The sequence below is a fragment of the Miscanthus floridulus genome, chromosome 18 (assembly GCF_019320115.1).
Source record: "Miscanthus floridulus cultivar M001 chromosome 18, ASM1932011v1, whole genome shotgun sequence".
Taxonomy (NCBI): Eukaryota; Viridiplantae; Streptophyta; class Magnoliopsida; order Poales; family Poaceae; genus Miscanthus; species Miscanthus floridulus.
Window position 1 is genome coordinate 41,703,130 of NC_089597.1, and position 72,089 is coordinate 41,775,218.

General features: G+C 48.0%; 1 protein-coding gene across 1 annotated transcript; it reads left to right on the forward strand.

Moving 5' to 3' along the window:
• The first annotated feature begins 16,215 nt into the window (after positions 1–16,215).
• On the forward strand, positions 16,216–35,317 carry LOC136521269 (C2 domain-containing protein At1g53590-like). Its single transcript, XM_066514973.1, is given in 13 exon segments — positions 16,216–16,917; positions 18,848–18,922; positions 19,019–19,162; positions 19,375–19,470; positions 19,551–19,682; positions 20,184–20,336; positions 20,461–20,502; positions 26,053–26,101; positions 33,334–33,426; positions 33,555–33,738; positions 33,928–34,054; positions 34,242–34,875; positions 34,878–35,317. Coding segments are annotated over 13 exon segments (1,941 nt in total). The 5' UTR covers positions 16,216–16,791; the 3' UTR covers positions 34,964–35,317.
• The last annotated feature ends 36,772 nt before the right edge of the window (positions 35,318–72,089 follow it).

Genomic DNA, 72,089 nt, shown 5'->3' on the forward strand with positions numbered 1-72,089 from the left:
TGATCAAATGGAGATTAATTAGAAATATTTTATTCTGTTTGCTTAACAAGCAAGGACACACGTATCCAATTTGTCGGTAAGGATTCCACGTGAAGTAAAACGTCCGTGTATCTTAATATTTCTTTGGGAAATTTTGCTGCAGCACATCGCTAAAAAGCATAATATGCTGATGGACACCGCTAAGAGCGAAATTTGCCCAGTACCATTACAAAATCGCGTCCATTTGCTTAAACACACCGCACCGAATATTTTATTTATTTATCAGATTTGCGGAGAGAGAAGGTGGGGAAAATAACTCTTCTGCCCTCGTCTTCAACCTTGGGCTGGTCACTGATTTTTTTTTGCCGTAACACACAGTCTCATGTTCAGCGACAGCACCTCCATCTCGCCGGCGAGTTCATCGCGTTCCTAGAATTCCATCTCCACCAGAAGGTTCATCTCAATCCTCTCTACGTCGTGAATCTGTTCATTTGTCAAATCCACCTGTTCGCCTCCGTTTGATGGCTAGGACCTGCCCGCGACGACTTCGGCGTGGCTTGAGCGGCGCTCTGCTCACTCGTGGCTTTGTCGTCACTGGACTCCGGCACCAGCACCTTGACCGGTTCCGCCGCTAGGCCCAGCCCGCTGCCTTCGGCATCCTTCTCCGCTTCCTTCCCCCGTAGCAGTTTCCTTCTCCGCGAATCACGTTTCGTTCCCCATCTCCAAACGCTGCCGCTGCACCGTCTGTTTCCAAAATTCCGGCGAGGACTCCATGGACGGCATCGACGTCCTCTGTGCTCTGGCCTTTCCTCATCCCCCATTAAGCCACCTGTCTCTCCCTTCCACACCATCCCTGTTGCCATCCCAAAGCTATGGCCTGGCGCCGCGAGCACTCCCAGCGGCCGTGCGCCACCCTCAGGAGGCCGGCCGGCTGCTACTCCCTCCTCCGGCTGAGGCCCTCCAGCCCTCGCCCGCAGCACTCGCTGTCGCCGGCCAAACCCCGCCACCATCCTGCCAAGGAGCCCGTGTGGCCCCACAAGCCGTGCGCAACCTAGCGCCGCCACTCCGCCTTGCCTCGCTGCCAGCCGGCTGGCTGGAGAGCCCCAGCTGGGCCCCCTCCTACCTACGCGTGTGACCAACAGAGGCTCCTCCACGGCTTCCATGGCCATGGAGTGAGGAGGAAGGACCTATTCACGACTCATGTGAGGATCAGCGCTGACGACGATGAGAAGGCAGCAGTGTGTTTTGGCAAAAATTAGTGAATAGCTGGAGGTTGAAGACGAGGGCAGAAGAGTCATTTTCCTCACCTTCTCTCTCCGCAAATCTGATAAATGAATAAAATATTTGGTGTGGTGTGTTTCAGCAAATGGACGTGATTTTGTAATGGTACTGGACAAATTTCGCTCTTGGCGGTGTTCATCAGCATATTAGGCTTTTTAGCGATGTCCTACAGCAAAATTTCCCTATTTCTTTTTGTTATCTAGTGGTGTTCGTTTAGGACTCTTATTAGCCCAGGATATAAATATAAACCCCCGACTATTGTAACAAAAGACATCTAATCAATCAAATATAATTTACTTTTTTGGTTTCATGTCGACCCTTAGGAGTAGGAGTATAGTAGATCTCAGCGAGTTCTTCAGCAAGCAGGGCTGCATCGGTCCGGCCGACCTCCGGCTTGTCTGTAAGTACCGTCATGGCTTATACTTCTGTTTGTACGGCTACATCGATCCGATCGACATCCACTGCGAACTCTAGTATAAGCTATTTATCGACTCTTATCTAGTTCAAGTACGGCTGCATCAATCCAGTCGACCTCCACTGCTCGAACTAGATTAAGGTCAAGTTATCGACTCTACCTAAGGGTGGCGTCCTTCGGGTAGATTCATTAAGTTACCGATCTTGCTAATGTTTTATCGTCATTAGTTTGCAGCAACATCAATCTGTCTGGTCAAGATCGATTTAGATCGGCCTTATATCCTTTTAGTCCGTTGTTTGCTTTGTCACAACACGATGTTTCTTACTTTGAGCGACGGGTTATGTTTCATCAGCTATTTTTACTTCGATCTTGATCGTGCATAGTACGCGGTTAAGGCATGTGTAATCTTAAACATGTTTGCTAGTTAGTTAAATCTGGTTTATAGTTCGCTATTATGGCTGTAACTATCCGAACGATCCCCACTGATGGCACTGTAGATCGGAGGATGCTAGTTGGTAGATTTGTTTTCGATTAGGCGTGACCTTAGCTGTTTGCTATGCCTGCATCGGCTAAATAGCCGATCGCCTATGCTTTAACGCCTACAGCGTGTCTCCATGATTTTGTTAAATGTGAATAAATCTGTTTACTTTAAATGTTTGATTTGTTATCTTTATCACGGTTGCATCAATCCGATCGAACCTCACTGTTAGAGATAGTAGGTTAGGTTTGATGAGTTCATAGGTTTGTCCGCGTGAAATAGTCGATTGTTCACACGCGGTAGTCCCTTTTCACCCGAATCGGAATTTTAGCCGATTTGCTTGAGCCTTCATGTATAGCATGTCTTTCGGGAAAGCATGTCGAAGTATAGATGGTTTTATGAATTCTAAGGTTTTAGTTTGTTATTATCATCATAGCTGCCATCGATCCGGTCGAACCTCACTGTTGATGGTAACATATTAGATCCGGAGTGTTTGTATGTCCATTTGTATTAGACAGTCGATTTGTTTGCATGCTATATCCTTTCTCGATTAGATTTATCGGCTCAATGATTCACACTGGTAACATCCACCTAGCTAATGATCTCAGTTACATCTACGGGCATTGTATTTATCAACATAAAATCAATCACGATTCATAAGCTTTACTGTCCGTAACAGCCGATTTCTGTGTGTATCGGCTATTTAGTCGATTTTCTTGTCTAGCCGATTTTCTTGTCTAGCTGTTCCCGAAGCGGCACACTTGGAACTGTCTGGACAAAGACCGGTATGTTCCACCTTAAATTATTGATAAACTTTCTCTCCTTATCAATTGCAGGTCAAATTGACTAGCACATCTCGGGAGAAATTTGTATGATCGGTTAACCCTGCGTTGAAGCCAAATGGATCTCCGGGCTTATCCTAAGCAATCCTTCCGGCTTGCTGTGTCAACATTTTCGTGTCGACACACGTTTTGGAATGCCCGGTGAAACCACAATCGTCAACATGAACAATAAAGCGATCCTCAAGTTCATCAAACAACAGGGGGGCAAGGAACAGGCCAGATGACTAACACATATATGGGATTATTTGCCTAGCTTGGTCACGAAGGTGCGATGTTTAATAAAGGGTAAAGTCCAATTTACACCCTCCAACTTTCACCAAAGTCCGGATTTCAACCTCAAACTTCAAAATCGGACAACTTTGGCCCTCCAACCCTCGAAAAAGTTCAACTTTCAAGCGGTTTCGCAGGTGAACAGTAACTTTTGATGTTTTCGGGAGCGCCAAAATTTTATATTATTTTTTCGAGCATCTTAACATCCTCAAATGAAAAAACTCAAAACTACAAAGTTGTAGATCTCATCGAGGTCTACAATTTACATATAAAAATTATCTTCATACGATATCGTATTGAAGGGTTTTCTATTTTTTGAAATTTGAGTCTCATCACGCGATAAAATATGGTGCTGAAATTTTATATTATTTTTTCAAGCATCTTACTGTCCTCAAATGAAAAAACTCAAAACTACAAAGTTGTAGATCTCATCGAGGTCTACAATTTACATATAAAAATTATCTTTATCCAACATCGTATTGAAGGGTTTTCTATTTTTTGAAATTTGAGTCTCATCACGCGACAAAATTGTTTTGTCGCGTGATGAGACTCAAATTTCAAAAAATAGAAAATCCTTCAATACGATGTCGGATGAAGACAATTTTTATATATAAATTATAGACCTCGATGAGATCTACAACTTTATAGTTTAAATGTTTTTCATTTGAGGACAGTAAGATACTCAAAAAAATAATATAAAATTTCAGCACCATATTTTGTCGCGTGATGAGACTTAAATTTCAAAAAATAGAAAACCCTTCAATATGATGTCGGATGAAGATAATTTTTATATGTAAATTATAGACCTCGATGAGATCTACAACTTTGTAGTTTTGAGTTTTTTCATTTGAGGACGTTAAGATGCTCGAAAAAATAATATAAAATTTCGGCGCTCCCGAAAATATAAAAAGTTACTGTTCACCCACAAAACCGCCCAGAAGGTTCAAAGTTGAACTTTTTCGAGAGTTGGAGGGCCAAAGTTGTCCGGTTTTGAAGTTCGAGATTGAAATCCGAACTTTGGTGAAAGTTGGAGGGTGTAAATTGAACTTTACCCTTTAATAAAAAAGGAGAAGCTGTTTAAGGGAAGCACGTACGTGTCTACAGCCAATCGGCCAAAATAGAGCCGACGAAGTCAAGCCGATGGCAACCAGTTACCTCATCAATTCAGCATCCTCTACCAAGACGATGATAGATCGATCAATACCTGCTAGAAAGCCGATGCATTAGACCTTCATCGGCTCCTGGTTCTTCAATATATGAGGGAAATTTGTAGACTCGGATTCTACAAGTGCAACATGCATGCCATGATTCTTGTCATGATTCTTAAGAAGCCAAAGATAGAAAGCTTACGTAAACAAGCTTGGTTCCTGAAAACATATACACATGCACACAAGATGGATTTCGGCCGTTTTCGCAGCCACGTTTTTTATGTCAAACATCAGATTTATTTGTCACTACTACATCGGCCTAAAAGCCAATCATTTCTTTTGGATCCTAGCTTCAAGATTGGTTCCTCGCATAGCCGATCTACTATTTGTCAGCAAGTTCGTCTGCTTCTTGGCCAGACAAATCTGCTATGCACACCAGATTGTTTTTGTTGCTACCAACCACGACATCGTAAAAGGCAGGTGGTCTATCGGCTCTCCACAGGCCAGTATGTGCCTCATGTTGAGAAAAGAGAGGAAATCAAGTAATGATTATTTATTGGATCTAACTGTTATCGGCTCCATGCATTAAACAATGCTTGGCATATTGGGTGATTTATAACCGAGCTGATACACAATTGCGTCCTGTAGAAATAGCTGATAGGCAGAGGAGATGTTTTTCCAATTACCTCACCATCGGCTGTTTAATTTTGTGCAGTAAATATCACATTCCCAGTGTTTAAACTCATGGCGAAGGAGGAGCCAATTAAGATGATAGCCAATCACTTCCTAAAAGGGAATCGGCTGTGAAGCTAGCAGATCTCTTCACGTTACAGTGCCATATATATGTTGACATATAATGGAAGAAGCTAGTAAGTATGTGTATGTCCATGCATGGTATATGCTCAGAAGAGGGTCACGCACATGCAAAGGATTTCTGCTCTAGATTGCCAGAGACCATGGTATATGTATATATAAATAAGAATCGGCTGCTCCCCTCATCTTCATCGACTGATTCTTCCCCTCAATTGGCTAATTTAATTTCGGGAGAAAATAGTACAGCCGAAGCTAAGATGATAAATTACTGGATACTGTTGAAAGGGTTACGGATACGGAAAAAGCTAGCAAATTTCCATTTGATTGGTGGTGACTCTGCCGGGTTGATGGAAGAAAATACTAATGAGATTAATATCTTCATTGGCTGAGTATGGGCAGCATCCTAAATACAGGTATTTATGAAGGATCATGTTAGGAGGTTAAAGGGCCGATGATTATATTCTAAAATAATGATATCGGCCTAGAGAATCATGAGTAAATTCTATGGACTCGTCAACTTGCATGAAATCCTAGATGGCCTCTAGGTTGCCTATCGGCTTGCACGAAATAAGATAGTTTATCGGCTGTGAAAAGTGAATAGCCGATAGAGTATCAGTTGAATGGAGTTATCTTATTGACAAGCTAATAGCCAATGGAGCATGATCACGTAATGGAGAACAAGTGTGAAAGGAGGATGATGTGGACCCCGAGTAGATCATCAGCTGTGCCGGATGAGCAAGAGCGCCGAGAAAAAGACTCACGCGCTGATCAACAGCTACGCCAACTACAACTTTCGCTCTCTGGGCACATCGTACCAACAAGTTCCTAAGAAAAAGAAAAAACACCGATGAACCATGGCAGTTCATCGGCTTCCTGCCACTGTTCGATCCACTGTGACATAACAACATGGAGATCATCCCGTGCACGCTACACCTGGGCGAGAACATAAAGATGATCGTCGGAGACCGATTGACTATCAACAACAAGACCGGTGAGATGGACGATCTGATTAAGAAGCTGGATGGGTCCGCCGGGATATTTCTGGAGCACAAGTACGAAATCGTGAAGCTGCTACAGGATTAGAAACACATCTGCGACGTGATCGACGATGGGGTGGATGACGTGTCGACAGACATCGATATCGTGGTGGATGACGCGACGGACGCGGCACGTTGGACATCATACTAATATGGAGCCCGGGCTGAGTGTGATCATGAGCACCGTGTTCACCAACTGCACCGACTATGGCAAGGGTGAGCAAAGAGCCGATGGACCAATGGAATATTAACCAGTGACACACTTTCTCCTAAACATATGCTAATTGCTCCTTCACCTCCATCGGCTCAGTTCTGTGTTTCAATATCCAGCAGAGAGCATACTACAAAGGAACATCTTCAAAAAAAGGAGTCGGTTGAAGGAATCGGTTGTTCAAGAAAGGAATCGGCTCGACATAATACTTTTTGCACGTACATATATCTGGAACTTTTGGGTAGATCTGATACAGAGTCAGCTGACAGCACCATCAGTGACAGCCAGCCGCCGATCTTCTATGGACCTATGACGAAGCAGCGCCGGACAGTGTTATGTGTTCATGATCCAGAAAGGTGGATTTGGCAATTAAAGATCAAGGCGGTGAAGGCCGATGAGATATGTCTATCGGCTACATACTATTCAAATGAATTCAGTGCCAAATTAATTATGAAGAAGGCTGATGCGTAGTAATGAGCGAAGAGATTTGTTGCAAGTTTATCATCAGAACCAATATTCTACATGTCACATGTGTGTGCATGTGTTCGAGCTAGTAGCCTGGACGATGATTACTCTGCCTGCTGTCTTCGCATTGGAAAGTTTAGGACCGATGTATGGTTTGGAAAGCAGCAATCATATTGGAAATTTGCAACTATTAGAATATTCAGGAAGCTTGCACGCCAGTAGAAAAGATGAGAGATACATGGCCGGATTGATATCGGACTAAGACAAGACTCCATGAAGGGAACGACTGTCTCGTAAATCCTTGCATCGGCTATTTCCTCTTCTACATATATATATGTTGGTCTACAACCAGCAAGTCGGTTGCTGATTCAAGCCCTCTCAACTAGACGGCTGTATCGGCTACGCGTTCTTTAATTAATTATTGACATTTCAATGACTGATTGGACATCCTCGAAACCAATGAAGGAGGTAGGAAGAAGAGCTACGGGTTCATCCGTCCAGACGATTTTGAGTCAAGACCGATATATTCTGTTGAAGAGCTGACATCCATGTTTGGTTCGACTAGATATTCTGCACACTGATTTCAAAGCCAATTCAAATCCTGGGTTCATTCGGCATGCATTTACTTGGCGGTAATCAGATTGGTTCGGCTGTATACCCAGGCCATCACCAACGATATTATCACATTGCCTTTCATGGAAGCAAGCCATAGCTAACATGATTAATCCGTTATTCGAGAGGAGTATCGACATTCAGATTAAAAGAGGTTGACCGATTAAATATTGAGCCAACGGAGTTATTTAAAGAAAGCCGATTAACTTTAGTATTAATCATGGCTATTATATTATAATAATTGGAAAAATATTGTTCAAGCATAAAGGTTGAAGGCCTGATCGAATATATGATGTTTGGAGTTATTGATGTCTGGCTTCTCCGTTGCTTATTAATCATGTCTAGGTGGAAGAAGTAGCAACACTGCAGTTGCATACAAAGATTCTAGATGCAACAGCCGATAAGTGCACTGGTAAAAGTATCATTATAAAAATGAATTCCATGCCAAGACATTTATTGGCTCAAAGTAGAGGAACATACATACAAATATGAGGTACATACCCCTCTATGCTTGGCTCGTATATTCTTTATTCCTTGCTTTTTCTATCACTTGTGATCTTTCGTAGGGAAAGCATGCCTTCCACATAAGCGGCTTGTTTTGTGTTAAGTTTTGTCAAGACTCGTTGACTCTTGTCGAGGGATTTATCATGTTCCCAAGATTAAGATCACGTACACATCACATATATATGCTGCTTCTATACTGGAAGTATGCAAAAAATATGTTTTTCATCCACCTCGAAATGTTATGCTCCTACACTGGGAGAAGACAAAATATATTATCAGAATAAATGCTCTGAGTTCTTGATAATATTTCTCTCAAAGGTTGTTATAAAAAGAGACATGGGTTATGCAAAAATATAAAAAGATGGACATAAAAGATGTCTAAAGTAAAAAGAAAAAAAGGGAAAAAGAAAAAGAGATAAGAATAAAGATAACCCATGTTCTCGCAAAAATATTCCACAGGAGAGAAATATATTTCAGAGAGCATAGTAGAATTAGGTTAGCCACTAAATATTCCACACACATGCATATCTTAATCTAAGAGTACGACACTTATCTCCTTAGATTCGGGGTTTGACTTTATGATACGTAAGGTAAGTATGCTACATACTTTGTCCCTACCCGAACTCCACATAAGTTGTTTAGAAGTAGGGTAAATAGAGGCGAAACAATGTCTTGGTGAGGAACTATGCACATTGAGCGATCTGAGAGAATTATTTGAGGAGTAAAGCTATGTTTTAATTTAACAATCTTTCAAAAAACCCAAGTTTTCCAAGCAGGAGAAGTGGGGATGACTGGATTCTGATTCGTTCCATTCTTCAACCACCCAAGATGACGTGATAGACACTTCAAAGTTTACATGTATAGGTGAGGCTTGGAATAAGGTAATATTGCTACCAGAGAATTCTTTAGCTCCTTACCAGTGATTTGATAGCCGATTATAGTTATAAACTCAGGGGCCAACTCTTAATCGGCTAAAGCAGATGAACAGTCAACCCAAGTAAGTCATCAAAGCCAAGTATTGCAATCAGATGTCGCTGACTCGGGAAAGAAGATTATTGGATCAAAATAGTTCGAAGCATGAAAATTCATACTCCGAACTAGAGGGGCATATGTTGACATCAAAATTTGGTAAGAAAGGAGGGATCTCGGCTAATGGCATCACAGTTGGCCAAATGTGCATTTTTATTCAGTAGAGTTGTCCGAGTGCACATGGATATATTTCGAAGACTTCGGACCAATCAAGATAAAGATAGAGGGTGGCAAGTTCGATTGGAAGAAGCCAGCCGGAATATATACTATTTAATTATTAATCAAGTCATGCATTAGAGGAAGCATATCCAAACACACGGTTATCATTGGTCCGCATGTTGCTTGTACTTATACGCTCGAGACTAATAAAATGATTTCGAACTTTATCTTTCATAACATAAAACACGTACACTTGAAGGTGTTAAGAGAAAGAAGAAACATGCCTGTGCATGTGTTCAACAGACTTGGAAGGCCAGACACGTTCTTGTTTATTCTAGATTTGAAAAAGATTATAAAAGGCCATGGCATCAGCAGCGTTGGCCTGGGCGTGATGAAACCTATTTGTGTACGGATACGGGAGTACGCCGAGGAGGAAAGTTCTATTGCAGCATGATATGTTGATAACATTTGGCCAGGCTATATGAGGAAAATCTTTGGATGAAGACGTGAAGCTTCTTGATTAAAGAAAGAGACTGTGCATGAAGGAAAGAATATGATTCCTGGTTGCCGACGTAGTGATGATGCAAGTCAATAAAGATGCGTTCATGCAAATACATACGTACATGTTACCAGGCCACTGTGGAGAAGATTTTCAAGATCTGCCGGTCAAGGAAAGGGAAGTTGCGTTTGCAAGGGACTCTGAAAAGTACATTGCTTGCATGGTTGATCAAATGGAGATTAATTAGGAATATTTTATTCCGTTTGCTTAACAAGCAAGGACACACACTGTATCCAATTTGTCGACAAGGATTCCACACGTGAAGGAAGTAAAACGTCCGTGTATCTTAATATTTCTTTTTATTATATAGTCGTATTCGTACAGGACTTTTATCAGCTTAGGGTATAAATATAAACCCCCGGCTATTATAACAAATGATATCCAATCAATCAAATATAATTTACTTTTTTTTTCTGTGCCAACCCTTAGGAGTAGGAGTAGGAGTAGAGTAAATCTCGACGAGTTCTTCAGCATGTAGGGCTGCATTGGTCCGGCCGACCTTTAGCTTGTCTGTAAGTACCGTCATGGCTTATACTTCTGTTTGTATGGCTGCATCGATCCGATCGACCTCCACTGCGAACTCTAGTACAAGCTAATTATCGACTCTTATCTAGTTCAAGTATGTCTGCATCGATCCAGTCGATCTCCACTGCTCAAACTAGATTAAGGTCAAGTTATCGGCTCTACCTAAGGGTGACGTTCTTCGGGTAGATTCATTAAGTTACCGATCTTGCTGATGTTCTTATCGTCATTAGTTTGCAACAACATCAATCTGCCCGGTAAAGATCGATTTAGATCGACCTCATATCCTTTTAGTCCGTTGTTTGCTTTGTCACAACACGATGTTTCTTACTTTGAGCGACGGGTTATATTTCATCGGCTATTTTTACTTCGATCTTGATCATGCATAGTACGCGATTAGGGGATGTGTATTCTTGAAGAGGTTTGCTAGTTAGTTAAATCTGGTTTATAATTTGCTATTATAGCTGTAACGATCCGGTCGATTCCCACTGATGGATGATGCTAGTTGGTAGATTTGTTCTTGATTAGGCGTGACCTTAACTGTTTGCTATGCCAGCATCAGCTAAATAGCCGATCGTCTATGCTTTAATGCCTACGGTGTGTCTCCATGATTCTATTCAATGTGAATAGATCTGTTTACTTTAAAGTTTTGATTTGTTATCTTTATCATGGCTGCATCGATCCGGTCGAACCCCACTGTTAGAGATAGCATGTTAGGTCTGATGAGTCCATAGGTTTGTCCACGTGAAATAGTCGATTGTTCACACGCTGTAGTCCCTTTCCCCCGAATCGGCTATTTTAGCCGATTTGCGTGAACCTTCACGTATAGCATGTCTTTTAGAAAACCTGATGAAGTATAGATTATTTTATGGATTCTAAGGTTTTAGTTTGTTATTATTATCATAGCTGCCATCGATCCGGTCGAACCTCACTGTTGATGGTAACAGATTAGATCCGGAGCGTTTGTAGGTCTATTTGTATTAGACAGTCGATTTATTTGCATGCTATATCCTTTCTCAATTAGATTCATCGGCTCAATGAGTCACGCTGGTAACATCCACCTAACTGATGATCTCACTTACATCTACGGGCATTGTATTTATCAATATAAAATCAATCATGATTCATAAGCTTTACTGTTCGTAACAACCGATTTCTGTGCGTATTGACTTTTTAGTCAATTTTTTCATCTGGCTACTCCCGAAGCGACACACTTGAAACTATCTGGGCAAAGACCAGCATGTTCTACTTTAAATTACTGATAAACTTTCTCTTCTTGTCAATTGCAGGTCAAATTGGCTGGCACGCATCGAGAGAAATTCGTAGGATCGGTTAACCCTGTGTTGAAGCCAAGCGGATCTCCGGGCTCATCCTAAGCAGATCCTTCTGGCTTGCCGTGTGTCGACATTTTTGACCTCCACTGCTCGAATTAGATTAAGGTCAAGTTATCGGCTCTACCTAAGGGTGGCATCCTTCGGATAGATTCATTAAGTTACCGATCTTGCTAATGTTCTTATTGATATTAATTTACGACAACATCAATTTGCCCGATCAAGATCGATCTAGATCGGCCTTGTATCATTTTAGTCCATCGTTCGCTTTATCACAAACACGATGTTTCTTACTTTGAGCGGCGGGTTACGTTTCATCAGCTATTCTATTTCGATCTTGATCGTGCATAGTACACGGTTAAGGCGCGTATAATCTTAAAGATGTCTGCTGGTTAGTTAAATCTGGTCTATAGTTCGCTATTATGGCTGTAACAATCTGGTCGATCCCCACTGATAGCACTGTAGATTGGAGGATGCTAGTTAGTAGATTTGTTCTCGATTAGATGTGACCTTAATTGTTTGCTATGCCTACATCGGCTAAATAGTCGATCGCCTGTGCTTTTAACGCCTACAGTGTGCGTCCATGATTCTGTTAAGCGTGAATAGATCTATGTACTTTAAGGGTTTGATTTGTTGTCTTTATCATGGCTGCATCGATCCGGTCGAACCCCACTGTTAGAGATAGTAGGTTAAGTCTGATGAGTCCATAGGTTTGTCCATGTGAAATAGTTGATTGTTCACACGCTGTAGTCCCTTTTCACCTGAATCGGCTATTTTAGCTGATTCGCCTGAGCCTTCACGTTTAGCATGTCTTTCGGAAAGCATGTCGAAGTATAGATGGTTTTACGGATTCTTCGATTTTAGTTTGTTATTATCATCATAGCTGCCATCAATCTGGTTGCTCATTGTTGATGGTAACAGATTAGATTCAGAGCGTTTATATGCCCATTTGTATCAGATAATCAATTTGTTTGCATGTTATATCATTTCTTGATTAGATTCATCGGCTTAACGATTCACACTGGTAATATCCACCTAGCTGATGATCTCATTTACATCTACAGGCATTGTACTTATCAATATAAAATCAATCACGATCCATGAGCTTTACTGTCCGTAACAACCAATTTCTGTGCGTATCGGCTATTTAGTCGATTTTCTCCCCTGGCTGCTCCTGAAGTGGCACACTTGGAACTGTCTGGGCAAAGACCGACATGTTCCACCTTAAATTACTATTAAACTTTTATCTCCTTGTTAATTGCAGGTCAAATTGACTGGCACGCATTGGGAGGGATACGTAGGATCGGTTAATCCTGCGTTGAAGCCAAGCAGATCTCCGGACTCATCCCAAGCAGATCCTTCTGGCTTGCCGTGTGTCGACGCATTTTCGTGCCGACACTAACCGTATCCTAAAAGAAGACATTGGATGGATTGGAGACAAGCTCGATACTTCGATAAGGAGATAAAGATGGATGTTACGATTTGGAATTTGGGAAGAGAAATCTAACTGTGCATTAGTGTTTACTTTATTTTTATCTAACCATGTGATAGGGTGGTTAGGGCCTAAGGTTAGGTTGACAACATTGTAATAATTAAAAATATTCCACGGGCACTATGTTGTAGACGGTGGACACTGTGTGGGGTTGATTTCGCCCCGAAGCTTACATGTTCTATTTTGGCTCTGTGTGGTTTGACGGACACTCCGTCACAGGTGACGGATACTCCACCAAAAGATGGATGCTCTCGAGTTCTCTGGAAATTAAATTTATTGCTTGACGTACACTCTGTCTCCGTCCACGGACACTCCGCCATTTTACTCAGAGAGGGTGTAAGTGCTTTGGCCGTGAGTTTCCGACACAAATGACAGACCCTCCGCCGGTAGGTCAACAAAACCTATGTTCTTGGTTTTGAGCTTGATCAAATTCTAGTATGAGGATGGGTTTCACTATGCATGTGCAAGATACTTCCATGGTTATTTGGGTGACATGATAGGCTTATTATGGCTAGGTTTTGAACTATGGTTATCAAGTGCAACTAGTGATTTGGAATTTAAACTAAAATTATGATAACTTGAGGATTAATTCTTGAAATTGGGCATGGCAACTTAGCTCTGAAATTTGGTGGGTTCCTTGCCACCAAGATTGAAGATAAGACCTTGGACAACCTTGCTTCCAAGCCATAGAGATGATTTGGCGATTCTTGCAAAAGTTCCATAAAATCCATACGAGAGAGATTAGAGAAAATGTGAGAGGATTGAGTTGTAGCAACTCTTGATCTTACTCTTGGGACAATGGAGCAACTTCCAAACCTCATGATCCAATCATGCATGGAGAGAAACTTGAGTTATGGCTTGGGATTGAGCTCAAGAAAATGAGAAGAGAGAGCTCTTGAGCTAACCATGAGATGATGGAGATGAAGGGGCTCATGGTCATGATCTTGGGCTGATCTTGCTGCCCTTTCCTCCCTTGATTTCTCATCCCTTCTCCTCCTTCCCCACTTTCTCACACTAGTTCATCCTTTCCTTGCTCTTGTTCTTATTCTAAAGAGAGAGAGGGAGTGAGTGAAATGAGAGAGGATGAGTGGAGCTGAGGCTCAGCAACTGAAGAATATCTCATTCGCGTGCTAACATGTGGGCCATACCAGTGAGTGGAAAACAGCTCACTCTCCACTTATTCTGCTAGCTCTATGAAATGACAGATAGTCCGTTGGATATGGCGGAACCTTGTGCCAACTCCCTGGTTTTGAGAAATTGATTTGGAGATTGGGATTTTGGCATTGGGGCCAATCTTTATGTCCCATAGATAGACTATCACTTATGAAGGGATTAGGAACAATGATTAGCATCCCTAGGAGAACATTCTCTCAATGTTGACTTAGTTTGACCGGTGTTGACTTCGGTTGATTGGAGGGATGTAAAACGATTGAGCAATGAATTTGGAGTCCTTGTCCTAGTAGAGAAAGCTAGGAGTTGATAAAGCTATAATTGAGAGCTTGAGAACCTTTGTTGGATGATTTTAAAGGATTTTTATTAAAGGATTTTATTTGGAATGACTTTGGGTCGTGACACTGTGTCACTTGTCAACAGGCTATACCAGATAGGAGCAAGTACCTAGGTTTGCTCCGGCCATTACCTGTTCCTACAATTGCTTGGGATATTATTTCAATGGACTTTGTTGAGGCTTTACCTCCATCTGGTTCAGCTAATGCCATTCTGGTTGTGATTGATAAATTTACAAAATTTGGCCACTTATTACCACTGTATCACCCATTTACTGCTCAGACAGTTATCTGGCTCTTTATGGATAAGTGTACCATTTACATGGTCTCCCATCAGCCATTGTCTCTGACAGAGATAAGATTTTCACGTGCTTTATGGAAACAACTGTTTCAGTTAGCTGGCACTGAATTGCGTTATAACACTACTTATCATCCGCAGAGTGACGGCCAAACAAAATGTATGAATCAGTGTCTTGAGACGTATTTGCGTTGCTTTGTTCATGCATGCCCAACAAAATGGAAGCAATGGTCTCCCTGGCTGAGTTCTGGTATAATTCAAGTTTCCACTCAGCTCTTGGCAGATCACCATTTGACGATTTTTGTATGGATACAGTCATCGTCATCTTGGATTATCTCCTCATGTTGTCAGTGTTGCTATTATTGATCTTAATGAGTGGCTGTCAGAAAGATCACTTATGCCAGCCTCGCCAACCACCTGGGAGCCCTATGAGCAGTTTCACTAGCAGTTCCCGTGCATACCGGTACGGGGACATGCTGGTTCCCAAGAGTTAGAGAATGTTAACACAGTTCCCGGCCCGACAACCGTTCCAAGCTTTGAACCTGAAGCTGTCCGTGCGCCCAGGCCGGTTCGCGAACGCAAGCCCAACTCCTTTGTTGCTAGCGCAGAATGGGCCCCTTCGCTTCTCTTATAATCCGTATTTTTCAGCTGAGTTTTTTTAGCCGGAACAATATTTTTCTCTCACAACAAATCAGCTAAAAATATTATTTTAGCTTATTTTTTCAGCGAAGCGAACGGGCCAAACAATTGAATCTACAATCATGTCCTCATCTATTCCTCTTGCCGTGTTCTTCCTTCTTGCTCCCCGAGCTATTGCTAACACAAATCCAGTTCAATACCCACTTGGTCAAGTACGGGGCTGGCCCCATCTACTTGGTCATGTCCGTTCCGGTTCCAATTCCATACCGGCGTTGAAATTCTGAGCCACCACACCATTCTTGTCCGGATCCTTCGACCCGCCCTCGCCTGCTCGCTGCACGGCTGCACCTGCAGTCCGCGCCGGCGTCAGCCATCGCGAAAGCGTCACCCCCGGCCCGTATCGGCTGACCGTAAGAACGGAAGAACCCACCAATCGATCCCCCGTAAAAGAAAGGATAGCAAACAAGCCATCGGTAGCCGTGTCCACGTCGCCAGCCCCCCCGCCCCGCGCCCCGCGCCCGCGCGGCTTGACCATGTGACGAGCCCGCCGGCCTCCACGTTCCCCCTGCCGCGCCAAGTAGCAACGCTTGCATATAGAAACATATACAGAGTAGTATTTCACATCCTCTGACCGCCGCCCACCACCGAAGAAACCACCGGAGCGTGCGGTGGTGATGACGATGACCACACCCGCTGCTCGGGGTGCGCTCGGCGCGTGAGACGGCGAGACCGTGAGAGAGGGCAGGGCAGGACACCGCCGCGGCCCTGGCCGACGCCCACATCAGCTTCCGCGTCGGCTATTTTACTGCGGCCCGCATCCGCATGCATCCGGCTCGCCTTTCCGCTCACCGCCCGCCGCTTCTTGTCCCCCGTGCCTGGCCTCCCTCGTTCCGCCGATTCAGCTCTCCTTCCCAGACACGGGCATCGAGTCACTCATGCATAGTAGTGTTCGCACGGCGTTCCGCCCGTGGCCCGTCTTGAGAAACTAAACAGATAGATAGATAGATAGGGATTATTTATATATTTATCATCGTTACGATGTAAATAGTATAAAAAGTACCATGTGACTTATGTGTTAGTGAGTATGTTAGGCCCGATAGATAGATAGACAGAGAGCAGTAGCGAGAGCGCGGAGTGGGTCGTCCCTGGACTGGACACGAGCGCGCGGAAGAGGTTGCCGGCGGCTGTAGACCCTCACGGCGATGGATATCACGGAGGTGACGGTGGTACACCACGCAGCGCTCGTGCTGGCGGCGCTCTGGGCCGCCGCGGCTGCCGGCTGGGCGCACCCAGCGCTCTTCCTCGTCGCGCTCCTCTACATATTTGCGGTGAGTGCGCATGCTCCATCCACCCGCCCGCCCGAGTCTCTCTCCCCCTCTTGCCTCGAATCGATTGCTTTGCCCCCCGTTTTACTGCTTCTTGCCGAGAACTCGATGAATTACTCAAACTCTGGCTCCCGTTTCTTTACTGCTACATTTGGGTGTTCGATTTGTATATTGCTCCTCTTTTTTTTTTTTTGTGGGCTTCCATATATTCCCCTCATTGTTTTCAACTCAGCATCATTGTTATGAGTAGGATTATTAGAGTTAAATTCAGGAGCACGCTGCATTGTTATGAATAGGGTTAGAGTTAAATTCACGAACACGCTGTCTTTGGTTCCTGATCAACTCATTAACGCATGATAACGTCATGTCTGACCAAAACGGGCCTTGTCATAGCGTTGATGAAAGCAAATCGTTATCATACTTAAGATGCTGGAGATATTCATGTTCATAAGTTTGGTCGATTGAAGGATGATACACGCTTTCTATGATCCTCTGTCTTTTACATCCAATCGTGTAGAAAGAATTTGGAAAGTTAGAACACAGTATACACGGTTAATAGGTGGGCTAATCTTTTTGCCATGACTTCAACTACTAACCAACCCCAGCTAATTTGGGCTAAGTTTTAATCCAACTAGTAACTAGCCCTAGCCCATCCAAATATTCCTGAAGTTTTAGTACAAATTAAGGCTCTTGGGAGTTGGGAGAAGCATGCCCAAAAAAATCTGCAAAAAAAATAAATTGTTTTGCTTCTATTTTCAGCTTATTTTGTAAGCTGCAAATAGGCTTACAAAATATTGTAAGGGAGGGGGACATGCCATCAATTACATTTTATACAATACATGGACTACTGTTTCAACATTAAAATGTTGTATAGAGAGTGGGTGGGCTTCCAGTCAATATTGGAGTCTGTACTTTTGCTTAGGTCAGCAAAAGTAACAAAATAGGAGTACAAGGCAAGGTGTTTTCTCTTTTCTTTTCTTGTCTGTGTTTGTTCCTACTGATATTTCTTGATGGAAACACGTTCCTGCAGAACAACCACTTAGTTCTGAAGGCAGTTTTCCTTTTGTAGTCTATATACTGGCTATGCACCTAGATAAAATACTTGTCTAGGTGTTTTTGCATTGAGGTAATACGTTATATTAACAGACATAAAATAGGAGTACATTTGTTTTGCTCCCAGTGTTCATTTTTTTTTGGGGGGGGGGGGGGGGGGGGGGGGGGGGGGGGGGGGGCGGGGGAGGGGGCAGTGCTGACCAAATTGTGTGCAAACTAGATATAGCCTAGTGGAGCAGTTAAAGTCAATTACTGGTCAATCGTTCACTTTTTTTCTTTTTGTTTTTAGGGAGCATATCATGGCCGATGTTTTGATCATGTGAATCGACTCTGGCTAAAATTTGAATTATTATTAGTATATTATTACTATTTTTTATTGCGTTGGTCCTGTGATGTGGTTACAGTTGCAGAAGGTCCTTCCCTTGGAAATTCAAATTCGATGTTCTGATACTCTACTGTGACCAGTGTCAGAGTTCATTGCAGTGCCCTATAAATTACGGAAAGTTGACCAAAATACCAATAGGCACTTGAACTAATCTCTCTACTAACATCGAATTAGATTTTTTTTCTCTATCAGGCCTCTCAACCTAGCTCGATTTTTCACATGCTGTATGTCAGATTCAGTTTTGGCTTGCTACCCATGTGTGTATCTATGCGACCTTGTTAATATAATAAATTAAATAATATCCTCTTCAAAGAAATTATAATAACGACAAGTTCTATGGCCATCTTAGTACCGTGGACCACAAATTGCATTGAAAAAGATTCCTCTTAAAGGGCAAGGAGCATGATCATACAATGCAGAAACAGTGTTTAGCATCGAAGGTCGAGTCAATACAGTTTTTCAATTATCTCATCACAGTAACAATGTGATTTTTAGGTGAATCAACGTTACACAATGAGGTTATGGAGGCGGATACAGTATGAGGAAAGGAAATGTGCGAATCAGAGAAAGGTACTATAGCTTCTTGATTTAGTGTTCTAGTTCAGCTTTCTTATCCGATTCAAAAGTCTGGTTTACTTCTTACATTTCATTATCTTTTTGGACCAGCTTCTCTCTGATGCAGAGACTGTCAGGTGGCTTAATTATGCTGTGGAAAAGATTTGGCCAGTTTGCATGGAGAGGGTTGCATCCCAGCAGTTCCTTTTGCCCATATTCCCGTGGTTCCTAGAGAATTTCAAACCATGGACAGCAGTAAGTATGGAGTTTCTTAATAGCTGCTAGTACATATAAGATTTCTTTTACTGTATTCATATTTATGCGTTAATTTTGATTGGTTCTCTTGAAAGTTGTAAAACTCAGAAACAAAAAAAGGAATGTAATCTGCTGCCAATTTGTATGCTTACGAAGCTATGCTATATTCCCTTGTATACCTGACCAAATATCCATTTACATTTCATTTGCAGAGGAAAGCAGTAATCCAAAGCCTTTACTTGGGTAGGAACCCACCGATGTTTACAGATATTAGGGTTGTTAACCAATCAACTGATGATGACCACTTGGTGTGTAATGTGAATCTGATATTTTTGTCTCTCAGATATTCGTTTTGTTGACCGTGAAATGGCTAACGTTTACATGCCAGGTTCTAGAGATAGGGATGAATTTTCTTTCAGCTGATGATATGGATGCAAGAATGGCTGTGCAACTAAGGAAGAGATTAGGATTTGGCATTACAACAAACATGCATATAACTGGGATGCATGTTGAAGGAAAGGTGTGCATCATTTCTTTAATCTTATTACAAGTTTGAAGGGCAGGCCTGGTGCAGTGGTGAGAGCTGTCTCACTGAGTCACCAGGCCGTGGGTTCGAAGCAGCCTCTCCACAGATTTTGCGGGGGGAAGGCTTGCCTAGGTTTTTCCCTTCCCCAGACCCCACTCATGTGGGAGCCTCCGGCACTGGGTCTGCCCTTTAGTACAAGTTTGTTGGCCTAGTTTTCTTTTCATTCATCACTGAGTTCTTAGTGTTACACATACTAGTAAGTGTGCATTGGAACTGAGCACTGACATGGATCAGAGCAGCAGATTGCTTTTCAAAAAGAAAATGATGTGTAGACAAGAAAAATGAGTCCATATGAAGAAATAGAAGGCAAATATTCCACAATAACTACAAACAGTTGTCGGGGACTTCCATGTTAGTTCTCCAGATGATCTTTATAAGATCACATGCAAAACATACATGTTGTGTTTACTAAGCCTCTCTAGGGCTTTTGTGCAGGTTCTGGTAGGGGTGAGATTTCTGCGGCAGTGGCCATTTATTGGGCGTGTAAGAGTATGCTTTGTTGAGCCTCCATACTTCCAAATGACAGTGAAACCATTGTTTGGTCATGGGCTTGATGTAACTGAACTCCCAGGAATTTCTGGATGGCTTGTAAGTCTATCTAGTTTAGTTTATTGTTTCCATTTTGCAAAAAAATATTTTATTTTTCAATTACATTTTAATGTCATTACATTTCTCCTAGGTACTCAGTTTCCTTGTTTTTCAAAATTTTCAGGACAGGATGCTGGATGTTGCCTTCGGACAGACACTTGTGGAGGTTACATTTCCTACACCATGAATTCTTAATTAAAAAAAAGCTTGGCCTTTCATTGTGAAGGTTCTGAGTTGCTGCATTGAACTATAGTTTTAAATTGACCATACTTTTACCTGCATTCGTTTGTCCATTGTTGAACAATGGAAGGCAAGAGACGTTCTGTTAAGTAATCTACTGCTCCCCTGTGTGAACGCGCGGCAGGGGCAGGCGCCGAAAGGCTCCCCTGCCGCACTGTAGTCACAACAGGGATAGGCGCCAAAGTCAGCCCTGCTGTTACATCTAGTACTGTAGCAGCATGACAGCCTGACATGTCTGTATACTAGGATTAGATGGGTAGAGTTGTATATATAGTTTCCCACTGCAACTCAGTAAAGAGAGCGAGTTCGGTTTTGCCATCTCCTCTGCAGAGCTCCGACTAACGCCGGTGCTTGTGCTATGTGTGTGTGCGCGCTCTGTTCTCCCTCCCTTCTTCTACCTCTAGCCATAGTGTGTGGTCGGCTCACCCCTTGCCGGAGATCCAGGGGCCAACAAGTGGTATCAGAGCCGTACAGGCGCCGTCGCCGGACTAACCGCTGGCGATGACGGACGGTTCGGAGATGGGCGACAGCAGCGGCGCTGCTGTGGCTGCCCAGCCACGACAGGAGGTCGTCGTGTGCACGGTGCGAGAGGTTAGCGGCACTAATTGGCCGACGCTAACTCGCACCAACTATGGCGAATGGGCGGTGACCATGAAGGTCAAGCTCAGAGCCCGACGGCTCTGGAATGCCATTGACAAGGGCACCGACAATGAAGAAGACGACATATCAGTGTTGGAAGCCATCCTCGCTGTTGTGCCAGCGGAGTACAGGGAGCTGTTGGGGGCGAAGAACTCTACTAAGGAGGCGTGGGAGGCCATTGCGGCGATGCGCGTCGGTTCCAACCGCGCAAAGAAGGCGACGGCCCAGCTGCTGAAACAGAAGTACGCCAACCTCAAGTTCAAGGATGGTGAGTCGGTGGAGGACTTCTCACTCCGCCTGCAAACGCTCATCAGCAAGCTGAGCAGCCACGGTGTCACCATCAACGAAGAAGAGACGGTCTTCAAGTACCTCCACTCCGTGCTGACGAAGTACATCCAGATTGCTCTCTCCATAGAGACGATGCTGGACTTGTCCACCCTCACCATTGAGGATGTGACAGGCCGTCTACGGGCGGTGGACGAGCGCATGGAGCAGGCCACAGCAACGACGAATAGCAGCAAGTTGCTACTGACAGAGGAGGAGTGGGTTGGCCGGATGAAGGAGAAGAAGTCCGGGGAAGCCTCCTCCAGCCGTGGTGGCGATGGCAAGCGCCGCGGCAAGGCTTCTTCAGAGAAGAAGAAGAAGAAGGTCGACCCCAATGCCTGCCGACGCTGCGGGAAGACGGGCCATTAGGCAACGGAGTGCCCAAATCGCAAGTAGGAGAAAAAGGCTGAGGCTCATCTGGCGTAGGCTGATGATGATGAGGCCACTCTCCTGATGACGACGTTCTGTGCACTGCACGACGTTGAGGCCAAGGAGAAGGGAGAGGTAATGGTGGTGGAAGGGCCTGGGAAGGCTCTGAAGACTGTCAACCTCGACGAACCGCATGCCCAAGTCCATCTCGGACGTGTGGGTGGCGAGCAGGAGCAGCGGTGGTACCTGGATTCCGGCGCCAGCAACCACATGACGGGCTCTAAGGAAGCCTTCTCCGAGCTCGACGGCGACGTGACCGGCACGGTGAAGTTCGGTGACGGCTGAAGGGTGACCATCCGAGGGCGCGGCACCATCACTTTAGGTGCCAGAACGGCGAGCACCGCACGCTGACGGATGTATATTACATCCCATAGTTGCATTCAAGCATCATCAGCATTGGTCAGCTGGATGAGCGCGGCAGCGAGGTACTGATCAAGGACGACGTTCTCAGGATCAGGGACCAGGAGCATCGGCTTCTTGCCAAGGTGAAGAGATCCCGAAACCGGCTGTACCTGCTCGACCTGAAGGTGGAGCAGCCCATCTGCTTGGCTGCTTGGCGCACGGAGGAGCTGTGGCTATGGCATGCCCAGTATGGACATCTCAGCTTTGACGCTCTTGGTCGGCTAGAGAAGATGGTGACTGGGCTGCCTCACATCGAGCACGCAGGCGTGCTGTGTGACAACTACCTGGCTGGAAAGCAAAGAAGGCTGTCGTTCCTGAAGACGGCGAAGTACCGTGCGGCAGAGGCCCTCGAGCTGGTCCATGGTGACCTCTGCGGGCCGATCACGCCGGCGACGCCCGGCGGGCGCAAGTACTTCATCTTGCTGGTGGATGACTGCAGCTGGTACATGTGGCTATAGCTTCTGACCAGCAAGACCGAGGCGGTGGAAGCGATTAAGAAGTTCAAGGCGCGCGCGGAGACGGAGAGCGGCAAGGTGCGCGTGCTGCGGACTGATCGCGGCGACGAATTTACTTCAGTGGAGTTTGCTGCGTACTGCGCGGATTAGGATGTGATGCGACACCACATCGTGCTGTACTCGCCACAGCAGAATGGCATGGTGGAGCGGCGGAACCAGACGGTGGTCGGCATGGCTCGATCCATGGTGAAGGCCAAGAGCATGCCGGCAAGGTTCTAGGGTGAGGTGGTGACGACGGTGGTGTTCATCCACAACCGCATGCCCACCAAGGCCCTAAAGGGCAAGACGCCGTTCGAAGCTTGGTATGGGCGCAAGCCGACTATGTCCTTCCTCCGGACATTCGGCTACATTGGCCACGTCAGGAAGACAAAGCCGGTCCTCACCAAGCTGGAGAACAGGAGCACACCGATGGTGCTCCTGGGCTACGCGGAAGGTACCAAGGCGTACCGGCTCTATGACCCACACGGAGGCAAGATGGTTGTCTCACGCGATGTCATGTTCGACGAGAAGGCAGCCTGGGACTGGGACAGTCCGGGCATGAGGGAAGCTGGCGGCTTCACCAGCACCTTCGTCGTCGAGTATTTGGTCATCCACGGTAGTGGAGACACTGGAGAGGAGGTGCCGACCACTCCAGCAACAGAGCCGAGCACTCCGGGAGGGGTTCCGAGCACTCCAGGAGTAGTGCCGAGCGGTCCTGCAGTGACGCTGACCACTCCAAGACGGGTGCCGAACGCTCTTGTAGCGGAGCCGAGAGGTCTTGCAGTGGTGCCGAGCACTCCAGGTGCTGTGCCGACCACTCCGGTGGAACAGAGGACTCCATCGATGCCGATCGAGTTCGCCTCACCTCCAAGCGACATCACTGAGTTCGTGAATGCTTTCCACGACGGTGAGGAGGTGCGGTTTCATAGGCTGGACGACATCGTCGGTGGCACAGGGTTCTCAGGCCTAGCGGGTCGGTTGCTCAATAACCCAAAGCTGCTTCTCGTCGGTGCAGAGGAAGCACCAACGTTCGCGCTGGCCGAGCGCGATGCAAATTAGCGACGGGCGATGCTGGAGAAGATGAAGGCGATCGAGGAAAACAAGACTTGGGAGCTCGTCGATCCACCTCTAGGATGCCGTCCGATCGGTCTGAACTGGGTGTACAAGGTCAAGCGGGACGAGCGCGGCGCTATTGTCAAGCACAAGGCGCGCCTCGTCACCCGAAGCTTTGTCCAGCGCAAGGGCATCGACTTCGAGGAAGTCTTTGCGCCGGTAGCGCGCATGGAGTCTATCCGTCTGCTGCTGGCTTTGGCAGCAGCAAAGGATTGGCGCGTCCATCACCTGGATGTAAAATCGGTCTTCCTCAACGGTGAGCTGGCGGAGACGGTCTTCGTCAGACAACCTTCGGGTTTCGCAGCCAAGGGGGCGGAGCACAGGGTGCTCCGACTGCGCATGGCGCTCTACGGGCTGCGGCAGGCCCCGCGAGCGTTGAACGCCAAGATAGACGCCACGTTGGGCGAGCTTGGGTTCACACGGTGCGCAACCGAGCACGCGCTCTACACGCGGCGACGGGGGAAGGAGGAGCTCGTCGTCGGCGTGTATGTGGATGACTTGATTGTCACCAGCACGCGTGCGGAGAACATCGACAGCTTAAAGCGCGAGATGGCTCATTTTTGAATGAGCGATCTCGGTGCGCTCTCCTACTACCTCAGCATCGAGGTGAGACAGAGGAAGGAGGCGCTCACGCTCGGTTAGAGTGCGTACGCCTCGGAGCTGTTGGAGTGGAGCGGCATGGCTGAGTGCATGCTGTGCGTGACTCCGATGGAGGAGCGACTGAACTTGACAGAGACCAGTATCGTGGCGAAGGTAGATGCAACACTCTACTGGAGCATCGTCGCCGGTCTGCGCTACCTATTCCACACGAGGCCGGACATTGCGTTCGCCGTGGGCTACGTCAGCCGCTTCATGGAGGATCCTCGAGAGGATCACTGGGCTGCGGTGAAGCGGCTGCTGCGCTACGTCAAGAGGACGGTGGATCAGGGGATCGTCTTCCCCAAGACCGGCAGAAGTGGGTTGCAGCTCACTGTGTTCAGCGATGCAGACATAGCGGGGGACATCGACGGACGGTGGAGCACCTCTGGCTTGCTCGTTTTCCTCGGGTCGGCTCCAATTTCATGGCTATCGCTGAAACAGAAGGTGGTGGCGCTGTCCACGTGCGAGGCAGAGTACGTGGCGGCCGCCACAGCGTCTTGCCAACCTATGTGGCTACGCCGGCTGCTGGGCGAGCTGACCTATGTGGAAGCTCACCCGCCAGCACTGATGGTGGACAACCAGCCTGCCCTCGCCCTCGCCCTCGCGAAGAATTCGGTTCTCCACGACCGGAGCAAGCACATCGACGTCAAGTTCCACTTCCTTAGGGACTGTGTCGATGGAGGACAGATCGTCATCGAGTTCGTCGAAACTGGTCGGCAACTCGCGGACATTCTCACCAAGCCGCTCGGCCGTCGTCGGTTCACGGAGCTGAAGATGATCGGCATGGAGGGGGTTCTTGGGTTAGCAGCAGGATTAGGGGAAGAATTGTTAAGTAATCTGCTGCTCCCCTATGTGAACGCACGGTAGGGGCAGGCGCCGCAAGGCTCCCTGCTACTGCAGTGTAGCTGCTGTAGGGGCAGGCACCGAAAAGCTCTCCTGCCGCACTGTAGCCACAGCAGGGGCAGGCGCCAAAGTCAGCCCTGCTGTCACATCTAGTTACTGTAGCAGCATGGCAGCCTGACATGTCTGTGTACTAGGATTAGATGTGTAGAGTTGTATATATAATTTCCCACTGCAACTCAGTAAAGTAAGCGAGTTCAGTTTTGCCATCTCCTCTGCAGAGCTCCGGCCAACGCTGGTGCTTGTGCTGTGTGTATGTGCGCTCTGTTCTCCCTCTCTTCTTCTACCTCTAGCCATAGTATGTGGTCGGTAACGCCGGTGAACGGTCGGCTCACCCTTGCCGGAGATCCAGGGGCCAACACGTTCTGTGTATTTGAATATGTCAACTATTGTAGCCTCAAACATTATGCTCGCCTGCAATGGATGTGCTTTTTGACATGGCTTGGGCATTCACTGAGGCATTTTGTTGGATAGTGTTGTTTTTAAGGATCGTATACAAAATAGCTAAATAACTTTTAGAATTAATTGTTTTGCAGCCCAACATGCTAGTTATTGATCTGGAGAAGTTTGCCTCTGAATCAACAGGTAATTGCTGTAAACTTCTTGTTGTACTGCAATTTGGTTTACTAGTTAGTTGCTCCATTTCAATTGAGTAGGCATATGGGGATAGAAACATATCATAGAATACTCCCGCCCTTTGTGTCGCCCCTCACAGGCAACTCGGGTGGAGTTAGCACTGCCATCCCACGCCAGTCCTCTCCTCTGCTCGTCCTTGCTGCCGGAGGCTGTGCAGCTGCAATGAAGGTGGTGGTGGGGCACTGCTCGTTTGCACGGACTGTTCCACCCATCCTAACCCCTTGGCTTCCTTGCATTTGGCCCGGTGACTACATTCTGCTGGGAGCCTCCCAGGATGGGGACAGCTGGATGGGTGGCGTCCCTGTAGCTTAGATTTGTAGTTCGTCGGTTCGATCTAGCCAGGCTCGCATAGGAGGCACCAAGCACGGCGGAGGGTTGCGCCCCAGGGTGGTGGGGGGCTGCTCAGGCTCGTCTGCAGCAATGATGTGCGTGCGCGAGGCGGTGTTGGGTGGCTCAGCGGTGGGAGCACGGCAGTAGCCATGGCTTCTGTGTGGTTGGCAGGACCCTCCCTCGTGCCTTTGCCGTGTTCATGTCCGAGACATTGGATTATTGGTACTCCAAACTTGGGCTTCGCATATTTAGTACTCTAATGGCTGCACAAAATTGGTATTTATATCATTGACATTGATTAGTATGCCATAATACTTTATTTAAATTTCTTAATTTTATTCTAATCTTTTGGCTCCTGAAAATACCACGATGTCCCTGCCCTTACACATCTCATCCTGGGAGAATCAAATTGTTCTCTCGCCCAGCCACACACCTGTTCGGCGGGACTTCTCGCCCATCCACGGACCCCGCCGCCGCCCATCCACGGATGACCTGCAAAGCGAAGGGGTTCAGCCAGCAACGAAATGATAGTGCCATGCAGGTGCTTCTTTGCCATTGTTGTTTCCTGGCTTTTCCTGGAGATTTACGGGACACAATTTAGTCTGTGCTACTATACTGCCCATTCCAAAAATATAGTGAATACCGGATTATGTAAGTACTGAACAAATTTATGGAATATAATTATCTGAAGATTCATTTGTTGGAGTACAAGTGAATTGCCCTACCAACTTAAGCTTAGGTTGAACTGGTCGGTGCATGCAACGGTCTCGAGTTCGAATCTTAGTTAGCACAATTAAATAAAATAATTGCGGCTCGCTCCTATTCTACGTCTGAGGCCTAAGAGAGCCCCCACGTGTGAGGAGTGTTGGTGTATAAGTGAATTGTCCACCCTTTCCCACCGCCATAAGCTTTTGGGTTGAACTGTTCGGTGCATGCAACTTAATATCATTAAGGCTCTGTTTAGATCTATTAGTTGCTAATAGTTAGCTAGCTAATAGTTCATAACTAATATTAGCTGCTATTAGCTAGTTTTGTCCAACTAGTGCAATAGTTGTTAGTTGGGTGTTCAGCTAACAATTAGTAGCTAGGCCTGTTTGAATCCATGGAGATAATTATAGCAGCTAATTATTAGCCCTATGGATCGAAACAGGGCCTAAGTTAGGCAAGGGAAAAAGCACATGACAAATTTGAGCAGAAGAATTTCTATTGCAAGAAAGATGAGCATGCGGTGCAATTCATCAAAGGCACCAGCACATTTGATCCACCACTTCACTTCTCTAGGCACGTTGTTCCCTCAAAATTTGCAAAATCTTCATTTTATATACATCTGACACAAATAGTAATGCACCATAGGAGTCCATCTCCATCAGGTAGCTGGAGAGGTACTCATTCTCAGACATCTCAATTTGAGTGACATCGCCAGCAATCAGTGGACGGGTGGCGGCGAGAAGCCGAAGGTGTGTGGCTGCGCAAGAACACGATTCAATTCTACCAGGATGACATACCTGATTAAGAGCAAGGCAGCATGGTCCTTTCAGCAGCCAAAAGATTAGAAAAGAAATTAAGAAGGAACAAATAGAGTATTAATCAAGGTGTCAACGATATAAATATCAATTCTGCAAATCCATTGTTTATAAAGTACTAAATATGCGAAGCCCAATGTTTGCAGTACCTGGCCAAGAGGGGGCTGCCGCTTGCCTCTTGTTCGATCAAACCACAGATGCAATCGAGCATTTACTTATCTCTTGTGTGTTCACAATGTTGGCAAAGACACAAAGTTTGGGGCAGTTTTTTTATATTACTTAGCCACATTAACCATGGCAGGATTGCTATATATATAGGACCAAGTGGTCTGCCTTTACAACTGAAGTAGAGATAGGATTGCAACAACTAAAGTAGGAGATAAGGTAGATGATAAGATGCTAAAGCAAGGTAAGGTGCTGATATAGGCACCAACTACTACTACTGCTTCAATTCTCCCCCTAAGCCTTGTGTTGTGCCTTTAGTTGGATTTGAACTATCCCAATTCTAGCGCGAAGCTCCTGGAACTTGATCCACCCAAGTGACTTGGTTAGGAAGTCTACGAGCTGATCCTGGGTGTTGATGTAGCCAGTCTTGATGCTCCCCTCATCCAAACAGCCCCTGATGAAGTGGTACTTCACTCTGATGTGTTTGCTGCGCTCATGGAAGAAGGGGTTCTTTGCCAAGGCCAGGGCAGACTTGTTGTCCACCCTGAGCTCAACTGCTTCGGCTTCTTTGCCTAGCAGATCGCCTAGTAGTCGAGCCAGCCAGAGAGCTTGAGTGGCGGTGGAGGTGGCGGAGATGTACTCTACGTTGCGGTTGGAGAGTGCCACCACCTGCTGCTTGATCGATTGCCAGCTAATCAAGCACTTACCGAGGAACGACAGTCCCACTCGTGCTCTTGCTCATGTCGATGTCGCCGGCGTGGTCGCTGTAACTGTAACCGATGAAGTGCGCTGTGCCGAGACACCTTGGGTAGTGCAGACAGTAGTCAGAGGTGCCCGCGACGTAGCGTAGGATCCTCTTCACAGCTTGCAGATGCTCTACCGTCAATCGCTGCATGAACCGACTGATGTAGCCGAGTGTTGATGAGGTAGCGCAAGCTGCCGACGGTCCGCCGAGCTCGATGATGCACTTGGCGTAGGCAGTCTAGCAGAGAGAGATGCTCGAGTGGTCCTGGTGAACCTTATGCCCAAGTAGAAGCAGAGGAGCCCTAGGTCACTCATCTAGAACAGTAGAACTTCATATCCGCCTTGAACGCCTCCACCTCTTCTTCCTTGGCGCCGGTGATCACCAAGTTGTCGATGTAGACGCCGACGAGCAAAGCACTGCCTCCCATGCCCTGTCGGTAGACAGTTGCTTCGTGTGCGCTCTGCTGGAACCCCATTGCCTTGAGGGTGGCATCCAGCTTGGCATTCCAAGCCCGCGACGCCTGGCGCAGGCGTAGAGGGCCTTGCGCAGCCGGAGAACCTTGTTCTCCTGGCCGGCAACGTAGACCTCTTCCTTCAAGTCATCGTTAAGGAAGGGGGACTTGACTTTCCATGTGGTAGACGTGTCATCCTTCCTGGGCCGCCAGCGCGAGGAGGACGTGAACGCGTCGTCGAAGTCGACTCCTTCCAGCTAGACGAACCCATGTGCCACCAGTCGTGCCTTGTGCTTGACGACCGCCCTGGCCTTATCCTTCTTGAGCTTGAAGACCCACTTGAGGGTGATGGCGCGGTAGCCGGCAAGGAGATCCACCAGCTCCCAAGTCCAGTTCTGCTTCATGACGTCCATTTTCTGCCGCATCATGGCGTGCCAAGCTGTGTCCCCTTCGTAAAGGAACAAGGCTCGCTGTCGTGCGCCAAGTGCAGCTCCGCCTCGATGTCGTGCTGCACCAGTCCAGGGACGGGCAGCTCGCCAAGCATGTTGTCCATGTTACGGTAGCGCAGGGGCTTGCCGTCATGCGCAGCGTCGACGCGATCCTCATCCCATTCTAGTGGCGTGGCGTGGCGTGCACCACAATGCACTGCTCTGTGGATTGAAGCTGGCGATCCCGATGCCTGAAGCGTGGCCATTGGAGCAGATGATCGCGGTGTGGCCGGCGGCGTTGGTGGTGGACTCATCGGAATTGGTGTTGGACCGGGTGCTAGAGTAGGTAGAGATTGTGATGGAGAGCTGCTCCTTCAACGTGCCGCCTTGCTCCATGCCTAGCCTCGTCCTTTTGTCGAACACGACGCCGCACGCCGTGCGCACGCGCTATGTCATAGGGTCGAGGATGCAGTAGGCCTTGATGCCGTCGACATAGCCAATGAACACCTCTAGCATGCTCCGGTCGTTGAGCTTGCCGACATGGTTGAGCTCCTTCACGAAAGCTAGGCAGCCGAAGACGTGGAGGTAGCTAACTGCGGTTTGAGCCTATGCCAGGCCTCGTATGGCATCTTGCCGTTGAGGCTCCTGGTTGGGGGAGCGGTTGAGCAGATGAATGATGGTCATCACCGCCTCATCCCAGTGGATCACGGACATCCTGCGCTGCTTGAGGAGGGCACGCGCCGTGGCCACCACCGCCTGATTGCGGCGCTCGACGACACCGTTCTGCTGCGGGGTGTACGGGGCGGAGAAGTGGCGCTGGATCTCGTCGTCGGCGCAGGACGCCGCGACCTCAGCTGCCGTGAAGTCCCACCGTTGTCCGTGCGCAGCACCCAAAGCTTGCGGCCACATTCCTCCGCAGCATCATGGAAGTCGCCGTCGCCGTAGCGGACCGCGTCCCACATCTGCCGTGCCTGCATCTTTACCTTCATCACCAAGCTCCACTCGTTGTAGTTGGTCTTGGTGAGCATGGGCCATGAAGTGCTCCCGCCAGAGTCCTTGATGATGGTCTGGACGGCTCTTGGCGACCTGCGCTGGCCATGGCGTTCGCGACGGCGCTCCAGCGATGGCGAGACATGGCGGTGCCTTTGAGGGCTCTGCGAGCCTGCGGGATGAGCCGTTCCGTTCTCCACCGCACGCAGGGCTGCAGCAGCGGCTGCCGCAGCAGCGGCTGCCGCAGCTTGGGCCTCGGTCGCGGCCTGCCTGGCCATTTTGGCTGCCCGCGCGGCCGCTACCTCTGCAATGGTGATGCGCGCTTGGCGCGTGTCCACGGCCGCCGGCGCTCCGGCACGGGCTCTGCGTTGGCTGGAGGTGACGTACTGGTTGGAGTGGATGGACATGGCGGCACACAAGGAAGGGGAAGAACCTAGGATCTAGATACCAATTGGTGGCAAAGACACATAACCATGGCAGGATTGCTACAAATATAGGACCAAGTGGTCTGCTTTTACATCTGAAGTAGAGATAGGATTGCAACAACTAAAGTAGGAGATAAGGTAGATGATAAGAAACTAAAGCAAGATAAGGTGCTGACATAGGCACCAACTACTAATACTGCTAATCCAGAGTTTGAACTACAAAATATCTTAGGCATAAGGCTTACTGCTTCATACAAGGCAGGTTTGGGCCTTGATACTTCAGCATTTGAACTTGATTGCTGTTGCGCCTTCACCAATGGCGTCTAATTTCTCTGGCTGACGAGGTTGGCTATATGAAGGGTGCCGAAAGAGCTGAAGAGGGTGTTCAATTCACTTATCATTCTCGTTTCTTGGGAAATACGGAAGCATGGAAACGCTTGTGTGTTTGAGGGAGCATCACCAAACATTCAAGAGCTTTTGCAAACCGTGGGGGGATGAATGTAGTCTTGGGTGCATAGCTTGGTGACCTCTTAGCTAGGTCACTGATCCCAGTTTAATTACCGGTGTGGTTGTGTTTTCCTTTTTTAATCATTGCATAGTCTGCCTTGTTGGGGACCTCAAGTACAGGTTCTTTCTAGACTCGTCTCGTGTCTTTTTCTATCTCAACGCAGGTCAAGAACGACCACGACCAACGGGGGACCTTAGACCTATGCTTTGGTGTGGGACAGTCGCGGGGAGTGGAGTCGAACTTAGGACCTGAGGAGTGCTACTCAAGCCACCTAACTAACTCAGCTAGAGGCCCTTTCGCATCTTAATGAAATGACACACATCTCTCTTCGTAGTTCGAGAAAAAAAAGTTTGGAGTACCAAAAAACCAATTGTCTCATTCCTGTCTCTGGCCGTGGTGCCCCCAAACTTGGGTCCATGTTGCGGCTGTCATGCATCCTTGGATTTGCGGCGATTGTTGCTTGTGGAAGCATTTGTAGTGGTGCTCGCAAGATCAGCAGCTGCTGTGGGGTGGTGCGTTGCTGCCCAGCAACTTTGTGCGAGGGTGAGGTGGTGTTGCTGGGTGAAAGGCTTGGTCGTCCTTTGCCGGAGCTGGCTGTGTGCAGCTGAGTGTCATCGAAGGTGCTCCGAGCGGCACATAGTCTCCATATATACGTTTGGAGTTCCCACACTGCCTCGGTGGTGTTCGGTTCATGTGGGGTATCCGATACTTTTTTGCAGGCATGGTTTTTCTTTACGAGGCTGCACCTTCTTAGTGTCAACTGCCTACTCTGTAGCTCTCTGCTTTCACTCCTGGTTTGAGTTTGCATGGTCGACGTCGGAGCTGCTTGCTATGATGTGGTGATGCTGGGTAACGATGACGAGCTGTGTTATCCTAGGTTTGTTGGTGCGAGCTATGTGTAGGTGGCAGTGTTTTGGTGGATTTGGCTGCTGTCCGCCTCGGGCAATTGGAGCTGCTGGTCACTTCCGTGACAAGCTCGGCAATGGTGATGCACTGCATACTCCGTCATTTGTAGGTTGCCGCTATGTGTACGGTGCTCAGGGTTAGTCGTTTGGGCTGTCGTGCTTAGGTTTTTGCCGGTTTTCCTCAAAAAGTATTGCAAATGTGATGTTTTAGGCCCAATTTCCTTTATACACCAGGCTAACTCGCTTATTCTTGGTGAATTGCAGGAGCTTCCTGCCCTCTTCGAAGAGGTTTTTTGAAAAAAAAAATTGAGTAGGTGTATTCATTTTTGTTGGCTGTTCAAATTTACTAGGCCCACTCAGTTTCCTAAGCCCAAATGCAGTGACTTGTAGCCCATGCCTGCATGGATGCGTGCAGGCATGCAGCTGTACAGGGGAAAAGTTTGTTAGTTGCAGGTAATCTGGTCTGTTATGCTGCTCCTTCGTTTTGGAGCCCAAAAAAAAAACCATGCCAACTAAATAAAAACAGATGGAGTACTCCCGAGGCTAATTGGCCAGTTTGATCTATTGAAATTATTTCTGCCATTACTATAGTCTTCTTAGTGTAGCTTCCGTGCTTTCTTGTTACTAGTATACTGTTTTTTCTTTTGCACTAATAGTTATTCCTATGCAAAATGTCTGAAATTGTTCTAACTTGATGTCCATGTATATCAGAGAACTGGTTTAGTGTTGATGAGAAGCCACCTATCGCATATGCTCGAGTGGAGATCCTGGAAGGTGCTGATATGAAGCCATCTGATCCAAATGGTATGTGGAGTATTTATAAAATGTTAAAAATAAGGAATATGAGTTATTATTGAATTAATGTGGAGCATTCAAGACTTGTATTTAGATAACTTTTCAGAAAAAATGCCTATTGTTGGATCTATGTGCAGGACTAGCTGATCCATATGTGAAAGGACATCTTGGACCCTACCGTTTTCACACAAAGATTCATAAGAAAACTCTTAATCCAAAATGGCTCGAGGAGTTTAGAATACCAATAACTTCATGGGAAGCACTCAATCTTCTTTCTCTTCAAGTCCGAGATAAGGATCCCATTTTTGATGACACTCTTGGGTTGGTCTCCATTAGCCGTTTCTAAGTTTTCATTATAATAGTGCGTACCATACCATTGCTTTATGCCTAATTGCATTTTGTACTTACAAAGGTCACAAATATTTTAAGTACACGTTGGGAAACTCTTACCATTCTGATTAACTATCACAAAAATAGAAGTGAAATGTATCTTTCTTGTCATGTGTGTAGTGATTGTTCCATAAGCATCAACAAATTAAGAGGTGGAAAAAGGCATGATATATGGATTGCACTGAAGAATATAAAGACAGGGAAGATTCACATTGCTGTAACTGTACTTGAAGAAGAAAATGAAAAGGTGAGATTAGGTTTTACTTCGTCCTGGTAATCAGACTGACTTTTATTATTCACTGGACACTGACTAGGTGTCTAGATACATTTTCCTTTATCCCATGACCCAGCATATATGTTTCCATACAGTCTAGAACTGAAAGTTAAGTTCAGACTGAGTGACAACTTGTGTTTTGTGTTCATTGTGCTTGCAGGTTCCTAATGATGAAGAGGAACAATGTGGAATACATAAGGTGAACGAAGCTAGCACACCGAGGTCAAATTTCTCCTCCAGGACCAACCATAGTGAATCTTCTGATGAATTCCAGAAGATGTCTGATGAATTTGAGCCAGTTGACATAGAAGGATCAGAAAAGCCCGATGTTTGGGTGCATCGCCCTGGCAGTGATGTCACCAGTGCATGGGAACCTCGTAAAGGCCGTCCCCGGTGCCAGGATTCCAAAATTCACCGGGAGAATGATGCTTGTAGTGATAGCCCAAGGTCATCAGTGTCAGAATCTCATAGAAGTGACTCCGGCACTGAAGAAGCCACGAGCAGTAAATTGCACCGCCACCTCCACAGGGTCAAGAAGGGTTTGGGCAAGCTAGGTGGAGCAGTGCTCCACCGGAGCCCAAGGAGAGAGAATGACGACGAAGCTTCCCCATGTGTAGCGCCTCACCCAAACATTCGGCCGGTCGGGGAAAGCAGGGTTTCAGTAACATATGTGGTCGATCAAGATCCTGGGGCCAACAGATCGGGGTCAAGACCAGATGACCAGCAGCAAAGCCCTGAGAGAGAGGAGCTGGACAGCCCGACTAAAAGGCACCTGAGGAAGAAGGCGGTGCACATGCCGGGAAAACCGCTCATAACCTAAAGAGCATGTTCAGCAAGAAGGGCCTCGACAAGAGCAAAGAAGAACACCACAGTGATGAGTAAGGCGACGTCGTTGCGATGCAAAAAAAAATGGCGTGGAAGTTGATCCTTCACTACCAAGCATTTGATGACGTTGCGATGCAAAAGGACGGGGTAGAACCGTAGAAGTTGATCCTTCTCTACCAAGCAATTGATGCTGTTGACGCGCCAGAGTCTGTGGCTGATGTCACGGACGATGTGAGGTAAACGCAATCTGCGTGTTATATGCAAGTGACCTTGGTATGAGCATGTGTAGGACTGTAGGTAGTTACTGTAACACCCCAGGTGATGATCATGAGCTTTAGTTCAAAATCTTTTAAAGTGGTGAAAGGTGTTGAGATCGATTCTCTGAAAATAGGTCCCAACTTAAACTTTTTGAAAGACAAAGGCAACACTGTTTTGTTTATATGTTAACCTTTTCAAAAATACACATGTGTAATGTTAATCATGTCTTTTCGTGTGCATCACCTAATCATGAACTCATCTGATCATATGAGAAGTTGCATGAAGACATGAAGTTGGAATCACTTAATCACATAAATGATGAATTGAAACCTTGCTTGAATTGCTTTTGCTAATGAAGTTTAAACATGTGATGTCAATCCACTCTTGCATTCATGCTCAAATAACTCTAAATTAACTATTGAACAAAAGTTAGTAAGGGTTTATGTTTGAAAAATGTGGAGAAAGTACTTAAAATTAGCTAAAACCCTAGTTGAAGCCTTTTTCATATGGTTGTTTTGACTAAGGTAAAACTGTAGGTTCTGTACCTGTTTTGATGTTTGGCCTTAAATAAAAGTTGCAGTCTAAGTTGAATACAACAAACTTTGTTTTTATACCAAACTCTAATTCAACTTGTAAGTGGGTCAAACAGAAAGTTGGAATCTGCTGCTGTTCTCCACCCTTCCCAATGTTTGTTACAAGAATGAAAGTTGGAGTTCATGCCGATGAGAAGGGTCAAGAAAAGTTTGAGTTCAATTGGACTTCGTTTTGATCATCAAGTTGAGTTTCCTTAAATCACTGTTAATCGTGGCAACCATGCAAGAGCGTAGCCCCACCTCCTTGCGCAAGTCTCCCCCTTCCTCGAATTTTTTGCAATTTGGCCCTTTTTCTGTTAAAAATCCACGTTTACCCCCTTGGACGTAAAAAAACCCAACTTTGGACTCTTTTCTCGGCGCCGTGACCTACGGCACTGAGGTAACATGTCTCGGCGTCATAGGTCATGGCGCCGAGGTTAGAGGCGCTGGCAGCATGGACATCTGATGTGGCACCGACATAGCCGAGCCTTGATGCCACAGTTTTCGGTGCCGAGCTTAGCACCACAGATCTTAGCGCTGAGCTCGCGCACTACTACAGGAATCTTAACCGAGGTGGGCAAAAAGGGTTAACCGAGGAGGTTTTTGCAACCGCCTCAGACGAAAGGTCACAGTTAATCGTGGCCTTAACCGAGGCGGTTGCCATGACCACCTCGGTTAATCATTCAACGGAGGCGGGCTCTTTAGAACGCCCGCCTCGATTAATCGATAAAAAACAAAAAAAATCCTCGAGCCCACCGGCAAGCCCGTTCCCGAGCCCGCCGGTGAGCCCGTTCCCAGCACACGAGCCAGATCTAGCCCCACTGTCACCCGCCGTGTCGCCATCCGCCGGGAGGAGCCGTCGCCCAGAGTAGACCGAGAGAGAGAGAGAGAGGAGAGAGAGAGAGAGAGAGAGAGAGAGAGAGAGAGAGAGAGAAGAGAGAGAGAGAGAGAGAGAGAGAGAGGAGAGAGAGAGAGAGAGTAGATTGAAACTGTCTGTCCGCCCGCCGTGCCGCCATCCCCTTGGATCTGGATCTAGATCTGCAAGGAAACGGAGTGTGAGAGAGGGAGACGGAGAGTAGACCAAGAGAGAGAGAGAGAGAGGAGACCTGCTTGACGACGGATCTGGCCGCTAGGTCCTGCTCGCCGTGCCGTCGCCGTGAGGGAGTGGGCCGCGTCGCACGTCTGCGCCGTCGGGAGGAAGCTGGCCGGCTCGCGCGCCGCCGAGACACCGCACGCCGGGGCCGTGCACCGCTAGAGAGGCAGGGGCGCACCGGCGGGATCTGAGGGAGAGGTCCTTGGGCTTGCCGAGATCTGCTCGGGTCCGTCTGCTCAGGTGGTGCAAGGGAGAGAGTGGACTAGTGGAGGGAGGGAGAGAGTAGAGGAAGGGAGGGTGGAGTCGCGGGAGTCACGACTCGCTCGGCTGCGGGCGCTGCTGAGAGAGAGATGGCTGTGAGAGAGAGAGCAAGTGGAGGAGAAGAAAACCCTAAGTCCTGAATATATAATGGGCTAGTGTGGGCTAGCGGGCTGCGTTACAATGCCCGCCTCGGTTAATGATTTACCGAGGCGGTTATGTTACAATGCCGTCTCGGTTAATACTTATTAACCGAGGCGGTTATTTTAGAAAGCCCGCCTCGGTTAATGATTTACCGAGGTGGTTATGTTATTAATCGAGGCGGTTATTTTACAATGCCCGCCTCAGTTAATAATTTATCGAGGCAGTTATTTTACAATGTTCGTCTAACCGAGGCGGTTGCTGGCCTGACCGCCCCGCCTCGAATAACCGAGGCGGGCAACTGGGTCACCCGTCTCCGTGGTTATTTTGGAAACGCTGCGCAAAAGACTTTGTGAAGCTCTCGACCCCGCGCATGCCCGGAGGCTATCGGTGCTGTCAGGTCTGGTGGGGATACCAACTCACAGCAGCTCCCTCTCACTGCTCCTGCTAGCCGGGGGGAGGGTGGGTGGGGGGAGGGGGGGGGGGGGGGGGGGTTGGGAAGCCGTAGGCGAGCATGCACGTTTTTTTAGCAACACGCAAACCCAGGCAGCATGCATATGCTATGCATGCATGTGTCCCCTACCTCCATCTTTAAAAGAATTGATCAAGTTAAATGCAAAATTATTTTAGTTTGACTAAATTAGAGTATCAACAATTAGAGTTCTAAATGTATACACAATAAAAATATATTTCATGATAAATCAACTACTCCCTCCATCCCTTATTAACTGTCGTTCTCGGTTCCTAAAACTTAAGTTTGACTAAATTTATATAAAAATATTAATATCTATGGTATATAATTAATTTCATTAGATAGATTATTGAATCTATTTTCATAATAAATTTATTTGGAGATACAAATGTTGCTAATATTTTCTATAAATCGAGTCAAACTTAAGGCACGCAAACCAAAAATGACAAATATTTAGGGACATAGGGATTATGTAGCATATTGTGGACTACTATTGGCTATCTAGAATGAATCAAAGTTCAATACTATATATACACACACACCTATGTGCATATATCTCTACCTAATATTCTAGAGCGAAGCGCTTCTTTCAACCTGTCTTTCTATATTTCTCATAATGCGCTTATTGTTATTATACCCGTTTGGTACTACCCCACTAAATATTTTTGAGCTTTGCTTCATGATTTCGAATAAAAGCAGTTCCAAACACGGCCTATAGCTAGTTTTCTTTGATGGTGGCAATGTGGTATTTTTACTTGAAAATAGCTTTCACAAATATTTTTATTGCAAAGTTTATGTTTATTTTTATTCCAAACACACCTCTCTTCTTTAGATTTTTATAAAATCCAACGGTACATATTTTTGTCTTTTTGCTAATAAGTTAATTTAGGACCAGATAAGGCTTAATTACCAAGCTTCTAGGTTAACCACAAATAATATTAGTAAACTCAGTCACCGCTGCGTGTTTGGAGCCAACACCTGCAAGCAGATGAGAAATCGAAAGGGAAAGAAACTGATGCATGGAAATATGAGTACGTGCACACTAGTACCTCTGCACCTCTGCATGCTGTGCTAGTAGGAGTACATCCTCTGTCTCTAGCCCTGCCTTGGTATATTAATTACGATTTGACAAGAGCTCCATACTTTAAGAGCAAGGCTAATAATATAGCCGGCTGTTGGCGGCAACGATTCTTATAGCCTACCTCTCAGCCCACCCGTATAGTAGTTAGCTCTTCAACATTAATACATGGTCCACTTGTCTCTCTCACGGAGTTTCTTGGTTCTTGTGTCTAAGCTGGTTGTAAGCTTACAGTCCGCTTTTCATCTCTCTCCTCTCCTCTCTCAGCTGCCAGCAGGAGCAGACGACTACAGCACCGATAGCTTCTCATAGTGGACAAGCACAAGCCGATGGGCATGCGCTGGGTACAGGGCCCGAGCTCGGCGCCAAGATCAGTGGTGCCGAGCTCGGCACCGGAAAGTGTGACGTTGAGGCTCGGTCACGTCGGTGCCACATCGGATGTCCATGTTGCCGGTGCCTCCAAGCTCGGCGCCATGACCTATGGCGCTGAGACGTGTTACCTCGGCGCAGTACTGCCCTGGCTCCGCCCCTGCCGTGGACGATACGCGCATAGGCGGGCAACGTGGATGGCGCACGCATGGGTGGACCACACGAATCATGCGCGCACTGAAGGCTCGATGAAGACGGTGAGAATGAGCGACGACAGCGAACTCCGCCGATGGGCGATGCGCGAGAACGGTACGGATGGCGGCGAATGGAGGACCGCTCGAACGGCGCGGATGGAGGCGGGCCACGGGTGGGAGACCTCGCAACCGGTGCTCATGAAGACTCCACAGAGACGAGCCGCAGGAGACGAAGAAGCGCGCAGACGAGTGACGCGGCCGCATCGACCCATCCATGACAGTGGAAGATAGTCAAATTTGGTTGATCCTGCGATGGCGGCGATGAGCCGAGAAGTGCACCCGCGACGGGTGGCCCGCAACGGCTGGACGAGGGCAAGGAGGGGGGCACGACGGCTGCTGTTGTATGATGATGACGCGACGAGAAAAAGATTGAAGACCGATGAGGCCACCCTATGAGGAGCAGAGATGGATCCTCTCTAGGGCAGCGCAGATGAGCAAAGGGTGGTGTATGGATCTAAACGTAGAGCTTTGGTACCATGTTACGAATAAGGAGAGTCTAAACTGGATGATTGTATTGTGTTTTATTGAGGCCCAACGAGGATATATATAGAGTACATAGGAGATACAAGACGTAACCCTAGACACAGGAGATTACACTATTGCCCTTGACTATTATACCTTGACAACTTGTGGTGCTCACTTGTTTACATTAACTTGAATATGTTGTTGAGTTATGTTGTTTTTGGTTGAGCCTTCAGATGGCTTTGTGTGTGTGCTTTTTTGTTAAGTACCACCACTAGTGAGTGTGTTGCTCTTGTAAAACTTTTGATCTTTTTCTCCACACTTGCTCATGTGGGTGACATGTGTATGTTATAGAATGCTTATGTGCTATTTGGGGTTAGCCCAAAACACCTTGGGCACCTTTCTTCATATGTTTACTTATGCTTGCTAATTAATAAGCATGTATCCAGTGAATCAAAATGAAGGAGGAACCCCATCGACTAACCTCCATGTTTAGAGATGTGTTTAAGGTGTTTTCGTGTTAGCTGTGACTACATGTTAATTAACTATGTTTATAGTTGTTGTGATTAATCCTGGGCAAAAATAACCGAGAACCGAAAACCAAACCGAAATAACCAGAACCAAAACCGAACTAACTGAAACCGAATATTTTGGTTCCTAGTTCATTCCCAGTTCCAGGTAACCGAAATAACTATGGTTAATTCGGTTCTCAAGCTTGGTTAACCAAAAAATCAAAATAGTTTACAAGGCCCAGTGATAAGGAAGAAAAGGCCTAGCCCAATAGACATAGGTATACATATGACCTCTCTAAACCCTAGTACAACTCCTAGCTCCACTCCTCCCTCCTAGCCGCCATCGAGGCATCTCCCTCCCCGCGCCGTGCCTCTGCCCCGCGTCTCCCTGCCCATGACGCGCCTCCTTCCTAGTTCCTGCTCCCTCATACGCCGTCGCTCTCCCCCAGTCTCCGCTCCCTCTCTAGCCAGCAACCACGCCAGTCGCAGCTCTCCCCCAGGCTTCACTCTCTCTCCAGCATGGCGCCTGGAGTCCAAGTCGCCGACACCTAGAGTCCACACCGCCGATACCTGTGCCTGCCTAGGAGAGGCCTATCCACCATCGCCGCTCCCTACTTGGACGCTGAGTAGAGCTGCTGCTTGCTCGAGCCAGATCTTGAGACCTATGTTGGAGCAGAAGGGAAAGATTTGGAGCGAGGAGCGACGATCGTCTGTGACCATGATTTTTTCTCTTTTTTTCTTGTTTTGTTTCAATGCTGTAACATTTGCCTCGGTTAGTTCGGTTGTAACCGAAACCGAACCGAACTAACAGAACCTGAAATTCCTCGGTTCCGAGTTTTGTAACTAACCGATCGTTCCCTTCCCAGTTTCTTACTAACCGAATTTCATAAATAACCGAGAAACTAAACCGATCGGTTTCGGTTAACCGAATGCCCAGGGCTAGTTGCGATCTAAGTGCTTGACTTATGCATGTGCGATCTTGTTAAAAGAAACAAAAAACAACCTTTCTACTTATGTGCTGAAACTGGCTGTGCGTGCAGTTTCTGTCAAGTAATTGCTTCGAGATGTAAATCATTTTTTCTGTGAATGTGGTCTATACAAAAGTTATAGATAACTTATTGATCCTAGTGCTAAAATTTCATGATTTTAGGCCAGCTGGTTTGTGAGTTATTAATTTTATAAATTCTCTGTTAGGTTTGGCTTGTGTTCTGGATAGTTCTGCAATATTGTGCTTTTTGACTGTGATAGCCAAAAGGAAACATGCACCCGACTAGGGTGATAAGTCCTAATGCGTAGGTAAATAAATAAATATGCGAGGGCGTGTGAAAGGTCCTAAATGACTAGAGATGGGTGAATAGTCTAATAAAAATATCTACAGAGCACTAAAGCAACTTGTTAGTCAACTAAATGGCGTAAATACGTTTTGCTCTAGCTCTACTCAAAAGGCAAGCCACCTACCAATATGCTAGCCACTATGATCTCTACAATCAATTTTGGCTAAGTCACTACTCAACTACCAAGTGAACCAGCTAGCATAATAAATACAGCTAATTACTTCTAAGCTACACAAGAGAACTACACTAGCAAGATAAGCTACCTCTACGCAAGATTTATATGAATGTAGATACAATAGAGGTAGAGCGTGATACCGAGCTAGCAAGAGATAAATCAATCACAATGAATACCAATAATGACACCAAGATTTATCTTGAGGTTCACTGGCTTGCCGGCAAGCTACCACTACTAGAAATATCCACTTCTATGACAAACCGCTTTCGTACTGAAAGAGCCAAATTTGTCATAATTTTAGTTTTATAACGAGTTTATGACAGAAAATAGTTCGTCATAGAAGTCACGTTATTCCTTAACTTCTATGACGATTCTAGAAATTCATCATAGATGTGGATAGATCTATGACAAAAAACTGACCGTCATAGAACTGCTTTGGCATGCGTGGTAGGGGCATCCACACTGGCGGTTGCTTCCGTTGGAGATGCTTTCCACGTGTACCTGCTATAGCCGGTTGCATTGGAGATGGTTCGGGTACGTGTCACCTTGTTATTAGACAACATGGCCATCTCTGATTCTTGCATGTTTTAGGTTCTTAATGGACCACATGTCGGCCCCTATTGTTCCACATGTCAGTTTTCTATTGGCACACGTGTCGTGTTGTGGTTGGGTCAAGTGTCATTTCTTCATTGGAACATGTGTTGTTTTTTTATTGGTCCACGTGGCCATTTCTTATTCAACCACGTGTCACGGTTATGTCCATCCATGTTTTGTTTTTTGATTCGGCCACATGGCTTGATGACTTTCTTCCACGTGTCGGATTTTTATTAGCCCATGTGTCATGCCATGGCTATTCCACATGTCATGCACTGGTTCATCCACGTGTCGCATTTTTATTTGATCACGTGGCCTGCCTAGGTTCTACCACGTGCCCAACAATCAATTCATCATAAAAGTAATTCAAGATCATCACTGCTGCATTGATTGACTACATAATTATTCAATGATGTCTACATAATTATTCAGCATGACAATCAAATACAACAAATTACTATTTACACATCAACAACAACCCACTGACAGTTTCACCACATCAAACCAGCACAAGTACACATATCAAACCACAAATGTTCACTACATCAAGCAAACAGAGTTGACGACGGAGAGTTACCAGAAGAAGAGCTGAAGCGCATGATATCCTCATGTAGCTTATTGTACTCCTCCTGTTGTTGTATCTTGAACTCCTCGAACTCCCTTTTAGTCTTTTCTATCTTTCTCTTCAGTTCATCCACTTGTTCGACGAGGTTAGCGAAACTTTCCTGTTCAGCAACAAATTGTTCCCGAAATATTCTCTCCGCCTGTTGGGGGGAGGCTCCACCTATGGGCACCCAAGGGGCTCATCCGCCGCCCCAACCACACCCTGCTGGAGCAAATAGCATCTCGCATGGGCGAGATGACGGACGACAAGGGAATGAACGGTGTTGACCTATCGGCGCACCTAACATTTCACTCTAGCGAAATGGCAAGTATGATATGGTGTGAGGCAAGAGAGCTTGAGTTATAGGGTCCTCATCTCGTCTAAGCGAAATGAGGGCGGTAGTAGCCACCCAGTTTCATGGTGATCATGCCCTATTTCCCATTTCGTTAGGGCAGAATGGTGGGTCCAGCGGTAAGGGTCCGCCTAGCGCAACCCTTTTTGCTATGGCAGAAGGAGCAGCTCGACTTGGGTTTGCGCGGCTTGAGCTATTTTCTTGGGTGAATAGCCATTAATGATTTGTTTAGTTGTCTTAGCAGGTCTCACCATAGGAGGGTCAACCACCCACGTTTGGCTGATAGCCCTATCCACCCGGGGCCCGCTCGGTCGGCTACAGAGACGACAAGAGGTGGAGCCGGTCGGTCCTCCTCTAGTCGGGATCATCCGAGGCTGGCGATGACTTGATATGGCAAACAAGCCCATGGCAGTGGGGAATATTCATTGAATGTGTAGTAGTTGTAGGCGCATTCTTGTCCCACGAAAAGTTTACGGGCATGTATAAATATCCCCCATCGGGGATTGTAAAAAGGAGGGCTCAAGATCATTAGAATCATCCATGTTGTTTTGCTTGTGTTTATCATTTCATCTTGTTCCACTTCAAAGTTTGCTCACATGGCGATTAGGTGTTCGAAGGCTTGAGCCTAGAACAACATTGGTGCCCACTATGGTTATTGCTTGAGCTTGTCATGCCACCAAAGAACAAAGCGCCAAAGCCACCGGCGGACAGAGCAGAAGCATCCAAGGCGGTAGCTTTTGCAGTTGCAGGGACAGTCATGCGAGATGGCATGGCAACGGTGGAACCACTAGCTCTCTAGGTAGTGGGAGATAGCATGGTGCCTCCTCTCGATCGAGAGGAGATGCCTGAAGGAGTGGTTTAGGAAGTCCAACTCGATCAAGATGGAAATGAAGTACCGGAAGAGGATGAAGACGGCGAAATCACCGAGCAAGCAAGAAATCTAAAGACGCTAAATCAGCACCAGTAGGACACCCTCAGGCTCTAGAATGAGAAGGAGTAGTTGTTTAGGTAAGCCACTGCCCGCAATAGATCTGAGCAAACATAGAGGGCATTCAGAGAAGCCAAAATCCAGAGGGACAGCTTGGTAAGAGAAATTCAAGGATTGTAGGGAGCGGGAGCCACAGCCGCTATTGGCATTGGTGGAAACATAGAAATACCAGGTGACAACTTTGTATAAGAAGATGAAGGCCCATATGACCCAACCTCACCCCTATCAAAAGAACTTCAGCTATATCCATGGCCAGCTAGCTACAAGCCTCGCATCTCGGTTTTCAACAGGAAGACAAACCTGAGAAAGTTCCTTGCGAGCTATGAAACCGTGGTAACATCAGCTAGAGAAGATGCCCAAATTCTAGCGAAGTCTCTAATCATGGCGGTGGAGGACATCGCCCATGACTAGTATACCTCGCTGAAGCCTCTATCTATTAAGTCTTGGGGTCAAGTCAGAGCGGAACTCTTGTCCACTTTCCAAGGATACCATCCAGGGACAAAAACAACAAGAGACCGGCTAAATTGTATTCAGCAAGACGATGAATTTTTGTCTAAGTTTCTAGAAAGGTTCATTCAGACCAAAGCTTAGGTGCCGAATGCGCCAGAAGAGATGGTTATAGCAGCAGCCGTGGAAGGATTGGCCATAGGCCAGTGCGTAGCTCATTTTGCCAGAAATTACCCCACTTCCGTAAGGGAGCTATTTGAGGTAATGAGGCAATACGCGAGGTCAGATGATGACCTAAAAAAGTGAAAAGCAACACGGAATTCATGGAGACAAGTAGGCAGGGTCCCCTAGCCCCACAAACCCCAACACAGCGAAACTTCAAGCCTTTAAGCGCAATCAACAATCCCCAAGAGCAACCAGAGCGTGCCTCAGTAGAGCAAGGTTCCCAAGGACCACAACCAAACCAACAATACAGATGCTTCGACCAGGGTCAGCATGGAGGCCGAGATGGCAAAGGAAGGGGTAGAAGTCAGATAACACCTTATTGTGTCATATGTGGCGAGAATGCAGGTCATTTCACAAAGGATTGCAAATACAACAAAATGGCTAGAGAACTAAAAGAAAAAGATGAGGCTACAAAAAGCAGCGAAACATCCAACCATGTGTTCCATAATACTAGTCATGAAATGATGTGCAACTAGGCTCACAACAACCCCTACCTAGCAGCAGGCAGCAATGCTTTTCACCACTCCAGCCTTTCATATGGATATAGTCAGCATCCATATACCTGGCAGCAACCGGCGATCCTGGCGTATCAGCATTTTGCCCAACATCTGAGGCATTCAGCCATGGTGTCCTCGCCAGCTCAGCAAGAGCTACAGCAATCAAGCCAACCTCAGCTAGCAAAGCAAGAAATACCTAAGAGCATCAGGTTGTAAACAACATCTTACCATCCTAGGGTCACATATTCACGATCACCGGTGGATCAAATCAAGAGCACAAAAACAAAAGGGCCAGAAGGGATTTTGAAAGAAGGGTGCACACCATATCGCCAAGGCTGTTGCTTAACAGGCTAGCTTGGTCCATGGTACCAATTACCTTCGATGAAAATGATTTCCAAGTGCAAGATTTTCCACACACAGATGCTTTTGTGGCAACAGCAAATATAGCCGGTTTTACTGTACACAATATCCTCACAGATAATGGAAGCTCTACCGACATCCTCTTCATTAAGCCTTTCGAGCAGATGAACCTCGACAAGTGAACACTAGAACCAGCCAAGAATTCAATGTTCGGTTTTGGTGGGAAGAAGATAGACGCCTTGGGGGGAAAAGGCAATCCTAGTTTCTTTTGCAAAAGTCGAAAAGGTCCGTACATAAACGATAACTTTTGACATAGTCAACATGGATTATCCGTATACTGCCATCTTCGGCAGGGGAGTCCTAAGTAGATTCAAAATCATAATAAAGCAAAGCTACTTGTGCATGAAGATGCCACCCCCTTTGTTGGTATTTATTAAAGCGTCTCTTGTTTTAAGTAGTCACCCTATGTTGTTGACATTCCTTAGCATCTTTTACTAAGTTGTCATCTCTAGTGTTGGTGCCAGAAATGTTTGTTGGTACTACCTAGTGCCACTTCTAGAATGACACTACGAAGTACTTTAATATTTCATGTGACTAGAAAGAATATATATAAATGAAAGGAATCTGCAAGCGCACAGATAATATACCATTGTAGCACTTTACCTAAGAGTATTCCTAGTATCATTATTTATATTTTTACCATAGGAAAGGTCTGTCAAGGACATGTATTTATAACTTATGCTATTGATGAAGAAGTAAACCATAACCAATATTCTACTCATAACAGGGGTAAGTCAAGAGATAAATAGATATGAGAAGTAATGATCAATGGTAATTAATCACTTTGAGTACTCCTTTCTATGGCATTAGCATGGTTTAAGTAGAATATTAGAGGAATAATTCCTAAGTCATTCTTAATTATAAGTTAAAGCATACATTGATTAGTGCAATTACACCTAGTAATCATGGCTAAGATCAACTTCATATCTACACATAAGGGATATTACTAAGGAAGATTAAGAACAGAGCTTGTCTTCCTTCATAACTAGATCCTACTTGTATACCTATATTCGGGGAGTGGACTACAAAGGACTCAATGGGAGTGTCACATCCGTGATCTACCACATGGCCCGGAATATAGGGTGTATCCACAGGTAAACAACGTATAAGAACCACACTTACACAATGTCAACCACTCACCCCGTGTACTTTGGAGCAAGCGCTATACGAACTTATGCATGAACATGATGATAATCTAACTATAGCATATAATCAAAGTAGAGGATAAACATATAACTAGGAATATGATAAATATGAAGATGAATGTCATAACCATTGTAGCAAACATATAAAAGTAATAAGAGATATAAAAGAGAGGGGGTACAAAGATTATACCAAACCACGCTCTTGACACGATCAGGAATCCAAGCGAAGCCTGCTTGCCTCCCTCTAGACCTAGCCTAACTAGTTATGCCCTAGAATATAGTGGAGCTCTAAGGATGATTAGGGTTTCTGTCTTCTCAAATGACTTATGCCTCAAGAGGGGTGGTAGGGGCTGGTATCAAACCAGCTTGAATAAACGGCATAGATGTAATCTAGGAGGTGGTGGAGAACTGACATAACAACGGGGGGCTGACAGGTGGGCCCTAGGGGCTAGTTGGCCTATAGGTGGGGACGACCGGCCCCACCTGGTGGCATCTCACCCTCCGCTTCGGTGTAGAGTCCTCTTGAGTCTTTTGGAACCTTCTAGGGTTATTTTCACTGTGGATAAGCGCGATTAAGTCTGACATCTAGGTCCGTCTTGATAGTTTTCTGGATAAACTCTGTAGAAAATGTAGAGTTACCAAAACTTGTGGAATTTGTTAGCTTAAACCCCTAGACCTTCGTTGGTGATTATATTTATGCCCTTATGCATGTTATATTGATGGTTTATAATGGTTGTTAACTACCATCAACTCCCTTTTGGGATAATCATAGTGCACAGAGATCAGGAGGCGTCCAGACGAATAGAGGCCAAACCAATTCCATGATATAGCCTCATAAATGAAGTTACTAAGAAACCGCCTAGGGAAGAAATTAACAGTGAGAAGGTAGATGAATCAAGGGCGGAGGCCACTAAAGACACTCACAAAGCCCCATTGTTAGATCTAATGCCAGAAAAGTGTGTGCACATAGGTTCTGACCTCGCAAAAGACGAGAAAGGCAACCTGGTAGCCTTTCTTCATGAGAAACAGGACGTATTCGCCTGGTCAGCAAAAGACCTACAAGGTGTCAGTCAGGACCTCGCACAACACAACTTGAACGTAGCAAAAGAAGCAAAACCCAGGAAGCAAAATCCAAGGAAGATGTCCACAAAAAGAGCAGAAGTAGCGAAAGCAGAACTACCGCAATTACTCGATGACGATGTCATCAGGCCAGTTCAATATCCAGAATGGCTAGCCAATGTTGTAATGGTCAGAAAGAAAAATGGGAAATGGCGAATGTGCACCGATTTCACTAATTTGAACAAGTATTGCCCGAAAGATCCACATCCGCTCCCAAGAATTGACAAGTTAGTCGATATCGCCGCTGGGTGCGAAGCGATGAGTCTGTTAGATTGCTTCTCAGGGTATCACCAAATCTGGTTGAACCCGAATGACGAAGAGAAAACAAGTTTCATCACTCTAGGAGGAACTTACTATTATGGGCGAATGCCCGAAGGACTATGAAATGTAGGCCGTACCTTTTCTAGAATGACCGATGGAGTTTTCGACAAGCAGAAAGGCAAAAACCTTGTAGCATATGTCGACGATATCGTGATCAAGAGCTATAAGAAGGAGACACATATCTCGGACCTACAATAAACATTCAAGAACCTGGGAATGATTGGCCTCAAGTTATACCCAGATAAGTGCATATTCGGCATCAAGAAAGGCAAACTGCTTGGTTGTCTAGTATCAGCAAGAGGCATCGCGGCAAATCCTAAAAAATAGCAGCGATAGTAAACATGAAACCTCCCATAAGCAGAAAGCAGGTGCACAAGCTCACTAGCAGGCTACTAGCTTTAAACATGTTCATCTCAAGATCAGCCAAAAGGGGCTTACCTTTCTTCAGAACCCTACGAAGCTCAGTCCATTTTGAATGAGTAGCACTAGAGTACTTCACAAAATGGATTGAAGCCAAGGCACTAGCAAAAATCACCTCTGGTACCTTAATCAGTTTCATCTAGCAAAGGATCATTTGCCATTTTGAGGTCTCATCCTACATTACGGTCGATAAATTGAAACAATTCGATTGCACGGACTTTAGAAATTTTTGCAACGAGTTGGGGATCAAGCTAGCATTTGCATTGGTCAACCACCTAGAGAGCAATGGGGCAGTCAAAAGGGAAATGGCTTGATTTTCAATGCAGTATCAAAAGCATTGTTCGATTTCCCAAAAGGAAAATGGGCGCAAGAATTGATCACTTTCGTCTGGGGTCACAACATCTCGTGCACCAGGACAACTGGGTTCACCCCTTTTGCCTTCTGTACGTCGAAGAAGCAATCATGCCAGAGGAGCTCAAGCTAGGATCTTTCCGCACCAAAATCGCAGCAACCACCCCAATACAGTGATATGTGGAACTCGAAGCAGCAGAAAATGTTAGGTTGCATGCCGCATCAAACCTCGACAAATATCACAAAGAAATGAAGACTTTGAGAGACAAGAAAGTTCTATGAAAGAACATCCATCCAGGTGACATGGTGCTCATTCATCATCGCGACAAGCAGGGCAAGCTATAGTCCTAGTGGTACGGACCGTTCGTGGTGGCAAATATGGTCAAGCCAGGAGTTTATAGGCTACTCAATGTAGACGGGTCAAAACAACCCACACATGGAACGTGGACAATCTGCGCCATTTTTACCCATAGCATTTTCACCCTCAAGGGTTGTAATTTTCCATTTCACCATTTTTGTAAGCACCAAAAAGGATTCGCACTCTTTTTTCTCATAGAGGAAGCCTTCGTGAAAAGGCGTGAGGTTTTTTTAATGAGGCGATCCTATGTGCCTGTTAATTCAACTTGAACTTTTCCCCACACAAGGTCTAAAAAGGCGAACATCGAAATAAAACCTAACCTCGGCAGGTTCTGGATATCGACGGCGGCAAGCACCAAATCAGGTTGCACCGTTTTGCACTCGTGCAGAACATCATGATAAAAAACTCAACAACCTAGAAACAGGCCTAAGGGTTGCAAAAACCTTTCGTATCACCAAAAAGGAGTAATAGCGAAAGAAGAAAGTCCCTAGGGCCAAAACATTTTGCCCCACCAAAAAGGAGTGGCGACGAACATAAAAGGCTTAAAAGCCATAATACGTCAGCTACCACCAAAAAGAAGTAGGAGCAATGGCTGCAAGCCCGAAGTTGCAAAGACTTATTCACGCTATCATAAAGAATGAAAATGTTGTTGTGAAATACAAGGGTGCATACATATACTACAATGGATAACCAGAGTTAAGAAAGCCACCAAACAATTAGCAGTAAATGCCGCCACCAACTGCAACAACCAAAATTAACGACCCAAGCCCCTAAAAGCACTATAAATAAGATGTCCGGAGCTCTATCCAAACAACATATCAAATCTTAGTATAGGGCAAAAACATTAGGGTAGCCACCCACACCGCCTAGAGCGGTTGCGATAGCGTCTAAGGACTCTTCACACATAGATACAATGAGTGGGCTTGAGAGAGTGTCAGGGGTCTCAGCATTTACCGAAAGAGAGAAGTCATGAGTGTGGGATAGAAGGCTATATAAGCATTGGGCTATGTGGCAGAACCGCAAAAAATAACACGCTTTTAGAGGCGCTCGTCTTCGACTAGACACTAAGCACCCCAAAAGTTAGTTACATTGGATAGTTCCATCGAGCACACCCCACGGGAGAACTTGAATCAATCCATGTTTTACCTCTAGAATCCTATAATGAGTACGAGCTTACAATACTTAGTCCATTTCATACAACAAGGGTTCTTAGAAATTATTTATTACAATACCAGGGTTCAGAGTGCGATAATTAAACAACAGAATGAAAATAAACATATAGCAGAAACGATACAAGGATCTGTCTGTGCCCACCATAAGAATCCTCCACATAAGGGCTACTCCTCAAGCTGCACCTACAATAGGGTAAAATAAATCCTGAGTACACAATGTACTCGCAAGACTTACCCGACTAGTGGGAATAGTTTTCTGACTCCAAGGGGTATGATAGGCAATATGGGTTTGCTATTTTCTTTTGTTTGTGAAAAGCATTACTAGAAGTACATCCTTAAGATCAAGTTTAATTACAGTCATGATTACTTCATTAGCTAACCATTCTAGGTAAGCACATGTTCTACTTTCAAGCAAGGGTTGAGCAATCAGAACCAATTTACCAACTTTCATATTCTAGTTCTTACTACGGTGCTAGACCATAGCCAAGTCATACCGTCTCACGAAAATGGTGATTCACGAACCAATATATCCCAGCTGGGTACCCCAAAACACACGCCCCGTTTCTCCCCAGGCACAACCAAGACCAACCCATTCCACTCCTATCACGGGGTCTAGGTCCCCGTCCAAACTCGGACTCCAAGCCCCCACACTTGAGACCCGGTCTCAATATGGTGCTGAGACCTCCACCTTTCCCTGCCTCCAATCAGTCAGTTCGGAAAGAGCCAGAACCCATGACAAGAGTGTAACGAGCCTTCCTGCTCCCATAAATAAGTATGTGCTTAGGATAATAAGTCTATGACCTGACTACCATCCACAGCAACGGACGGTCCTCGATCGACACAGATAGGGAAAATAGTGTATCTAAGCTGAGCCCCATGGCCACGAGACACAACTCGTTACATCCACCAATACCCAAACCATATCCCTGCCCGGTCTCCATTTTCCTTTCATCATTTTTATCATGAGAGTAATTATAATAATCACCTATTGTGAGTAACGGTAGGTTACTCACGCTACCAAAAACCTAAGCATAGTAGCTACTCGAACCTACACTAGTAATACTCATAGGACAGATATATCTATGCATGTGGTTTCCATAAAATTCCAGTAACATAAATGCACATCACATATATACATATAGTAATTATAAAAAATAAGGGTTATGCACCAGGGCTTGCCTTGGGCAGGCGTGGTGTTAGCCGAGTCAGTCGGTGGTGGCTCCAGGACCTCCCTCACGGGGATCTCCTCCTCATATTCCTCGACGATCTCCTTGAACTCGTGATCATCTGTGGTCACTATCTCCACCAACTCGTTCTCTACATGCATGCGATGATGATGCAACCATTTAGCATTTAGGCAACAACAACTCTTAAAATAAGAATATGCACACCAAGTTACAAAGATAGCTCTAATGACTAAGATACTAAGCTAACTATGATCTTCATCAAGCAAAGTGTTGGGTTCAACTAACAAACCCTTAGCGAATATGCACACCAAGTTACAAAGATAGCTCTAATGACTAAGATACTAAGCTAACTATGATCTTCATCAAGCAAAGTGTTGGGTTCAACTAACAAACCCTTAGCTTGGCAAATTAAGGATATATCTTTATTTGTACTAGTGATTTAATGTATATTGAAACAAAGAGCATTTAACTACCCTAATGCTTAGTCTATTCTAAGGCTACAAAAATTACAGTGAGCACATAATAATACAATGAAGCTACCATGAAAATTTTAGGACTAAAGCTATCCCCAATTTACCACAAAATTTCCTACAATAATTAACTTAATATTATTAAGCATTCTCAAATGATTTAATAACACCTAATATCAACACATATAAGCATGAGCTAAATACACCACCAGATAGATCACAACATTAGGAACCTAACAAGATTTGTTTCACAATTTTTGGACACCTACATGATTTTATATTAATTACCAAAGATTAGCTCATAAATTAAATTAGAAAACCATTTCTAATTCCTTAGAAAAAAAGGAAAAGTGAATTTCCCATGCGGCCCACACACGCGGCCTGTGCCGGGGAAAGCGCGCACGCGCTGGGGATTATGCAAAAGAGACCTCAAACTCCTCCCAATTTACAACTAAGTACTAACACTATTTTCTCCTCTCGTAGATCTTCTCACTTAACCCCCCCGGCTTTCCTGGAATTCCCCCACGTGCACCTCCGGCTAACCCGTGCCCGGTGGCGTGGCGAGCGGTGGCCATGCTGGCCAACAAAGACCCGCATTAGCTCATCAGTTAGGCCGACATTCAACTATGGTCCCACCGCCTATGCCAAGCAGCAATGCGGGACGGCGGGACGTGCTGGAGTTAGCTGCGGTGGCGCGTGGCCATCCGCGATGGTGGCGCGACTGCCCTGGCAAACCAGAGCACCTAAGGACCTAACTAGCCAGTGAGTGAGCATCAGGAGACTACCGTGGACCTAGCCAAGGTGGTGGGTGGAGAAGAGGGTGATGGAGAATGGTTGGCCACGTGTGGCCGAGTTGTGCGACGAAGCACCGTGATGGTAGGGTCATGTCAGCGATGATGGGGAGGCGGTAGCAGTTCGGCTAAGGCACGTAGGGTGAAGAGGGAGTCAAGGAGAAGCTAGTGGTGTAGGTGAATTGGTTCAGCAGCAGTGGCTCCACGCGGCAGAGCCAGTGGCACCTAGGATAGGGTAGTCACAGTCAGCCACGCGTGGCAGCGCGCGTGCTCGCGTAGAATGAGACGACATGGCGACATCACACCCCCAAGACATGGTGACCATGCTCACCCGGTGAACTAGCCCAAAATCATGTCTTGCATGAATTTTAAAGTGCCTATAACAACTAAACGGTTGCTTCTGGACCTAAACCGTCTTCACCATGCTCAAGATGGCATGTGAGGCTACCAACCCGAGCTAAAAGATGACACCATCCCTTAACTTGATTTCACAAAATAAATTGCCAAACATGGTATTGTGTTGCTGTCTATAAACTTGAAAATATTCTAAGTCTTTGAGTTGAACTTGATTCCAAGTTGCATTTCTAGGCCATTAGAAGCATTAGCTAGCGAAGTTATTTTTCAATAGCAAGGATTTCATTGTCATCTACAAAGTCCATACTCCAAACTTTATTTAAGTGTCACACACATGTTCTATAATGCTTTTGCTTAATAAAAATTTGTTTTCAGCCCTACTTGATATACATGAGCTATTGAATCAACTTTCATTTTACATTTTAATTAGTCATTTTATGTTTGAAGAAATTGATCTACACACTTTATCACATGCTTTATCACATAAACATGATGCTCATGACATGGTTTACTGGTTTGTTTAGGGTGTAACACCGAGGGTGTTACAACTCTCCCCCTTAAACAAAATCTCATCCCAAGATTTCATGTGAGTGCCTAGTGTGGGACAAGGGATAAGAAGTAACTTTTAACTTAAACCATTACCTTGATACTTTGGGGAGAAGATGGGGATAATGCTCCAAAATATAACTCTCCTATTCCCAAGTTGCTTTGTCCTCTGAATGATTTCACCACTGGACATTATAGAATTTTACCACTTTGTTCATGGTCACTCTTTCTTTTTCATCCAAGATTTTGACGGGATGCTCAATATAAGAAAGATCAGGTTGGAGAGGGAGTCCTTCAATTTCTACCACTTCATCAGGAACCCACAGACACTTCTTTAACTAGGAAACATGGAAGACATTATGGACGGCTAATAAAATATCCGGGAGTTGGAGACGATAAGCAACAGAACCACACTGCTCCAAAATTTTATAAGGTCCAACATAACGAGGAGCTAACTTTCCATGGACTCCAAACTGATGCACACCTCTCATCGTGGATACCTTTAGGTACACATGGTCACCAACTTCAAACTGCAAAGGTCATCTCCTCGTGTCTGCATAATCTTTCTGATGGTTCTAAGCCACTTTCAAATGACTCTGAATAACACTGACCTGTTCTCTTGCTTCTTTGATAAAATCAGGTCCAAAGTAACCATGGTCACCCACTTCCACCTAGTTAAGAGGTGTCCTACATTTCTTGCCATACAAAGCCTCGAAAGGTGCCATTCGAATGCTTTCTTGATAGCTATTGTTATAGGAAAACTCAGCTAAAGTCAAGCATTTGTCCCACTTTTCTAGATAAGAAATGGCACAAGCTCTCAACATGTCTTCAAGTACTTGATTGACCCTTTCTGTCTGACCGTCAGTTTATGGGTGATAAGCTAAACTTCTGAGGAGATGAGTTCCAAGACATTTCTAGAGTTGCTCCTAGAAATGAGAGACAAAGACTGACCCTCTATCAGAAACAATGGTAAGAGGAACTCCATGTAGGGTCACAACCTGATCAAAATACAACTTGGCATACTTCTTGGCTGAATACCTTGTATCCACCAGGAAGAAATGAGCGGACTTGGTAAGGCGATCCACAATGACCCAAATAGAGTCATACCCCTTTGCCGTGCGGGGCAATCCCACAACAAAGTCCATGAAATATCCTCCCATTTCCAAACAGGGATAGGCAAGGGCTATAGAAATCTAGGCGTACGCATATGGTCCGCCTTAACCCTTCCACAAATGTCATATTCTGAGATGTATTTGGTAATATCCTATTTCATATTTGGCCACCAATACAAGTGACGCAAATCATGATACATCTTGTTACTTCCTAGATGAATGAATAATTTGGAGTTGTTAGCTTCATCCAATTTTTTTCTCCTAAGCTCATCACTTGAGGGAACCATCAATCGGTTCTTGAACTTCACCATACCTTGATCATCAATGATGAAATGAGGACCATGCCCTTCGGTGATTAGCTTCTTGATATGCGGAATTCCCAAAGCATCTTGCCTTTGCTCTATAATAATTTGCTCAAGTAGATCCGAGACAAGAGCAATATGGGCTAACACCTCAGAATGGTTGAGAGACAAAGATTCTTCTTCAACTTGATGCAACTTCTGACTTAAGGCATCAGCTACTATCGGTGTTTCAGATCGGGGGGTCCTCAACCGACTAGTGAATTTGTTCTACGTGTTCCCAATTCCGGATGGTGATGCAAAGAGACATAAGATTTATACTGGTTCAGGCAATCGATGCCCTACGTCCAGTTTGAGAGATCGAACTTGTATTCCTTGCACCAAAGTGCTCGTAGTAGGGGGGTTACAAGCTAAGGGAGAGAAGGAACTAGTCCCAGGTCTTAGCAGGGTGTCATGTGGGCCGTCTGAGACATTGCTCTCAAGCGGCTGGAATGTGTGTGTGTCTATTCCCCAGTCCCCCTCTAAGTGGCCCAAGTCCTCTCCTTTTATAGTTGAAGGGAGGACAAGGACCGTACATGTATTACTATGCGGCGTCGTGCCAATAGGGGTGGCACGTCCAAGCCCTGTGGCCTGTTCCTATGGCGGCGTGGTCATAGGAGTGGTACATCCTTGGAGTACTGGGGTGGCGTGGTTGTCCCATCAGATCCTGTGCGTCGTGGGAGCCTTAGGAATGCCTCGGAGTGGACGCGACGGCGAACGTGCAAGCCACTATGGATGGACTGTGCGCGAGACCGAGACTTAGTCGGTGCCAAGGCTCGTACTGCGATGGGGAGGTCTCGGCAGGCATGAACCCCAAAATCACCGAGGCCCTGGTATACAGTGCTGAGGCCTTGAGCGGGCGGCAGATCGTGGGTACAGCGTTAGGACACAGTGGCCGGTAATCCCCGTCGTACCCTGTCCCAGCCGGTATGGCGCTGATTGTGGACACAGTGTTAGGACACAGTGGCCGGTAATCCCCGTCGTGCCCTATCCCGGCCGGTATGGCGCTGATGCGACCTTGGGTCGTGTCGGTCATTCTGTGGCGTTGAGCCACCGTCCAGCTAAGATTGCGGGAGTGGTTGAAGTATTAATGAGACGTGACATGCTATCGGGAGGGTCGACCGAGGCAGGGGGCGATGGGCTGCGGGCGAGCTGGCCTCGAGCGACATGGAGAATGAGGCCTCGCGCGAAACGGAGATCAGGCTCCTTACCAAGGCCTCGCGCGAGAGGCCTCGCGCGATACGGAGAATGCACCTCCCACCGAGGCCTTCTGTGGAGAGCCTCAGGTGAGGCGGAGACAGCGTTCCCTGCCAAGGCCTTCCCTGGAGAGCCTCGCACGACACGGAGTTTGCGTGAGGATGCTGAGAACTCCTGCTCAAGGCTCGAGGCGAGGGGGAGGAGGACCCAGTGGGCTCGGTCGTGGTGGGTGAGGGACCCACAACTTACCTTCTAGTTTTTTATTTTTTAGAGGGGACTTTATCGACCCTTTTGATGTTTGCTTGGGGTACCCCATTCTAAGGTACCCGACAGTAGCCCCCGAGCCTCAGGGGGAGTGCGTGCACTCCCCCTGAGGGCTTGCCGAGGATTGTTTTATACCTACCCCATAGGAATTGGAGTTTGTTTTTTGAGGTTACGGTGGGTGCGCGCGAGCGCACTCGCCGGGTGTAGCCCCCGAGCCCCTGGAGGAGTGGAGTTACTCCTCCAGGGGCTTTCTTCATTTTTGTGTCTGAATGAGTAGTTCTTGTTGCATTTGCCAAGCCCCCAAGCATAGGTTCGGGTTGCGGGGGTCTCGGTGAGGCTACAGGAAAAAGCCCTCTAGCCTCTGCGCGGAGCGAGAGGTTTGTCAGGGGTCCCCTGACTTTGGGTATGATCCTCACGCTTCCTTTCGCTCGGAAGGAGGGGTGGAATGTGCCAGGCTACCCACGATGGGCACGAGCATAGACACTTCCGGTGAGCTGTTAGCAGGTAGTCCGAGTGGAGGCCCGAGCCCTGTTCGCTGGGGGACGGCTAGTGGTCCAGAGATGCACTCCAAGAGTACTAGGGGGTTTCTCTAGTGGGTGCCAAGGCCATTCATGGGCCTCGGTGGCTCAGTGCCTCCCTACGGTGGGATCCCATTCGGATACTTCCCCACCGGTCTCGGACACGACTTAGGACGCCCCGAGCGATCGTTCTCTCAGGCCTGGGCCATTCGTAGGCTCGCCCTGATGTCGTCCCTAACTCTGTTGCCCTGGGGCGGCTGTTGAAACCTTTTGGAGGCCCAGCCTTCGAACCCCTGGACCGTAACGGGCTCGGTGCCCTTTATCATGTTTGTAGTGAAACCTCTAGCGCGGTTTTGGACTGTTTGTCTTTGTCTTGGGTGTTCTGGCCCTTTCATCTGATCTTCACATGTCCTTTTCATTCGGACGGAGGGTTAGTTTGCCGAGCCCATTCTAGTCTCGGCAAGGTTGCAGGAAGAGCCCCTAGCCTCTACGTGAGAGGGCCGTTGGGAGTTCTCCTAACTTTTTATACGCCCCTCACGCGTGAGGGTTTGTTTGTCGAGGCCCCTTTGGGCGCGAGCCCGGGTCGTGGGGTCTCGGCATATTTGTAGGAGGAGCCCCCTAGCCTCTGCATAGGGCGAGAAGGCCATCAGGGGTTCCCCTAACTTTTTATGCGACCCTCACGCTTCCTTTTTGCTCGGAAGGAGGGGTGGAATGTGACTCGCTACCCTCGATGGGCACGAGTGGTGGCACTTCCGGTGAGCTGTTATCGGGTAGTCCGAGTGGAGGCCCGAACCCCGTTCGTTAGGGGACGGCTAGCGGTCCAGAGACACACTCCAAGAATACCAGAGGATTTCTCTAGTGGATGCCAAGGCCATTCATTGGGCCTCGATGGCTTGGTGCCTCCCTACGGTGGGATCCCATTCGGATACTTTCTTGCCGGTCTCAGACACGACTTTGGGCGTCCCAAGCGTTTCGCTCGCTTGGGCCTCGGCCCAGTATAGGCTCGCCCGTAGTCGCCCCTGACTCTGTTATCCTGGGGCGGCTATCAAAACCCTTTGGGGTCCAGCCTTCGAACCCCTGGATCGTAATAGGCTTAGAGCCCGGTTCCTTCCTATGAAAGGAACAGGCCGTGGGGAATATCTTCCCTATTGGCTCGGCAACGGGTGGCGCGCCTTTTGAGGTGGTTTCATGGGGAGGCGAAACGATGCCTGCTGCCATAGTGGCCGAGCATGACATGATGGACGGGACGTAACTGTCCTCGCATTTAATGCGGGAGACATGGGCGCGTGGGCCGCCGAAATCGGCTCGTGGTTAACCGCGCCGGACGGGGGAAAACCTCCCCGATTTCATCGCCCGTTCGTTTCGCCTCCTCCCTGCATAAATACCCGAGGAATCTCGCCCCTCTTCATCTTACCTTGCCTGTATTAGCACCGCCTCCATCGAGCCATCGCTAGAGTAGCAGGTGCCGGGAAGAATAGGAGAGATGAGTGAGCCTAGGGAGAAAGCGAGAAAAAAATGAGAGCATAGGAGGGAGAGAGAAAAAAAACTCACCGCCGCACCCGATTCCTCCATCACACCCATGGCCAGCAACGTCGTCGTTGTCGAGGCAGACCCTTGGGATCCGTCGGACGTTACCGAGGAGATGCTCCAGTCGCTTGTCGATGGTGGACTCCTCCGCTCGGTGACAGACCCTAGTAGGACGGAGTGGATTGCTCCATACGGCGAGCTAGAGCCGAGGCCTCGTAGCGGCTATGTCGTGAGCTTCGTCTCCTTCCACGAGCGTGGCCTCGGTGTCCTGGTGGACCGGTTCATGCGGGTGCTCCCGCACTACTACGGCGTGGAGCTCCACAATTTTAATCCCAACTCCATCGCTCAGGCGGCTATCTTCATTGCTGTCTGCAAGGGGTATTTAGGGATCGCTCCCCATTGGGAGTTGTGGCTCCACCTGTTCTGGGCGGGCATACTACCAAGCCGACGGGCACGTCGAGTAAGAGGAAGGCATCGAGGGCTGGAGGCTGCACTCTCCAAGTGCGTCAGGACCGCCTGCACCTCTACATCCTAGCCCAACTCGCGTCCTCCAACCGCCGGTGGTACACGAGTTGGTTTTACCTCCGCAACGACGATGGAGGACTTCCCCCTTATACTGGGCGGATTGTGGGGAGTTGCTCGGAGAAATGGAAGTGGGGTGTCCCGAAGGTCGACCAGCCCAAGCTGGAGCCGCTCCTGGAGGGGCTGGTGAGGCTGCGGGGCCATGGCCTCACCGTCACTGTGGTTGTGGCCACCTTCCACCACCGGAGGGTGCTACCGCTGATGGCTCGGCGGTGGCGGCTGTTCGAGATGAGACCGGGTGAGCCCGTTGAAGGCACCTGGATGTCTTCCTCTGCCCTCTTTGACGAGGAAATTCTCCGTTGGGTGGGGGAGATGGTAGATGCGAAGTTGAGGGGCGGCAACCTGACCCCCTTCGCGATGCGACCATCGCGGGGGTTCCTTTCGCTGGTAAGTCGAGTGTCGCTGTAGCCTCTGAGCCTCCTCAATCTCCCCTTATCCCTTGTTTCCTTATGCGCGTTTATCGTTCCTTCAGGGGATGAGGGACGTGCGCTCCTCCCCGCCACCCATTCCCGAGGACGCGGGGCGGCGGGTGATCAATCGCGCTCACGCCGACGCGTAGAAGAAGCGAAAGGACGCTAAGGCGGCGAAGCGCACGAAGCACATCCTTGCACGCGAGGCATTGGATAAGCACCGCCGTCAGCAACGGAAGGCCAAGGGTGAGTTCCGTGGGCTTCCATCCCTAACTTGGGTTGTTTTTTCTCTGGCTCGACCTCATTCCATTTTCCGCAGTGCAGAGTTAGAGGCGGAGTTCACTCGGGCCGCCGAGGCTTCCAGCGCGGTGCAGATAGTGCTCGACACCGAGATCGAGGGGCACGAGGCGCTGAAATGTGCCGCCCTTTCTGCCTGTGAGGCCTTGGAGGTCGAGGGGGTTTAGTCAGGCAGCTCCCTTGGGAGTTGCTTGATTGCGCTGAGCAGCCAGATGCGCGAGCGACTCCGAGGGGCGCTGCACACGGGTGTCAAGCGGGCGATGGCCGTCATCTCCTCTCACTACCTTGGCGTCGACCTCCTGGCCATCAGTGATGGCTATGTTCTGCCTGATGATGACGAGGAGGCCAACGCGGCGGTCGCGAAGCTGATGGAGGTGGAAGAAGGCCCTAGCACGGCGCTGGCGATGCTCTTCGAAGAGGAGGTGGTTCCTCCCCTACCATCTGCCAGTGCTGAAGGCCCCGAGCCTTAATCTAGGCCCTAGGGGCTATGTAAAGATAGAACAGGGGTTATTTTTGTATCATAACGTTTGTGGCCATCGAGGCTCCTGTTTCTGAAGTATTTGTGTTTCTTAGTTGTTTTTCTCATGCTTCCGAGCCTTTGTCCTCTGTTGCTTCTGATCAGATTTCATTTGCAAAACACCCCTCTAGGGCCTAAGCCATCCCTTGAGCGAGAGGTAGTGAGGGAGTGCCGTAGCCCGGGGGCATAGGCCGTCTCGCGACTCTACTGGCCTTTTGCTTAGGAAACAGACCTTGGTCCGAGGAGTCTTTACAAATGATTCGTCAGAGCCTGCTAGAGTCTTGGCGTAGGAATTTTTGCGAAAAACAACTAAAGAATGGTGCGTGGGACCTAGGGGGAGTCCCCCATCTAGCCCCCAAGGGAGGCTTGGTTCTGCCGAGGCAGAGCCGAGTCTCCCTTGTCATGTTTATTGTACTGCCGAGACCTACGATGGGCTCGGGGGGTTTCTCGAAAAATAAGACCAACTAAAGAATGCTTTTTAATTGTATTTCGGGAAACAACATATACAATGCTTGTAAATTTAGGGATAAAAGCGACGTAGCTGTTCTATGTTCCAAGCGTTGGTGAAGATTTCGCCCTTCTCGTTGGCCAGCTTGTAGGTCCCGGGCTTCAGTACTTGGGCGATGATGTACGGTCCTTCCCATGGTGGGGTCAGCTTGTGGTGACCCTTGTTGCTTTGTGCTAGCCTCAACACCAGGTCGCCTACCTTCAAGTCTCGGCCTCGGATGTGTCGGGCCTAATAGCGCCGTAGGCTCTGCTGGTATTTGGCTGAGTGTAGTAGCGCGACATCTCAGGCTTCCTCTAGCTGATCAAGGGTGTCCTCTCAGGTGGTGCGGTTACTTTGTTCGTTATAGGCTTGCAGCCTTGGGGAACCATATTCCAGGTCAGTGGGGAGGATGGCATCGGCCCCATAGACTAGGAAGAAAGGCGTGAATCCTGTGGCTCAGCTTGGAGTGTTCCTCAGGCTCCAGATAACCGATGGGAGTTCGGCGAGCCATTTCTTGCCAAACTTTTTCAACCAGTTGTGAATCCTTGGCTTGAGGCCTTGTAGGATCATGCCGTTGGCACGCTCCACTTGGCCGTTGGTCCTTGGGTGTCCTATGGCCGACCAGGCCACTCGAATGTGGTGGTCGTCGCAAAATGTCAGGAACTTTTTGCCAGTGAACTGCGTCCCATTATCGGTGATGATGGTGTTGGGGACCCCAAACCTGTGGATAATGTCAGTGAAGAACAGCATCGCCTGCACGGATTTGATTCGATTGATCGGACGAGCCTCGATCCATTTGGAGAACTTGTCGATTGATACCAGTAGATGGGTGTAGCCCCCGGGGGCCTTTTGTAGAGGCCCGACCATGTCGAGCCCCCACACGGCGAACGGCCATGTGATGGGGATGGTTTGTAGGGCCAGGGCCAGGAGATGTGTCTGCCAAGCGTAATACTGGCATCCTTCGCAGGAGCGTACTAGCTTGGTAGCATCGGCGACCACCGTCGGCCAGTAGAACCCTTGGCGGAAAGCGTTCCCTACGAGCGTCTGAGGCGCTGCATGGTGTCCGTAGGCGCCTGCATGTAAGCCCCAAAGCAGGGCCTGGCCCGCCTTAGCACTGATACAACGTTGGAGGACACCTGAGGGACTTCGCCTGTACAATTCGCCATTGTAGAGGGCGTAGGTCTTGGCTCAGCGTGTGAGCCATCGTGCTTCGGTTCTGTCATCAGGAAGCTCCCCCCGATTAAGCCAACCGAGGAATGGGACCCGCCAATCCGTGTCCTGATCAGTCTGCGGAGGCTCAGTGTTGACTTCCATGACCTCGGGCTTGGTCGAGGGGGTCTTGGTAGCAGAGGGGCCATCGGGCTTTGCCATGGGCTCCACAGGTGGGCCCTCCTCTATTGTCGAGGTGCAGCCGATGGAAGGTTTGTGGAGGTCTCTGGCGAAGGCATTCAGGGGGACCAGGGCTCGTGCCGAGGCCATCTTTGCCAGCTCATCGGCGGCCTCGTTGTATTTCCGTGTGACGTGATTTAGTTTGAGACCGTCGAACTTGTCTTCTAGGCGTCGTACCATCTTGCAGTAAGCCTCCATTTTGGGGTCGAGGCAGTTTGACTCCTTCATCACTTGATCTATGACGAGTCGCGAGTCGCCTCGGACGTCGAGGCGCCGTGCCCCAAGGTCGATGGCGACTTGCAAGCCATTGATGAGGGCCTCGTATTCGGCCACGTTGTTGGAGGCGGTGAAGTGGAGCTGCACCATGTAGCGCATGTGTACTCCGAGGGGCGAAATGAAGAGCAGGCCCGCGCCTGCCCCGGTCTTCATTAGGGATCCGTCAAAGTACAGGGTCCAGCATTCTGTCTGAATTTGAGCTGGTGGCAGTTGGGTATCTATCCATTCAGCCATGAAATCGGCCAAGACCTGAGACTTGATCGTTTTTCGAGGTGCAAAGGTCAAGGTTTCCCCCATAAGCTCGACAGCCCACTTGGCTATCCTGCCCGAGGCCTCCCGGTTATGAACTATCTCGCCTAGGGGGAAGGATGATACCACAGTCACTGGGTGCGACTCGAAGTAGTGGCGCAGTTTGTGCCGGGCTAGGACCACAGCATAGACCAGCTTCTAGATGTGGGGGTAGCGTGCTTTGGTCTCGGAGAGCACCTCGCTGATGAAATAAATAGGTCGTTGGGTGGGTAGAGTATGTCCTTCTTCCTACCTCTCTACCACTACGGCGGCGCTGACCACTTGGGTCGTTGCGGCGATGTAGAGTAAGAGGGCCTTGTCCATGGTTGGGGGTATCAGGACGGGAGGATTGGTGAGCAGCCTCTTGAGTCTGTCGAGGGCTTCCTCGGCCTCGGGGGTCCAAGAAAAATGCTCGGACTTTCTCAAGAGTCGGTACAGAGGCAAGCCTTTTTCGCCGAGGCGCGAGATGAAGTGGCTCAGGGCCGCAAGGCATCCCATGACCCTTTGCACTCCCTTGAGGTCTCTGATTGGTCCCATGCTGGTTATGGCCGAGACCTTCTCTGGGTTGGCCTCAATGCCACGTTTCGAGACTATGAATCCCAAGAGCATGCCTCGGGGGACCCCGAACACACACTTCTCAGGATTGAGCTTGATGCCCTTCTCCCTAAGGCATTTGAAGGTTATCCTTAAGTCATCGATGAGACCCTCAGCCTTTCTGGTCTTGACCACGATGTCATCTACATAGGCCTTGACGGTCTGCCCAATGTTGTCGCCAAAGACCTAGGTCATGCATCGTTGGTACATGGCACCTGCGTTTCTGAGGCCGAAAGGCATCGTCACGTAGCAGTACATGCCGAATGGTGTGATGAAAGAAGTCGCGAGCTGGTCAGACTCTTTCATCTTGATCTAATGGTAACCAGAATATGCATCGAGGAAAGACAAGGTCTCGCACCCTGCGGTGGAATCAACGATTTGATCGATTCGAGGTAATGGGAAGGGGACCTTTGGACAGGCTTTGTTCAAACCGGTGTAGTCTACGCACATCATCCATTTCCCATTTTTCTTCTTGACCAACATGGGGTTAGCCAACCACTCTGGGTGGGACACTTCCTTGATGAACCTGGCCGCCAAGAGTTTCTATATCTCCTCACCGATGGCCCTATGCTTTTCCTCGTCGAAGCGGCACAGGCGTTGCCTCGCCAGTCTAGATCCAGCCCGGATGTCCAAGGCGTGCTTGGCGACCTCCCTTGGTATGCCTGGCATGTCCGAGGGACTCCATGTGAATATGTCGGCATTCGCATGGAGGAAGTCGATGAGCATGGCTTCCTATTTGATGTCGAGGGTGGCGCTGACCCTCAGCGCTCGGTCGTCGGGGCAGGCGGGGTCAACCGGGATGAGTTTGATGGTTTCAGCGGGCTCGAACACCCCTGCATGTCGCTTGGAGTTAGGCACCTCGCTACTAAGTTGGTCGAGGTGGGCGATGAGGGTCTCGGCCTCTGCAAGAGCCTCGGCGTACTCAATGCATTCGACGTCGTAGTCGTATGCATGTTCGTACGTGGACTCAATCGTGATGACACCACTAGGGCCTGGCATCTTGAACTTGAGGTAGGTATAGTTGGGCACTACCATGAACTTGGCGTAGCATGGCCGCCCCAGAATGGCATGGTAGGCTCCCCCGAACCCGACTACCTCGAAGGTGAGGACTTCCTTGCGGTAGTTGGAGGGGGTGCCAAAGTAGACAGGAAGGTCAATGCGCCCGAGGGGTCGCGTGCGCTTCCCTGGCACGATGCCATGGAAGGGTGCGACGTCGCCTCGGAGCCTCGACCGGTCGATCTCCAAGAGCTCCAGGGTGTTGGCGTAGAGGATGTTGAGGCCGCTGCCTCCGTCCATCAACACTTTGGAGAGTCGAGTGTTGCCGATGATCGGGTCAACGACCAGTGGGTACTGCCCGGGATTCAGAATATGGTCAGGGTGGTCATCTCGATCAAAGGTGATCGCCTCTCGAGACCAGTCGAGGTACTGGGGGGTGGCCACCTTGACTGAGAAGACCTCTCAGCATTCCCTCTTGCGCTGCCGCATTGTAAGGCATGCCGAGGGCCCACCGAAGATCATGAAGGCGTTGCGTACCTCGGGGAACCCGTCGTCCTTGCCTTCGTCCCGATCATCGGCGCCCTTCTGCTTGGTGTCGTCGTCGGGGAGCCCGAGCCTGGCGTAGTAACGCCGCAGCATGGAGCAATCCTCGAGGGCGTGCTTGACCGGGCTTTGGTGGTAAGGGCAGGGTTTCTTGAGCATGTCATCGAAGGGCCTAGGGCCTTTGAAGCCTCAGGGGTTCTGGCATTCCGCGGCTATGACCAGGTCAGCCTCTAGGACCTCCTGCTTCCCCGGGTGCCCCTTTTTCTTTCTCTTAGGGAGGTGGGAGGCTGAGGCTTCGGGGGCCTCGTCCCTCCACTTACCCTTGGTGTCGGTGTCGGGGAAGATGGCTCTGACAGCCTCTTCACCCGAGGCGAAGCTGGTGGCGATGTCAAGAAGAACGGCAGCAAAGCGTGGCACGTTCTGACCTAACTCTCGGACCAAGTCCCAACAAGTGGTGCCAGAGAGGAAAGCTTAGACGATCTCCGAATCGCCGACGCTGGGCAACTCAGTGCACTGTTTGGAGAAGCGCCGGATGAAGTCTCGAAGAGACTCGTCTGGCTTCTAGCGACAACTCTTAAGATCCCAGGAGTTCCTAGGGCACACGTATGTGCCCTAGAAGTTCCCAACGAAGATCCTAACCAAGTCGCGCCAGTCATGGATTTGTGAGGGAGGAAGGTGCTCGAGCCAGGCTCACGCCGAGTCCGACAGGAGCAAGGGGAGATTGCGGATGATGAGCAGGTCATCGTCCGTGCCACCTAGCTGGCAGGCCAGGCGGTAATCGGCAAGCCAGAGCTCTAGGTTGGTCTCGCCACTGTACTTCGCGAGATTGGCCGGCTGCCAGAACTGGGCAGGGTAAAGAGCAGCGTGGATGGCCCTACTGAAGACCCAAGGGCCTGGCGGTTCAAGGGAAGGACTGTGGTCCTCCCTGCTATCGTAGTGACCGCCTCGGTGTGGGTGGTAGCCCCGAGCGGGCCCCTCGTTGTCGTGGCGTCGTCGCCTGCTGACCACCTCATGGTCTCCTTGCACCTCGCGTTGATTGCCGAGGCGATCTAGAAGCATAGGGACCCTATGGGCTATTGGCGCTCGGTCAGGCTCGGGATGAGCTAGGGCTTCCCTGTCCTACCGAGGCGGTGCCATGGGAAGGTTCGAGGCGCCCCCGTGCCGTCGGGAGGCGGAACTCTCGGCCTGCTGAACTGCATCGGTCTCGAGGAGATCACGGAGCTCGCTGCGGACCTGCTGCCCCTCCGTGGTAGAAGGCTCAGGCATTGCGCAGACCAGCATTACCGCAGCCGTGACATTCTAGCTAGCGCGATTGAAGACTAGGGGTTGCTCACTCCCTTCATCATCATGGATGCGGTGATGCACATCGTGGGCCCTCCGTCGGGCTCCCCCGCCTTCGCCGCGGCCTCGCTGTTCTTGTTTGAGAGAGTCTCAAAGCTGCTGCAGAAGGAGTTGGTCTTATTCGACCTTGGCCTGGAGCTCACGGAGCTGCTCTAGGTCTAGGCGCTGAGGTCGTGCAAGAGCGATGTTCTCATTTCGTGCGGCCGGTAGGACATTGCGTGGGGGCGTGGCGGCACCTGCCCCTGGACGAAGCGGGGAACGGCTACCTGCCCCCTCATCCTCTTCGCCGGCCCTCGGCATCCCGAGCCCGACGTGAAAACACTCGTGAGTGGGGTCATAAGTGCCTTCGTCGTCGAAGTCGGAGTAGCCAAGGCAGTAGTCGCTTGTGGCCAAGAACTGGCGCAAAGCCCCAGGGTCGTGGAGTCCAGAGAAATCCACTCCAAGCCATGCCTCGTCCTCATCCGAGGGGTCAGCGTGGGTGCTCAAGTCGAGAGCGAAGCGCTGGCGACGTTCCGAGGGATCCTCGTGAGTGGCAGTGTAAGCATAGGCGTAAGAGGCGGCGACATTTCTCAACCCAAAGGGGTATGGGGATGGTGCCGTCGCCAGATTCTGCTCTGCCGGGGTCGGTTCTTTAGGGAGTGGTGGAGCGGAGCTTGATGATTAGGCATCGCCGCGTGTCACCGATGATTTTCCTTTGTCCAAGCTCAGGCTAGATAGGTCCCCAGCCAAGGACTCTGTGCCAATAGCTGGCCATAGGATATCGGCAGGGAGTGGCGCGCCGCCTCGGGTTCGCGTAGCGCTGGGGTGGCCTTGCTCGCGTCGTGCCTGGCAAGCGTGGCGAGAGCGGCCACCCTGGCGCCACCTGCGCATGGGCTGCCGGTGCGTAACTTCATCGTTGGACGGTGGGGCTCGAGGTGTGAGGAGTACCATGTCGTACTCATGCCCTAGAGACATGAACTCTAGGCTCCCGAACCAAACTACGGTGCCGAGATGCAATGGTCGTACGGGGTCTGCCATCTGGAACCTGCTGGGATGACGAAACTGACACATAGAGGCCCCTACCTGGCGCACCAACTATCGGTGTTTTGGACCGGGGGGTCCTCAACCGACTAGTGAATTTGTTCTGCGTGTTCCTGATTCCAGATGGTGATGCAAAGAGACACAAGATTTATACTGGTTTGGGCAATCGATGCCCTACGTCCAGTCTGAGAGATTGAACTTGTATTCCTTGCACCGAAGTGCTCGTAGTAGGGGGTTACAAGCTAAGGGAGAGAAGGAACTAGTCCTAGGTCTTAGCAGGGTGTCATGTGGGCCGTCTGAGATGTTGCTCTCAAGTGTCTGGAATGTGTGCGTGTCTGTTCCCCAGTCCCCCTCTAAGTGGCCCAAGTCCTCTCCTTTTATAGTTGAAGGGAGGACATGGACCGTACATGTATTACTATGTGGCGTCGTGCCAATAGGGGTGGCACGTCCTAGCCCTATGGCCTGTTCCTATGGCGGCATGGTCGTAGGAGTGGTACATCCTTGGAGTACTGGGGCGGCGTGGTTGTCCCATCAGATCCTATGCATCGTGGGAGCCCCGGGAATGCCTCAGAGTGGACGCGGCGGCGAACGTGCAAGCCACTGTGGATGGACTATGCGCGAGACCAAGACTTAGTCGGTGCCGAGGCTCGTACTGCGATGGGGAGGTCTCGGCAGGCATGAACCCCAAAATCACCGAGGCCCTAGTATACAGTGCTTAGGCCTTGAGCAGGTGGCGGATCGTGGGTATAGCGTTAGGACACAGTGGCCGGTAATCCCCATCGTACCCTATCCCAGCCGGTATGGCACTGATCGTGGACACAGTGTTAGGACACAGTGGCCGGTAATCCCCGTCGTGCCCTGTCTCGGCCGGTATGGCGCTGATGTGACCTCGGGTCGTGTCGGTCATTTTGTGGCGTTGAGCCACCGTCCGGCTGAGATTGCAGGAGTGGTTGAAGTATTAATGAGACATGACATGCTGTTGGGAGGGTCGACCGAGGTGGGGGGCGACGGGCTACGGGCGAGCCGGCCTCGAGCGACACGGAGAATGAGGCCTCGCGCGAGACGGAGATCAGGCTCCTTACCGAGGCCTCGTGCGATACAGAGAATGCACCTCCCGCCGAGGCCTTCCGTGGAGAGCCTCGGGCGAGGCAGAGATGGTGTTCCCTGCCGAGGTCTTCCCTGGAGAGCCTCGCACGACACGGAGTTTGCATGAGGATGCTGAGACCTCCTGCTCGAGGCTCGAGGCAAGGGGGAGGAGGACCCAGTGGGCTCAGTCGTGGCGGGTGAATGACCCACGACTTACCTTCTAGTTTTTTATTTTTTAGAGGGGACTTTATCGACCCTTTTGATGTTTGCTTGGGGTACCCCGTTCTAAGGTACCCGACAACTACCATATTAGCTTTTCCAGGGTGATAATGAACTTCTAAGTTATAATCTTTGATTAACTCAATCCACCTCCGTTGTCTCATGTTCAGCTCGGATTGAGTGAAAATATATTTGAGACTCTTGTGATCCATGTAGATATGCACTTTATTTCCCAACAGGTAATGTCTCAAAAATTTTAGAGCATGCACAACTGCAGCCACCTCGAAATCATGGGTGGGATAATTCAACTCATGCTTTTTTAGCTGACGTGAGGCATAAGCGATCGCACGTCTGTCTTGCATAAGCACACATCCCAGTCCAGTCCTAGAGGCATCACAATACACATGAAATGACCTATCAATATCTGGTTAGGCAAGAACAGGAGCAGAGGTAAGAAACTTCTTTAGGGTTTGGAAAACTTCTGCATAAGCCAGACTCCATACAAACTTGACATCCTTCTGGAGCAATTTGGTCATTGGTTGAGCTACTTTAGAAAACTCAGGGATGAAGCACCGATAATAACCAACAAGACTAAGGAACCAATAAATCTAATGCACTGACTTTGGAGATTTCCAATTTAACACATCATGCACCTTGCCAGGATGCATAGAGATGCCTTCAGGTGTTAGGACATGTCCCAAGAACTATACTCAATCCAACCAAAACTCGCACTTGCTGAATTTGGCATATAGCTTGTATTCTTGTAATCGAGTAAGGACTATGCGAAGATGTTGTGCATGCTCTTCATTGTTCTTAGAATATATCAATATGTCATCAATGAACACCACTATAAACTTGTCTAACTCTGGCATGAAGATTGAATTCATGAGATACATGAAGAATGCAGGAGCATTAGTGAGACCAAAAGACATGACTAGGTATTCATAGAGCCCATACCTAATAGACAAAGTTGTCTTTGGTATATCTTATGGTAGGATCTTAATTTGGTGATACCCAAAATGAAGATCAATCTTTGAAAACACCTTGGCACTAGCCAACTGATCGAACAAAGTATTAATATGAGGTAGAGGATACTTGTTCTTAATGGTTACCACATTGAGAGGGTGATAATCCACACATATCCGAAGAGTGTCGTCCTTCTTCTTCACAAAAATAGCTAGACAACCCCATGGTGAAGAACTTGGATGGATGAATCCCTTCTCCAACAATTCCTCTAATTGTTTCTTCATCTCAGCCAATTCCTTTAGAGCCGTGCGGTAAGAATGACATGAAATAGGAGCAGTACCAGGTTCTAACTCAATGACAAACTCCACATCCCAGTCCGAGGGTAACCTAGGTAGGTCCTTGGGGAAGACATCCAGAAATTCATAGACCACAGGAATAGAAGAAAGGTTTGGAGAAGCTTCAGCATGAGCAACAACTGGCAGGGTGGGGACTAAAGACATAAGGAGAGACATTCTATCCTCAGAAGAAGGAAGCTTCAACTCAACAATTTTTTGCCTAAGGTTCAAGACTACCCCATTGTTTCTCAACCAGTTCATTCCTAGAATTGCATCTATGCCTTGTCTAGGTAGCACCATGAATTGGAGATGATAAGAGTGAGTGGCTAGCACTAGTCTCACGGTGTTCATCCAAGTTTAAATGCACAACTGCGCACCTGGGGTTCTGATTCTATAGGCAATAGGCATAGCCATAGTAGATATATTGTACCTTTGTGCAAACCCCATACTCATGAATGAATGTGATGCACCAGAATCAAATAATACATATGCTCAGTGGGAATCAATGGTGAACATACTAGCCATCACAGGCTCTCCCTATGGGATCTCCTCAACCTTAGTGAAGTTAACCTATCCTTTGCAGCTCATAGGCACCTTCTTCCTGATGATAACCCTCTTGACTAAATGAGAGTTGGCTGAAGGCTGAGAAGACTGAGTAAGCTAGTTCTGGGGGCACTCATGAGCATAGTGGCCTTACTTGCCACACTTGAAACATGCACTCAGCTTGTTCCCCTATCCCTAATGAGGCGGAACCTACTGTTCCTGAGGCTACTGCACCTACCGAGTATGTGCACAGTACTGAGTGGGAGGTGCCTGGTAAGTCTGCTGAGTCTGACAAGACGACTGTCCACCCAAAGAGTGATAGGACACCCTCCTCACAACATGTACCTTCTATGATTATGGGTGACTAGAAGACCTAGTGATCACCCTCTTACGCTTCCACTCAGCCTGAGAGTCATGCTGAAGTCCCTCCATAGAAATGGCAGCATTCATCAAAGCACCAAAGGTCTGATAGCCCCTTGTATACATCTTCTCTTGCAAGGTGCAAGAGAGACCGCAATTGAAACAATCCATCTTCTTCTCATCAGTATCCACATGAGTCCTGAAAGCATCTAGGCCCCTAGTTGGGTTTCAGTGATTAATGACAATATGTGATTACTATGACTAACATGTGTTTTGCAGAGGCAATTAAGTTAGATCACGGTAATGGAGATCGATTGGACAATCATGGTGGTCATGCCCCTATGATGGAAATCATTTTGATTTTCAAAGGACGGATGACAAGGTTAAGGATGGACTAGTTCTAAGTGTCGTTTGGTGTTGAAGAGACACTTAGAGTAGTTTAGGACTTTTTTTTCCTTTGGCCATACTATTAAGGGGGGTATGGATGGGTAGCTTGACCTAGGTGAGTCTAGTGAGTTAGGTGTGGTGCACACTTGCTAAATCTAGCACTAGGTAGCTCCAAAATAGCCCTTAGATCCATTGGAGCAAACTTCATTCATGTATGATCAAGAGTTGGAAGTGAATGGAGGGTCAAATACT